This window comes from Antechinus flavipes, chromosome 2 (assembly GCF_016432865.1).
Source record: "Antechinus flavipes isolate AdamAnt ecotype Samford, QLD, Australia chromosome 2, AdamAnt_v2, whole genome shotgun sequence".
Classification (NCBI taxonomy): domain Eukaryota; kingdom Metazoa; phylum Chordata; class Mammalia; order Dasyuromorphia; family Dasyuridae; genus Antechinus; species Antechinus flavipes.
Window position 1 is genome coordinate 396,477,663 of NC_067399.1, and position 72,089 is coordinate 396,549,751.

The following is a 72,089-nucleotide window of genomic DNA, read 5'->3' on the forward strand; positions in this document are numbered from 1 at the left end:
CGACCTTCTACTGCTTACACAATTATTCAATAACAGAAAACTTTATGATTTTTTTTATCCTATATTACATCCAATTTTTTAAAAATACTATCTAGAGGCAATGATGATTTACTGTAGCATGGCCTTTTATCTCAAAGTATTTAACTTCTATATGTGGCTCTTTTATACTCATTCTGTTCTTCAAGATTGTCTTTGTAAAAATACATTTGTTTAGCTTTAGTGATTAGCAGAAACATTAGCAGACCTACTGTTTCAGAGCATGAATAATTAATAAATGTTCCTCATTAATTTCTTCTGAAACTGACTCTTGTTAGACTACAGTTAGATATATTTCTTGAGTTAAAAGCAGACATAAAAAAATGGGTTGTCTGTCTATTTGGAGAATTTAATATTTTGAGGGAAAATTGTCATTTCATGAACATCAGTAAAAAGAAAAATTTCTGATGAGACCAACTAATATTTCTTGTCACTCCTTTAATTTCATTATATATATAAAATAGGAATCAAGCTTGAATCCCAGATCTAAAGCAGTTAATTATAGACTTCCATTTCCCCATCTATGGAATGATAAGATTGAATAAGATGACCACTAAAGTTGCTTTTCTAACATTCCATAATCTCTCCCAGAGATTCTGTGACTTTCATACAAATACCAGTCCTCTATTTCTTTAAACCTGCCAAGAACAAACATACTGGTAACAGAAATAGATCAAATACTTAAGACTATGCCCTTCATGCCCATACTTAAGCCTCATCCCTTTGCTTTATTAAAACAGCTTCATTTCATTATCAGACATTTATTTCATGATTTCATATCAGAAGTCTTTATTTGATGTGAGATAGTCAAGAAGATGTAGGTTCAAATTCCACTTGCTAGCTGTGTGACTATTGGGCAAATTTTTTAACCTTCCTGAGTCTCAGTTTCTTCATCTGTAAAATGAGACCCAGGCAGTTCAGGAATTTGTTTTACAGAGAGATACAAAAACAAAAATAACAAGTCCTTTCCCTCCAAAAGCTTACATTTTATTGAAGAGATACAGAAGGCAATATTATAATGCAAGATATTTGTCCTAAGGTTTGGGTGTTTTTTAAATTGGGGGCAGGATAGGAAGTGGGAAAGAGAGACTTTTATTAATTGAAAAATAAGATAAAATTTTATTTTGGGGGGTGGGGGGTGTGTATGAGGCAACTGGATTAAGTGACTTGCCTACAAATTTGAACATATAGAATTTGTATGTTGGTGCTCTATCCACTGTCATCTAGCTGCCTTTTTAAATTTTTTTATTTATTTAGATAAAATAAAATTTTAAAAAGAAGTTTCAGTGGCTCTGTTTGTCTCAGAGAGACTCTGAGAGTTCCATTTCAATCTTTCTTCAATCTGTCTTTCTAAACTGATTTCACATAACTTTGCTTCACTTCTATGTTCTATTTGGCCTACTTGCTCTTCCTAATATAGAACATTCATTTCCCATTTTCATCCTCTTTGCACAAGCTATCTCCTCTGCCTGCAAATGTTCTTCTTCCTCACTTCCACTTTTTGGATTTTGTAAGGTCATTCAAGCCTCAACTCAGGTACCACCTTCTATGTAAGGCTTTTTCCTGCTTCTCCCCTCCTACTCCCTTCCAATGCTTTGTAGTTAGTTGCCCCATACGTTTTTTGGTAATTACTTATTTGTATATAAGTTGTTTATCCCTAGTTTTTGTCCCTTGAGAGGAAGCACTATTTCATTTTGTCTTTATGGCCACATTTCCATAATAGGCACTTAATATTTGCTCCTTGAATGATAAAATAACAATTCTGGTAAAGAGGAAAAGCTAGAATTCCTTAAACACCATTCTAGTTTTACTTTTGCTCCAAAGGGATTCCTGAGAGGTCTGGGCAGCTTTCTCAGCATCTGCCCACCCAGTCAAGCAGCTCTGCCACTATGTGGATTTTAAAATTGTTGCAACTACAAATTAATTATGTGGCAAGGTGTCTGCTACAGTAGAAAGAGGATTGCACTAAGGAGTCAGAAAACCTGGACTTTTAACTTTACATATGTCATTTATATGCTACATTTTTTCCTTTTTAACATTTTTATTTTAAAATAGAAATGCATTGATAAATATATATATGAAAATGTTCACGATAAACATGAACATTTTGATATACAAAGAAGTTCAGAAGATAGGAATTATACCTGAAATCTCAATTCCATTATAAATAGCACTTTTAATACATGTTCTAAGAACTACTCTGACATCCTCCAGTCATGTTAAAAGGGTATTGAGAGTATAGCTACTATTTGTCTTCTCAGAATCTAGGGGTATGCCTGAAAGATTATTTCTTTTCCTAATGCTATAGTTTATAATTATTAGTGTGATTCTCTCATTCTCTGACTACTCAAAAGTAGTCAGACTTTTAATTAGCTTTTAGTAAGGTTTATTTATTACAATGATATATAATAAAACACTTGATACAAAATATTTTCCCCTAAAAATCTGTGATACACTCTCACAAGTGTGAGAATTGGATGAGGATTTTAGTTTCCATAGTTATGAAACTTAAATCAGAAAAAAATGAAATTGAAATCCAAGAAATGGAGATTAGGCTAATAAAGAAAAAGAAAACAAAAACTTATGTAATCAGAGTGGGGACTTAGAATAAGAAACATATTGTAAAATGTAATTAGAGGTGGAGACTCACATCTCTAATTGTGAGTCATGAGGGAATTAGACTCTCCATATAGACTGTATCCTCTATAGTACCCAGCCAATGGGGAAAACAGGGGAAGAACTTGTGTTTCGCACAGGGAGTAAAAGCTGTGCTTTTGTGCTCCAAATGTGCCTATTGTTCAGGACACCTGCCACTGTGGTTGTGTAATAAAATGGACTTTTAATTTCACCCTTACCAAGACCGTGAAGTTATTTCTAACAACTAGTACAAATAAAGTCTAAGGAAAAATGGACAAAGATTTTACTGTCTAGGGCAGAGGAAGAGTAGAAAATTTGTAAGAGCCCAGAGGCAGAGTTCAAAACTTCCTTTCCTACAGGAGTAGCAACGCCTAATTGCCAGAACATTTGTTTTGGAGTCATGATGTCTGAGTTTGGATAAACCTCTGTAAATTATTAGCTATGTGGCTATAGGTATTTTCCAAATTGAAAACAGATACCATAATAATACTTAGATCACATACCTGGCAGGATTATGAATAAAACACTGAATATAGAATTAGAGGGCCCAGATTCAAATTCTAACTTTATTGTTTCCTATTTTCTCCACTATAAAATAAGGGAGTTTGATTAGATGGACACTGAGGTAAGGTCCCTTCCAGCTTTCTATCTATTTACCATACTATGATTCTAAAAACTCTTTAGGATCATGGATTTAGAGTGACAAGATTGGTGAGTCCCATTTCACTGAAGAGAACACTGGAGTTAAGAAGATGCTAATTACTTTTCCATTGTTATACAAGTAATAAATGCCCAAAGCAGAATTTCAATCTAGGATCTTGGACAGAAGATTAAGATCTCTTTACATTGTGTCAAGATACAGAAAAATGTGAATTATTACAGATTGAATTATTCTCTCTCTCTCTCTCAACTTTAATTTTCTTGAGGGCTTTTTATTATAAGGGTGGAAGATCTATGTTTTCTTTCATGTCTTTTATGGAAATATATTGCATAACTTCACATGTGATTTCTTAATGAGGACTAGGGGTGGGAATAAGGAAGAGAATTTGGAAGTCAAACGTTTAAAAAAAATAAAAATTATTTTAAATGTAACTGCAGAAAATATTAAATGAATAAATGAGATTTTTAAAAGAAAATAAAAATGTGAATTATTAGTAATGAAATGAGACTAATATTAGCCTTGTCTATGCCACAGAATTATGTAGTTTAAATGCAAAAAATACAATAATAAATGAGTGACAAAGTATTAACTAAAATGTGGATAATGTGTCAGAAACTATATTAGGTGTTGAGATGGAAGATAGAAAACTGCAAATAAGATAGCCCCTGCATGCAAAGGTTATGTAAGAGGAAACAGGGGGTGACCAGGAAAAGTTCTGGGGAGTCACTGGAATTGTGAATGAAACTCCAGGCCAGCCAATTCTCATGCCCTTCCCAATAGCAGTAGTATTATTGATTTGATTACTATCCCAGAGCAGAAATAGAAAGGGGGGAGGGGGGAAACAGATGCCAAAATGTTTTCCTGATATATAGTTAGATGGGTTTTGAAAGCACTTTGTAAACTCCAAAGTACTATATCAAATGTAGGGAGTTGTACTATATAGCATTTGGTACTGCATCAGAAATAAAAGCAAATTGATGTGGGGGTGGAAAAAGGAAGTTGCAATGATTATTTTCTTGTCTAACCCCAGTTCTACCCTATAAGGCTGAAGCTGCTAGTTTGCATAAAAATAGTTATGGGATTGAGTATAATAGGGGGAAAAATGCACATAAGCCTGCTCACAACTCAACCTTGATATTGGTTTTTTTAATAAATGGTGCTATAAAGTTGAATTGAAGTGAATATACGTTATGAGTATCGCTTAGTATGTTTATGATCCGCTCCTCATCAAAGTGACATAAAAAGCAGAGTTAGTACCAATTAATATCCAATTGCTCATCAAACTTTAATTTGTATTTGCTTCTCCCTGATTGATACATCTTTTATAACTGAAAGGCTCCATCTCTTTATAGCATATGCTATAATTCAAGGCTACTTGCTTTAATCACTCTGCAAACCAGCATGAAATAGAGAGATAATTCACCAGGGTTCTGTCAGAAAGGCCCTAAGTTACAACAGTCTCCTCAAAGAAATGGCAATCCATTGAAACTGCTTGGAATTGTTAAAAGGTGGATAAAATTTCCAAGCAGAAAGGGATCTTGGTCTACTGCTTAAGGAAGAAAATGTTAACTTTCCAAAAAAAAGTGTAGAATTTTAATTTTCTCCCCATAGTTTACACTTGGACAATTTATTTCTGAAGAGAATGAAAGAAATTTGAGTTTTCCAATACAGATACAATGTATGTATTGATAGTCATGTCTAAAGTGTTTTAGCTGAGGGTTTTACTGTCATGAAACTATTTTTAGTAGTTCCTTGTCCAAGGAGAATAATAATTTATTTGACACTGGTAGTAATGATTACTGATTTCTTTCATGTAATTGGTCCAGCTATAATTCCAACTGCCAAGAGGCAGTTGTATTCTCATTTGCTAATTTAAAAATTCTTTTGAAATTTTATTTCTTATTCTGAATTTAACAAAACACCAATAAATATGGACCCTATTATATTAAATGAAGAATTTTAAAAAGAGATTTGTTAAATTATGAATCTATTTATGCTTTTTTGAATTTTTTGTTTTAATTGAATTCAACATTTAAGCTTTTAAAAAAATACTAAATTCAGTTCATTAATTCCAAAATCTTTACTGCTTGTCTGTTTCCCTCCAAACTTTCTTTTGTATATATATATATTTTAAAAAATGCTTAATTCATACAACTTTCTATCTCTGATTTATTTTCTCTTTTTTCTTTTTTTTTCTTTTAATTGCTATCATTAACTTCCTTTAACACCTCCTCTACCCTGATTCCCATCTCTGCCCTGCCAATCTTTCCCTTGTAATAAGTTAGCATGGTCAGGCAAAGCAATTTTGTACCTCTGGACTATCATCTCTTTGCCAAGGGAAAGTATCCTACTGTATCCTTAGTCCTTTGGAATTATGATTAATCATTGTGTTGATTAGAAGTGTCTATCAACTCTAACTAACATGGGTTTTTTGTTTGCTTGTCTGTTTTCCAATGTAATCATTATATAAATCACTATTTTGATTTTGCTTACTTCATTCTAAATCATTTCACACCAAGTCTTCATATCTCTCTGAATTTACTCTTTTATAATTTCTTATAGAGTTAGAGAATTCCATTACATTCATATACCATAATTCATTCAGCTGTTTTTTAACTGATCGCTAACCTTACAATTTCCAATTGTTTGCTGTAGCAAACAGTGCTATATGGATATTTGGCCTTTGTATATTTATTTTTACTTTTTTTTCTTTCTTTTTTTTTTGGGGGGGGGAGATTTCTTTGGAGGCATAAACTTAGTAGTATCATGGCTAGGTGAAAAAGTATGCACATTTTATTGACTTTTGGGGTATACTTCCAAATGGCTTTTCAGAATGGCTATACCAATTATAGCTTTATTACTAGTGTGTTAGTATATTCTTCCACTTCATCTTCTATAATCATTATTTTTCTTTTGTGTCTTCTTGTCTAATCAGATGAGAGGAGATGAAACTTCAGGTATGTTTGAATTTGCATTCTCTTGTTATTAGTGATTTTCACATGTGAAAAATGATTATTAATAACAAATGATTTGTAGAGATTCAGATTTCACCCTTTTTCTATTCTCATTTCAAGACCTCTGTCTCTGAAGGCTTCAGGAATTAATAAAATAGTTAAATAACCCAGAAATTATGTCTCTTAATTTTAAATTTTTTTTTAAATTTTAAAATGTCAATTATGGTTGTTTATGATCTGTTTTTTTTTATTTTGAGAACTACTTGTTTACAACCTTTGACCACAAATTTGCTGGATAATGAATGACACTTATTCTTATATGTTTGAATCAATTCTTCATATATCTTGTATGTTCAACTTTTCTCAGGGAAATATACTACAAAGGTTTTCTTTCAATGAACTCTTTTCTTTTCTTTCTTTTTTTTAAATAACTTTTTATTGATAGAACCCATGCCAGGGTAATTTTTTACAGCATTATCCCTTGCACTCACTTCTGTTCCGATTTTTCCCCTCCCTCCCTCCATTCCCTCCCCCAGATGGCAAGCAGTCCTTTATATGTTAAATAGGTTACAGTATATCCTGGATACAATATACGTGTGCAGAACTGAACAATGCTCTTGTTGCACAGGGAGAATTGGACTCAGAAGGTATAAATAACTCGGGAAGAAAAACAAAAATGCCAACAGTTTATATTCATTTCCCAGTGTTCTTTCTTTGGGTGTAGCTGATTCTGTCCATCCTTGATTAATTGAAACTGAGTTAAATCTTCTCTTTGTTGAAGAAATCTACTTCCATCAGAATACATTCTCATACATATCGTTGTTGAGATATATAATGATCTCCTGGTTCTGCTCATTTCACTCAGCATCAGTTCATGTAAGTCTCGCCAGCCTCTCCGTATTCATCCTGCTGGTCATTTCTTACAGAACAATAATATTCCTTAACATTCATATACCACAATTTACCCAGTCATTCTCCAATTGATGGACATCCATTCATTTTCCAGCTTCTAGCCACTACAAACAGGGCTGCCACAAACATTTTGGCACATACAGGTCCCTTTCCCTTCTTTAGTATCTCTTTGGGGTATAAGCCCAGTAGAAACACTGTTGGATCAAAGGGTATGCACAGTTTGATAACTTTTTGAGCATAGTTCCAAATTGCTCTCCAGAATGACTGGATGTGCAATAAACTCTTTTCTTTTTGATTTTAGTTGTGCTGATTTTATTTATGCTAAAATTTTTATTAATTATTTAAAATTGTCCATTTATTCTCCTGTTATCATCCTCTCTATCCTTTGCTTCTATAGTTATAAAAAAGTATATAAGTAGCAAAGATGGGATTTGAATCCAGGTCTTCTTGAATTTAACTTGTTTTCCCTATATATTTCCAAATATATATAAAAGCCTTCACTGGCTAGAAATGGCACTAAGCTATTAAATTATTCAACTTAGTTGTAGTTTCTCAGGCATAAATGTGACCACCATAATCTGTCTTCCCTATGTCTACAAAATGAGATTGGCAGTTTTTGCCCCAGAACCAGAAGCAATTTAGAATTGCCCCTTCTGAGTTCAGTTGTCCATTAATAATTTCAAGTTCCCAACGAGACAATCAGTATAAGTTTATAACTGACAAGCTTTTAGTGATATATTCATATACTTAAGTAACCGGTTTTTTCCTTCTTGGGGATTGAGAGGGATTGTTATTGAAAAAAAAGTATAATTATGTCCTTCATGTACCTCCTAAAAATAGAACATTTATCTGCTATGCAGGGCATGGCCAAAAAGATAATCTTTTCCATTTCATAAACCTGCAATTTTTATTTGGAGATACCTAATCTACAATAGGAAAAGAATATAGAGTAGTCTATTTTGGATTTCTAAAGCAGAACCTTAGTGATAGGTCTTTCAGGCAGAAATGGTATCGCCTAGTGAAAATCAAAATGGAGGGTTTCCTGGAAATCATGCTATACATACAAAATCAAATCTAAATCTATGTTCCTATAACGAGAAATGCCTTTGAGGTCTCCTTCAACTCTAAGATTTTGTTTGATTCTTTTATTTTTACATATAACATAGCCCTCCTGCAAGGAAAAAAAAAACTGGCTTTTAATAGCATAATACAAATAAAAGCTAACATTAACATGGCATTTTAAGGTTTGCAAAGCACTTTACCAAAATGTCATTTAATCCAACAGCCTTAGGAAATAGATGCTATTATCATTTCCATTTTACAGATAAGGAAACTGAGGCATACAGGAGTTGAGTGACTTGCCCAGCTAATATACGTTTGAGATTACATTTGAACTCATTTTCCTAATTTGAAGTTCAGAGCTCTACCCACCACACCACCGAGCAGTCATCTAGTTTTTATTTGTTTTATTTTGTTTTTAAGAGCAAAACTTTGTCTTTTCTACGGTCTCAGATTTTCCAAAGATCCTAACAATTGGGTCTCTCATTTGTATCACAATATATCCTCTCCACCTGACAGGATAGTTATGACAAAAAAGTATTTTGCAACCTTATTATTTATACAGTGAACACTTCACTGGGCAAAGTGTCTTCCTCAGAAGGCCTGCCTGAAACCTCAGGCCTTTTAGGTTGTCCTTATCTCAAGCCCCTGAGCTCTTGGTGCTTCCACGAAGTGTGGGTTTGGTCCATAGATCTGTAAATGACTGGTCTCAGAGATTGGAGAGGAGACAAAGTAATTCTGGCTGACTTCTAGGGGATGAAGTTTGAAGTTAGTCTGGCTTAAGAAGAAAAAGTTCTTCTGGGCACTTAGCAAACCCTCAGTGGCAACTAGGGGTGTCAGCTTGGGTTACCTAAGTCCCTTTCCCCTTAAAATTAGGACACACAGACTCAGGTGATCTCAGCATCACAGTGCAGTCCTGAGTAAACCCTCCTATACTCTCTCGGCTATTATTTAAACTACATACATATCATACATATCAGTATATATATATATATATATATATATATATATAGCCACCAACAAAAACATACATACATATCTGTCAGTTTTAACTTCCAGAGAATGCTCTGGTCAGTTGTGGCCCTTTAATCCTGAGAGGTTCTGTGTTTGTTTTCAGTAGGTATTTTTTAAAAATGCACCTTTTCCTGCCATCATCAAAAACAACTCTCATTGTTGGCAGGACTACAGCAAAAAATATTAAATAGATAAAGAAAATTTCTTCCTTTGATTGTACTCAGCTCCCATTAAAATCCAGGGGAGTTTTCTCTGTAGGTTATCCTCTTTTCTTTGACTCCATAGTGCTTCCAATACATCATGACATGACATATCCAGCCTGAATTCTGATGGTTGGATGTAACATAAAAGCATCCAACCAACAGCATAAATGTATATGAAATGAAATCAATATTTTTTTTTCCTATTGAAGATGGTCCTGTGAGGGCACATCAGAGGAGCTAGGACAGTACTGAAGATATGCTAACAGGAAGAAGGGAGAAAGAGATAAAGAGAGTCAGAAAGAGAAACTGAGAGATGGGGAGAGGGGAGAGAAAGAGAGAGAACACTAGGTTAGCTATTCAGGAATGTGTTAACATTTGCAGTGTGAGGAGGGCTTGGTGAAAAGTGATACTTGTTTGCCATATTCATTTTTACAGTTAGCTGAGATTTGTGTGCTGAAGTAGGGAGTTTTCCTTTTCATCCCCCATCTGCTCTTTCCCTTTCATCCTGGGAGGACATCATAATGAAGAAGCATTTATGAGATCAAGTGGATTTCCTCAGTCATGGACTGGCATTGGATTACAGGCAAATCTGTCTTTTTTTTTTTTTTTTGCACTTTTTGCATTTTTACAAACAGAATGTTACAAACTGACTCTGTGTTGAGCAAGTATATAAGTATCATTTTTCTGATAGCACATGTTCATGTGATATTTCTGTGCTTCATTTTAGTGATTTTTGTAATATTTCAAGCTTTTTTTCATTAGTATTATATTTGTGATGGTGATCTGTGATAAGTGGTTTTTGATATTACTATTGTAATTGTTTTGGAATTTCATGAACTGCTCCCATATAAGATGGTGAGCTTAATCTATAAATGTTGTGTGGGATTTGACTACTCCACCAATGGGCTCCCCCATTTCTCTCCTTCTCCTCAGGTCTCTTCATTCCCTGAGACATAACAATACTGAAATTAGGCCAACTAATAGCTCTACAATGGCCTCTAAGTGTTCAAAAGAAAGGAAGAATCAATCAATGAGACAAACTTCATTGTCTTATTGTAAGAAATTGGTAAAGCCACTCCAACAGATTGCTAAAGGTTTTAGCAATCACCACCTGGATCAGATAGAAGCCAACAGAATCAAGGTAAAATTTGCCACCAAAAAAAAGATTATGACTCACTGACTACTCAAATTATGGTTAGCATTTTTTAGCAATATTATATTTCTAATTAAGTAAAGTATATTTTTAGACATAATACAATTTCACACGTAATAGACTACAATATAGTATAAACATAATTTTTATATATACTGAGAAACTAAAAAAATTGTGTGACTTGCTTTATTGTGATATTCGCTTTATTGTACATTTGCATTCAATGTAAGTTCATTGGAACTGAACCCATGATATTTGTATAATATGCCTGTATATGTTTCCTACTTCATGGGAGCATTAAAAAGCAAAACCAAGAAAGGAGAAAAAAAGTTTTCATTTAGAAATTTGGTCCTGTAGGAAGAATAAATGTATTTTTAACCCTCTCCTCTTCCTCTTCTTTCTCCTCCCACCAAGAATGCTATATAAATTATAATAACCATGAACAAAATTTTTTTCTTTACTTTTTCTAAACATTTCATTTCTGTCACCATGCTTTCTTATGTTTGTTTCAGTAACAAGAAATTAAATGACAATATGAATAGCTAAGCTGTATATAAATTTTAGAATAGGGAGCTAATAGTCAGAACCTCAATTTGACAGTAAGGAAGCCTATTTTTTTTAGCCTCTTATTTATTACTGACAGAACCCTTCACAGGTCATTTTTTATCTTGGCCTCTACATTGTCATCTGTATAATGGAGTAAAGCAGAAAGAAGTGAGCCAAGCATTTTAACCATTCCCATCTCTACTATAGATCTAGTTATTCTTAGTTTATAAAGTTTTATCAAAAACTCCAACTCTTTCCATGTACTTTTTTTTGGCTTGGAATAAAAACCTATGGCTTCCTGTAAGCATTTGTTAAGCACCTACTATGTGCCAGGCACTACAGATATAAATTTAAAGATAAAATTGTCTCTGCCCTCAAGGAGGTGATGTTATTTGTCAGTGGAACTTACATGAAGATAATACCTTCTATCATAATTAGAAAGAACGACTTCAACATTATAAAAGGATTTTTGGATGTATGATGAACTGATTGCTTTCTTGGTTTCCTGAGGATAAGATCCCTTTCAGTTACTTACAAGGGACTTGAGGTACTGTTATACCAACAACAAACATTTATTAAGCATTTAACATGTTGAGAGAATTGTGTTGGGATTAAGAGAGAATTTCATCATCATGAAGCTTACTAGTAGGGGAAATCTAATTTTGTTCATTTGTCCAATCGTGTCCCATAATTCTTTGTAACCCCTTTATAGGTTTTCTTGGCAGAAATACTGGAATGCTTTGCCGTTTCCTTCTCCAGCTCTTTTTACAAATGAGGAAATTGAAGCAAATAGGGTTAAGTGACTTGCCTAGGGTCACACAGCCAGTATCTGAGGTAAGATTTGAACTCAGGAAGATGAATCTACCTGACTCCAGGCCCAGCATTCCAGTCAGGAATTTCCTGAGTTTTCAAAAATCTTACCTCTTTGCTTTGTTTTGCGCTCGCCCAGAATGTTCTCTGAGAAACTTGGAATATAGTTCATATCTAGATCTCTGCTAATTATGCTTAAGGGATCCTTTGTTCCCAAAGAAGCATTCAAGGTAACAATTTAATCACCTTAACCTTTGAGAATCTCTGAATTCTTTCAAGACTTAGCTCAAACATTATCTTTTACATAAGACAGCTTTTGCTGTTGTTTGTGATATTCCTTATTTCTCCTCCAATTACCTTTTATTTACTGTGTGCAGAATAATGTTTGTATGTATGGTTTCCCCACTAGGATGTAAGCTCCTTGTGAATGACAACTATCATTTTTGTCTTCATTTTGTGTTTGAGTAAGAAGAACTATGGAGAAATGGTGCATTCCTGGGCAGTATCTATCTAAGAGAGAGGGAAAATGACCTAAGCTGAATAAATCAAGGTAGACAGGTAAAAGATCACCCCTACTGAAGTGGCCAGGAGCTGAGCAGAGCCATTCCACTATATTGAGAGGGTTTTTCCTATTGCTCTTTTTTTGCTCAATCATGTGCTCTAACAACAGTCGGTCCTTTAAATGTATAGATTTGTATTTCTTTTGATTTCATTGTCATCATGATGTTTCTGATCTGTTATTAATTCATTTCATCACTATTTCTTAATATTCTTTTTGTTCAACAATTTCTCAGTAACACTTTTGCTTTCTTCAAATCTGGGTAACACAGAGCAATATATTCCTTAGTGGATGGCTTTTCCTGCAAAATGGATGACTTATCTAGAATATTTTTATTCAAACCATCCTCTCACACAGCTTGACACAGAATAATCTTTCCATCCAAATAGGATATCCTACAAAGAGGCACATGCTCTGTTAGAAATTGTGCCCCCCATTTAAACTTTCTAGGAATCTTGTTCTGAAGTCTGCTACAGTTGGCACAGATTTGGTAATTAATATTCTTAATTGCTTTTTTATTTTTAAGAAGTGGATGAGATTCTGCCAATGTACTTACACAGATTCTGTTAGTTTTGCAATATACAGTGATCTTCTCATGGCTTTCCCTTCATATCAACCTTATGCTGGCTAGTGAAGTGGGAATCCACCAGCAACAGTATTTCAGGAGAAATGCCTCTGGTACCAACTGCCAGCTGCCACGCCGAGCTCAGCCTCCCACCAGATCCAAGAATCTCAGACCCAGGAGCTTATAGCTTCACTGAACCCAAATGATTTCTGTAAATTATCATTATTACTAGCTTCTACTGATAGTATAAACACAGGACGACTTTATATTATCCCACAGAAGATGTAAAACACAAAGAATTCACAGTAGCTCCAAAACACTTGATAAACTTCTGTTAGTCACCTCTTCCATTCCAGGAACCTAGCTTTACATTATTACCCTGAGGATTTTGAACTCTTTTCAGAAGGAAAAATTAACTTGGGGTTGCTACCAAGGCTCCCATCAGACCTACAGAGTCTAAATAGCTCACAGTAGTAGTGGGGTTGAGAGTCCATGTCTTTGCTCTTCTACAGGGGAATTGTGATTGTTCATATTTTTCAATAGCATCCAACTCTTCAAAGCCCCATTTGGGCTTTTCTTGGCAGAGATACTGGAGTGGTTTATAGTTTCCTTCTCCAGCTATAGATGAGGAAACTGAGGCAAACAGAGTAAAGTGACTTGCCCAAAGCCTCATAGTTAGGGAACATCTGAGATGAGATTTGAACTCATGACCATGAGTCATCCTGACTCTAGGTCCAGCACTATAACCACTGTGCTACCTAACTGCCCTTGCTCTTCCATATTATAGAAGGAACAGGGGGAAAATGTACTTATTAAGTACTTACTATGTAACAGGCACTGCATTAAGCTCTTGAGAAATACCTCATTTGATTCTCACAACCACCCTGGGAGAAAGGTTCTATTATTATCTTCATTTTACACTTGAGGAAACTGGAATAAACAAAAGATAGGTGACTTGCCCACTTGCCACTAGTAAGTGCCTGAGGCCATCTTCCTGATTCCAAACCCAGAATTCTATCCACTGCCATCATGCTACTTAGTTCTTTGTTGATTCTCCATCTCTGGGACCAGGTACTCCTTCTTTCTAAGAAGTTGCTGCTACAAAGACACTCTTTCTTTCAAAGGTTGAGCCCCAGCAGAGCAGGGAGGTGACTCAGTGGATAGAGGGGAAGAAAGGGGTAGAAAGCTGGGTTATTATTTGTCCTTCCCTCTCAAAGGGGACCACGATATTAGGGAAGTGATTTCATGTTCTGCAAGTGACTTGGATTTGACTGAGGAAGAGCTGTGCAAGGTCCCCCGCCTCATGTTCCCCTCCAGAGCCATCTGGGTCCAGCGGCCAGATGTAGATCTAGATGCCTGGAGAGGGTCCTGGATGCAATGGGAGACCTTGGTCTTTTTAAACTAAGGTCTTTAACAGATCTGTTTGATTGAGGCCACACCCGTTCAGAATCAAGAATAGTCTTAAATTTTACAAGATTTTGAGTTCTGAATTTTTCTCCCTCCTCTTCCCTCCTCTCTTTCTAAAGTGATAGGAAAATTGAAACAGATTACATATGTACCATTATGTAAAACATATTTCCTTATTAGTCATAGTTGTGAAAGAAGAAACAGATCAAAAGAAAAAAAAATGAAAAAAATTAAGTAAATGAAAAAAGTATGCTTTGAACTGCACCCAGAGTCTATCAGTTCTTTATCTGGATATGAATAGCATTTTCCATCATGAGTTTGGGGATTGCCTTGGATCATTGTGTTACTGAGAAGAGCTGAATCATTCATAGTTGGTCATCACATAATATTGATGATACTGCATACAATGTTTTTCTGGTTCTGTTCAATTCACTTTGCATCAATTCATACAAGCCAGATTTTTCTGAAATCTGCTTGCTCATCATTTCTTATTGCACAATAGTTTTCCATTGCATTCCTATACCAAAATTTGTTTAGTCACTCCCTAATTGGTGGATATCCCCTCAGTTTCCAATATTTTGCCATCACAAAAAGTGCTGCTATAAATGTTTTTTGCAAATGGAGATCCTTTCCCCTTTTTAATGATCTCTTTGACATACAGACCTAGTGATGACCTTGTTGGGTCAAAGGGTGCATAGTTTAATTGTCCTTTGGGAATTGTTCTCTCAGAATAGTTGGATCAGTTTACAACTCCAACAATGACTTAGTGTCTCAATTTTCTGACATCATTTCCAACATTTATCATTTCCCCTTTTTGTCTCAATTGTCATTCTGGTAGGTGTGAGATGGTACCTCAGAGTTGTTTTGTTTGTGATTCAAACCAAAAGATAGCTTTCTGCATCTGAAAACTGCCTGTTCATAACCTTTGACCATTGATCAAGTGGGAAACGCTTTTTTTTAAAAGAGTACTTTAATATGTTGGCTTTTTAATAAAAATCACTTAAAAACAGTAAAAAAAAATCTCTCTTCTTTAAATAAATTCTTAGGCGCAACTTCCAAAAAGTAAAAAGATGAATATTTCAAGAAGAATATTCAACATTTAAGAATTTCAATAATATTTCAATAAGGAAGAGGATAACACCATATATTTTATAGCACTTTGTGCTTTTAAAAGCAATCTATTATCCATCATTTAATTTAATTTCATGGATTGTTGTTGTTTTGGGTTTTTTTGCATATGCCACTTTTGCTTTTGTATCCCTAACACTTTGAACAGCGTTTGGCAAACAGTAAGTATTTAATAAAGGCTTTTACTTTCATTCATTAATTCACTTATTACCTCTTACCACAACACCTCTTATATCATGTGGTAAAGAGCAGAGACAATTGAAACATGATTCTTCTCCTTCCTCTCCCAAGCATGCATTAACATTTCTGAATAGAGAGAGAGGGATAGAGTGAGCAGGTTTGATTCCAAATAAAAAGAATTAACTACTTGTTAAATTCCACAATTCTATCATGTCACGTCTGCTCTTAGTTCTGCTAAGATTCTGCTTTTCTTTCTCTAGTTATCTCTCTTTTATAGGCTTAGGAAAAAGGAGTAGCTCTGAGCCTCATTAGCTTGAATGAGTCAAGATATGAAGGAGAAACTAAGTCTTAAGAGCTCATCCTCAATAAAATATGATTGGTCCAACAAGTTTACAGGCCCCAGAGCTCCAGAAGTTGATCCCAGTCCTTATAAGGAAGTATTGATAAGCATACCCATAACTTTAATAGGGGATGCAATCAGTGTCCCCAAAAGTGGCCTGCTGGTTTTGATAAGGTTTCCTTCATCAACTCTCACATGAAAGTGCATGAAAAGTGCATGAAAAAGTTGCAAAACAGTGCGTCTAAGGAAATATGTAAGGGTCTGATCCCCTCCTGGATGCTTGACAAATATTCATTGAGGGAATGAAAAATAAATTTAAAATAACTTTAGCTGTAGTGTATAGAATGCTAGTATACATAACATCAGAAGGATTGGGTTCATAGACTATTTCTGGTACTTATCAGAGGTAAGTCACAAACTCGTTGGACTTGAGCTCCCCTATCTTGTGAAGTGTAATAATAATGCTCATACTATCTATCTGACAAGATTGTTGAGAGGCTTAAATACAATATTGTTTGTATAGCACTGCAAATTTTAAAGCATAACATAAATATACTTAATTTAAAGTAACAAACAAGAGACATCTGTGCCCTGTATTAGACATCTAACTTTTTGATATAGGTAGCAGACAATAATCTCCTACCTTGGATTGCTAGTCACGTAATTTCTATTGGTAGGAATCTCATGGATGAGGAAGCTAAAGTATTAAAAAGATTGACTTAATACTATGATTTACCACTTCATCTATACACTATTAGTTAACCCCTTGTTGTCCTGTTACCACTCAAGCCTTGAAAAATCCTTCATAATCTGACCACCTCTTACCTTTCCAGTCATCTAACATCTTCTACCCTACCACATTCTTTAAGATACAAAAACATGGGTCTCCTTAATTGGCCATCTCCTGACTCCTAGCATTTTAACTGGCTCACCTCTCCCCCTTCACTTCTCTGACTTCCTTCAAGTACCAGTTAAAATCTCACCTTCTACTGGAAACCTTCCCTAATCCCTCTTAATTCTAGTCTTTTTTTCTGTTGATTATTCCCGATTTATCCTGAATATAGCTTGACAGTACATAGTTATTTACATATTATTTTCCCTAGTAGATTGTGAGCTCTTTGAGAGCAGCTACTGCCTTTTAGCTTTCTTTGAATCCCAAGTGCTTAGCTCAGCCCAGGCTTAATAAGTATTTATTGAGTGACTGACCCTTAATTCCCCACACTTTCTCTGTTCCTTCTCACCATACTGTTAAACATTGCTGGAGGAAGATACCAATCAAGTTGACTGTATTTATTATAAATATATTTATTTAATCTTAACTGGGTCTCACAACATCATGACAATTTCTTCGCTGACTCTATATCACATTCTCCACTGTGACTATTATAAATCTTCACTCTCTTCAAATCTCCTACATCTGTAACTATTTTCCTATCAGCAGAGGACCTTCTTTCCTACTCTATTCTGAAAATAAAAGTCAAATATCGAAAGTTTCACCTTCTCCTTTACTCCATACTTAACACACACGTTTTTGTCTTTCCCATTCTCTTCTTGTTGGCTCTAGGCTCTGACAGAGGGAAATTATTTGTCAAGACTAGCCTCTCCACTTGTATTCCTGATCCCATATTTTTCTGTTCCCAATGGGAGTTTGTTTCCTTGAGCACTCCCTCCTTTCTTTTTATCTTCAACCTTTCCTTAGCAAATGATTCCTTCTCTACCACTTACAATCATACCAGAAAGTTATGTATATGATTGTGAAGATATTCTATTGTGCTTTAAGAAATGATGAGCATATCCCTATATTTTTGTCCATCTGCATTTTGATTTCCATCACAGCTAATAGTACACTATTTCAAAGTCTGATTCTTTTATTTATATATATATATATATATTATTAATAACTGTTTGGACATGTATACTTATATTGTATTTAGTTTGGACACATATACTTATATTGTATTTAATTTATACTTTAATATATTTAACATGTATTGGTTACCTGCCATCTGGAGGAGGGGATGGGGGGAAGGAGGGGAAAAAGTGGAACAAAAAGTTTGGCAATTGTCAATGCTGTAAAATTACCCATGCATATAACTTGTAAATAAAAAGCTATAATAAAAAAAAGAAAGAAATCATGAGCATTATAATTTTAGAAAATCATGTCTAGACTTGCATGAAGTAATGAAGAGTGAAATGAACAGACCCCAGAGAACATTGTATACAGTAAGAGCAATATTGTTTTAAGAGCAACTTTGAGCAATTAAGTTATTCTGACTAATATATATATTCAAATTAACTATAGAGGACCTAGGAAAACACTATGCATCCAGAGAGAGTTGATAAGTAGAAATAAGTATATATTACATACAAATATAATAAATAATATATTACATATAAATGTAATAAATATATATAGAATGGTTTTATGTGTATATATACATGTATATGTATGTTGTATAAATATATACATACACATACCTAGAAATATCTGTTTCTAAGGTAGCCATCTCTATCAGCTATCTTTAGGATAGGAGCGGGAAGAAAGAAAAGAAGACTATAATAAAAAAAAGAAAGTTAGATGGTAACTTAAAAGGGATAATAAATTTTATATAATAGATTTGCAGTTTCATGTGCAATCATCTCTTTTCTTCTATTCTATTATGTTATGGAAATGTTTGTCTTATTCCAAAATTCAGAATAGAATAAATTAAATTTAAAAATAAACAAATAATCATACCCAATTCCTTCCTATATAAAATAATCTTTTCATGTAGTACTGCCATCTCCTTAAGCTATCATCTCTTTCACATAACTTCTTTTTCTAAATGAAAACTTTTTATTTTCAGAATATATGCATGGATTATTCAACATTAACTCTTGAAAAATCTTGTGTTTCAATTTCAACCCTTCCCCCTTCCCTCATCTCTTCCTCTAGATGGCAAATAGTCCAATATATTTCACATAACTTCTAAAAAAAAAAATTCTCTACGTTCATTTTCTCCATTTCCTCATTTTCCACTCATAAATCGTTTGCAGTCTAGTTTCTGACCCCTGACTATTACTCAACTGAAACTGCCTTCTTAAAAGTTAACAGTGATCTCTTAACTGTTAAATCCAATGTCCTTTTTATGGGACTCTTCTGATACTGTCTCTTCCCTTGGCTTTTATAAACTGACTTATCTTGGTTTTTCTCAATTATTTGATTACTCTTCAGTGTCCTTTGCTATATCATCACATTTATTTAACCCACACATTACTTTCAGAACTGTCCTGCCTATTTGTGTTTGCATCTGAACTTAATTTTGTTTTCTGTGAATATTTTTTTTTTTTGATGAGGCCATGGAGTTAAGTAACTTGCCTAGGGTCACACAGCTAGGAAATGTTAAGTGTCTGAAACCAGATTTGAACTCAGGTCCTCCTGATTTCAGGGTTAGTGTTCTATCCACTGCACCAACTAGCTGCCCCATTTTCTGTGAATTAAAAAAAAGTTTCAATGACCCTCTTTTTTGGTCATCTCTATTACTAACCCCTTCTTCTTTCCCCAGTCCTTTCTCCCAAACAAACAAATCGAAGGAAGGAAAACCCTTTTAATAAATAAACACAGTCAAACAAAATAAATTCATATTGTAATCATGTCCAGATTCTCTGCAGTGTGAGTCCATCATCTTTCTGGCAGGAAGTGAGTAAGGAGCTTCATCATGGATCCTCTGGAGACATGATTGATTGGTCATTGCATTGATCCAAGATTTAATTCTTTGAAAAGTTGTTTTCTTTACTGTGTGGTCTTCTTATATAAATTATTCTGGTTCTGCTTACTTCTCTCAGTATCAGTTCATATACCCAGAATTTTTTCATCATTTCTTATGGTGCAATAATATTCCATTGCTTCATATACCACAAGTTATTTAGTCATTCCACAGTTGATTAGAAATCCTTCATATTCTACTTAGCATTTTTTCCCTTTAAGTCTTCCTCTAAAGGATTAGGAAGATTCCTTTGCTTGTCAATATTCCCTCTCCAGTGTTAACTCTTGCTCCTATATACTTTACTGTTATCTCCTCTAGTTTCTTTGTTGAATTTGAGGTAGAGGTTGTTCCATAAGTCTTAGTGCAGTTTTGAGCTAATAGCTTCTGCATTAAGACTTTTGGGACCCACATGAGTAAAAATGTTTGTGGCAGCCCTTTTTGTAGTGGCAAGAAACTGGAAACTGAGTGGATGACCATCAATTGGGGAATGGCTGAATAAATTGTGGTGTATGAATATTATAGAATATTATTCTATAAGAAATAATCAACAGGATGATTTCAGAGAGGTCTGGAGAGACCTCCAGAAAGAGCATATGAATTCATGCTAAGTGAAATGAGCAGAACCAGGAGATCATTATACACAGCAACAACAAGATTATACAATGATTAATTCTGATAGACGTGGCTGTCTTCAACAATGAGAGGATTCAAATCAGTTCCAATTGTTCAGTGATAAAGAGAGCCATCTATACCCAAGAGAGGACTGAGTGTGGATTCACAACATAGCATTCTCACCCTTTTTGTTGTCGTTTGCTTACACTTTATTTTGCTTCTTTTTTTTTCTTGTGTGGCACAAAAATTGTATAAATATGTATGCATATTTTGGATTTAACATATATTTCTGCCATGTTTAGCATATATTGGACTACTTGCCATCTAGGGGAAGGCGTGGGGAAAAGGGGGGGATTGGAATACAGGGTTTTGCAATGGCTAATGTTGAAGAATTATCCATTGTTGTGAAAAATTAAAAGCTTTAATAATAATAAAAAGATTTTGAGGACACTGTATAATTCTATATGAAACTGTTTTTCTAAATGTGTTAAATCTTTCTATGTCCATTTCAGATAAATGAAGATCATGTGATGTCATTCCTCCCATCCTTTCCTCCCTATCTGTGTACTCTTCTCATTTAATTATGAGAAATAACAAATTCCAATCCCTTCTTCTTTCTATACATGTATTCCTTTTACCCTTACTTATCTATCCCATTTTAAAACCTTCAGAACACAACAATCCACCCACTTCTAAGACCTTTGTTTTTCTTATTTAATTCTCTCAATATCCAGCAAAGACATTGAATGACCATTTGTTTCTTCTTCCCCTAATAGTATTCTATTATCATGTAGCCCCTTACAATTGTTCAAATAAATTTAGCTTCATAGTTTCCCCTGGACTCATATTTGCATTTCAAAATTTCTACTCATCTATGCTTTTTCCATCTGTTCCATTGGAGATCAATTATTCCCCCTGTAAGATTCACCTTTTCAGGTAAATCAGTTTTATTATTTTATCATTGAGGATATTGTATTTCAAGATCTCTCATTTATAGTAGAAGCTCCTAGGTCATCTACAATCCTAAATATGATTCCTTGGTACTTGAACTCCTTATTTCTATATGCTTATAGTATATAGAAAGGTATATGATATGGGAGCTTTGGATTTTGGCTATAACATAGCTGGGACTTGACCTTTAGTTTCTTTCAGGGTGTGATTAATGGATTCTTTCTATCTTCATTTTGTCATCAAGTTCTAATAGAGATTGACAGATTTTGTTATCTCTCCTTGACTTGTTTTACAAATTAGATGTTTTTGATATCAGATATATTGCATTTTATTTCATTTTTTTCAATCTTTTGAGGTTATTTAAATATCTTTTGCTGTCTGGAGATAATGAGTTCTGTTTAGTCCCTTCTAATCTTCAGGGAGTCTATTACTTGGGAAAGGTTTACCACTTTCACTTCTTATAAATTTATTCTCCTTCTAGATTTTTTTTTATCCAGAGCTCTTATTTCATTTAAAATATATAATTTCATTTCTTTTAGGAACTCATATACTTGTGAAAAATCCAATTTTTTTTCCTTTGTGTCTATGCTTGGAATTGCTGGAATTATTCTTTCTTTTATAGGGATTTCTAGATCTATAATAATTTTTTTATATCAGTCAGCATGTTCTTTGATTTACTCATCTCTCCAGCTTTAATTCTTGGCTTTGTACCAGAGCTAGGTTTTGCTCCTGATGCCTCTTGATGCCTGATGGGTGAGGTGGTTGTCTTTAGTTAAATTCATTCTGGGTCATCTGAGCTCTTACTGTGATTTCTATCTTCAGAGGATCTTAATGTTTCAGGGGATTGGATCTTCAAAGCCCCTCTATGATGCACAGACTTAGAGCAGCCATCCCAAATGTTCATAGAGACTATTTGTGTCCAATCTGTGGCAGAGCATTCTGAGCCCATCTTGGTCTGATCAGTCACAGTCAGACACATTATAATTTCACTCTAACATGGTAATGTCATTTTGGTCCTCTTTAAGAACTAAAGACAACATTCAATGATGTCTTAAGACAGAGTGCTAGGGACCTCTGGGAGTCTGGGTTTTCTTTTCATTTTTTTTTAAATTTCAATAATATTTGATTTTCCAAATACATTTTTTTTTAATAATAAATTTTATTTTATTTAATAATAACTTCGCATTGACAGAATCCATGCCAGGATAATTTCTACACGACATTATCCCTTGCAATCACTTATGTTTCGTTTTTTCCCCTACCTCCCTCCTCCCCCCCCCCCAGGATGGCAAGCAGTCCTATATATGCTAAACATGTTGCAGTATATCCTAGATACAATACATATTTGCAGAACCAAACAGTTCTCTTGTTGCACAGGGAGAATTGGATTCAGAAGGTAAAAATAACTCGGGAAGAAAATCAAAAATGCAAATAGTTCACATTCATTTCCCAGTATTCCTTCTTTGGGTGTAGCTGTTTCTGTCCATCATTTCTCCAATGAAACTCAGTTAAGTCTCTTTGTCAGAGAAATCCACTTCCATCAGAATACATCCTCATACAATATCGTTGTCGAAGTGTATAATGATCTCCTGGTTCTGCTCATCTCACTTAGCATCAGTCCATGTAGGTCTCTCCAAGCCTCTCTGTATTCATCCTGCTGGTCATTCCTTACAGAGCAATAATATTCCATAACATTCATATACCACAATTTACCCAGCCATTCTCCAATTGATGGGCATCCATTCATTTTCCAGTTTCTAGCCACTACAAACAGGGCTGCTACAAACATTTTGGCACATACAGGTCCCTTCCCTTTTTTAGTATCTCTTTGGGGTATAAGCCCAATAGAAACACTGTTGGATCAAAGGGTATGCACAGTTTGATAACTTTTTTTTCCAAATACATTTAAAGATAGTTTTCAATATTCATTTTTGTAAGACTTTGTGTTCCAAATTTTTCTCCTTCCTTCCCTTTCCTCCCCCCTCCCCAAGACAGAAAGTAATCTGATGTAGGTTAAATATGTGCAATAAAAGAATTGTTTAAAAGAAAACATATTTCCATATTTATCATATTGTGCAAGAAAAATCAGACCAAAAGGGAAAAAAAATCATGAGAAAGAAAAAAAACAAACAAAAAGTGAAAATACTATGCTTCAATCCATATTCAATCTCTATAGTTCTCTCTGGATGCAGATAGCTTTTAACAATGTAGTATTAAATTGTTAAAAAGATCCAAGTCCATCATAGTTGATCATCACATAACCTTGCTGTTACTATGTATAATGTTCTCCTGATTCTGCTCATTCAGCATCAGTTCATGTAAATCTTTTCAGGTTTTTCTAAAATCAGCCTGCTCATCATTTCCTTAGAATAATATTCTATTATATTTATATACTATAACTTATTCAGCCATTCCCCAATTGATGAACATTCATCAATTTCCATTTCCTTGCCACTACAAAAGGACTGCTACTAACTTTTCACACATGTGGGTCCTTTTCCTTCTTCATGATGTTTTTGAGATACATTGACACTGCTAGATCAAAAGGTATGCATAGTTTTATAGATTTTTGTACATAACTCCAAATAGCTCTTTACCAACAATGCATTAATGTCCCAGTTTTCTTGCATTCCTTCCAACAATTATCTTTTCCTATTATTTTAGTCAATCTGAGAAGTGTGAAGTAAGAGTTGTCTTAATTAACATTTCTCTAATCAATAATGATTTAGAATATTTTTTCATATGAATAGAAATGCTTTAATTTCTTCATCTGAAGACTGTTCATGTCCTTTGACTATCAATTGGGGAATAACTTGTATTCTTAAAAATTTGAGTCAGTGCTCTATATATTTTAGAGATGAGGCCTTTATCAGAAACATTAGCTATAAAATTTTTTCTCCAGTTTTCTGCTTCCCTCCTAATCTTGGAGGCATTGTGCAAATTTTGTGCAAACCCTTTTTAATATAACATAATAAAAACTATCCATTTTGTGTTTTACAGTGTTCTCTCATTCTTCTTTGGCCACAAATTCCTTCTTTCTCCACAAATCTAACAGGTAGACCATCCCTTGTTCTCCTAATCTGCTTATAGTATCACTCTTTAAGTCTAAATCATGAACCCATTTTGATCTTATTTTTGATATGTGTGTTAAATGTTGGTCAATTTTCTGCCATCCTATTTTTCTAGCAGTTTTGTCAAATAGTGAGTTCTTATGCCAGAAGCAGGGGTCTTTGGGTTTATCAAACACTAGATTACTATAGTCATCGACTATTGTGTCTTGTCAACTCAACCTATTCCACTGATCCAGTACCAAATGAACCTGGGTTTTCTTCATAAGAATACTGCTGCCCTGATTGTGGCCGTTTTCCAGGGCTTCCACGGTCCCACCTGGGAACTTTTTGACTACTCTAGAGCTTTCTTGCGAGTGTGTGGGGAAGTACAAAAAGACAGTCAGTTTTGCTAGCTCTAAAAAGAGAGCCCTACAGGCTTATCTCTGGATACATTGCAAGGGTACAGACTTGATTGTTTGGGATATTACTAACTCTCCTTGTAGTTCCTTTCATATTTTCTGTGGAATTCAGGCTGACTTTTTATATAGTTCTAAAGCTGAGGAAGTTACCATAGCTTTTCATTAGATTTTTAAAAACATCATTATTAAGTCAGCTGAGAATTTATTGTTTTTGCTGAACTAGATGTATGGGATTTGAGCTGTCTACCTCTATTCAAGAGACCATCTTGACTAGAAGTTCCCTTTATTTCTCTTTTATAGTTACAATTTGATTTGTCCTTATTAAGTGACCACAGCAACTTGAATTTCTGAACTTGCCCAATTGAGTTTCTTATTAAACATCATATTAGTGAGATAAAATGCCCTAGAAATACCAAAGTTACCCTGAAGGTGAATTGAGGGGTTAAAGTTCTTTTAGAACTTAGATTAATTGTTTGTGTGGAGTGGGGCTGCATTACCGTCTCCCTTTTACAGCTAAGACAATGGAGACAGACTGTATTTGAGGCCACCCGAAAAGCCATTGTCAGAACCAAAATGAGAGCCTGAAGTTCCTAATGACCTAGTCCTGTAGTCAAACCACAAAGCCACATTGCTTCCCATTTCCGCTGTTTCAGGGCTGGGCTTGGAACAGAAAGCATTGTACTCCCACCAAGAGCTGAATGGTGATTTGCCATTCACAGTCCAGACTGCATTCAAAGAGTCACAGACTAAACCAGCTCTCAATTGCGGGTGAAAGCTTGTTATCATGTACACGACCCATTGATCTGTTCCGACAATGACTCCTGAATTATATGGCCCTTGAATGTTTGTTGCCAGAATAGATCTATACTGTTGATGAGATGATAAGTACTTACTGGAAACAGCTGCCTGATATGACTCTGGCCATTTTGTCTCAATGAAATACTCCATAGTCCCATTATTCATAGGATGGCTCATAAATCTCCTCCAACATTCCTCCCCCAGCTTAGTCTTAGGGTAGCTTGATAAGTCTGAATTGAAGAACATTGAAATACAGTGCCTTAACTTTTACAGCAAAGCTTATTTTCCCAAATAAGTCTTGGAAGCTGTAGTGGTTTGGAAAATATTTCCAATCAACCTTTGTTAGCTCTTAGACCTTTCTCTGATTTGGAGTTTTCTTATACTTTCCTCATTATCCCTAACTCTCTCTCTGCAGTACATACCTAACCAATGATATCTGGTAAATAGCAAAGGATAAACAAGAGTGAAAATACAATCTTAACTGTAAAATTATTTAAGGTGAATTCACAAGTCCAAGCCCATCAGTAGAAATAATTTTCAAACTGCAAATTGACTCTCCAGGAAGGCTCCTGAAAACCCACATTATTGTGTGCACCAATTCTGGCGACTTTTTAATCAGTCACTCTAAGCAGATGGTAACTCCATGTATCTTATGATTTTTGCAGTATAAATGGGTCTTCTAGTTAGCACTGACATTTCCCTTTGGCTTTTCTGCATTCCAGTAGACACTTAAATGGGGAGTTTTTCAGAACTCTAGTAAGGGCTGAGCCCAATTGAGCATTCAATTATATGTCTATGGGGTTTGGGGTATAAAATTCTTCTGCTTCCTAATGAAAACTGGATCCATGAAACTTTTTCCTATTTGTTTCCCAAATCTTAACTTTGAATTTAAAATATCTCCATGAGAAATAGAGGGGTATTTTGTGTGTGTGTGTATGTGTGTGTACCCTATGGATCTCCAGACTTAAACAAGTGTCCCTCTGAAAGGGGCCTGATTAATTTGTTAAATTATTTTGAGACTTTGGGTTTATCAAAAGAAAACGATTTCTTGGTGACAAAGAATTGGAAAATGAGTAGATGCCCATCAGTTGGAGAATGACTGAATAAGTTATGATACATTAAAGTAATAGAATATTATTGTTCTATAAAAAATGATGAACAGGCTGATTTTAGAAAGGCCTGGAAAGACATACATGAACTGATGCTAGCAGAACCAGGAATACATTGTTCACAATAACAGCAAGATTGTGGGATGATAAACTATGAAAGAGTTGTTTCTTCTCAGTGGTTCAGTGATCTAAAGCAATCCCAACAAACTTTGGGTAGAAAATGCTATCTGTAACCAGATATACATGGTCTTCCTGACTGCAGGACTGGCAATCTATTCACTGCACCATCTAGCTGCCCCAAAATGCACATTTCTTATAAAAGAGGGAAAAATCAAAAGAAAAGGGAAAAACCACAAGAATTTTGTGAGAAGGGAAACAGTCAGAGAAAACGCCTGGATCCAAGAGATGAGAGATGGAGTGGGGAAATCTTCTTGTCTGTGGACAGAAAAGAATAGAGCACCAGCCCTGAAGTCAGGATGGTGGCTTCAGACACTTAACTCTTCCTAGCTGTGTGACCCTGGGCAAGTCACTTAACCCTAATTGCCTCAGCAAAAAGCAAAAAAATAAAACAAAAAAACCTGTGTACTTTTTTAAATGTACATATATAATGAGAAAAAAGCAAAGCAATATAAAAAAAAGGGAAAAAAGCTATTTGCAAGTCTCTTCAATAAGTTCAATTAACTCTCAATTAACTATTTTTTTCTGAATGTATCTTATAAAATAACAGTCAGACTATGATTTCTCACCTTTCAATAAATCAATTAGGAAACATTTATTAATCATCTACAGTGTGCCCGGCATGGTCTGAGTACTGGTAATACAAAAAGTGGCACAAGATAGTTCCTGCCTTTAAGGATCTCACAATCTAAAAAGGGAAACAACAATAAAAAAAAAAAAAAAAAAAAAAAAAAAGAACCAGCAACATATACAAAGCAAGCTATCGACAAGATAAATAGGAAATAATTAAAAGAGGGAAAGCACTGGAATTAAGAGGGGTTAGGGAAGGCTTCCTACAGATGAGATTTTATTTGGGACTTAAAGAAAGCCAGAGAGGTCAGTAGTGGGAGTTGAGAAGGGAAACAGTCAGAGAAAATGCCTGGATCCAAGAGATGAGAGATGGAGTGGGGAAATCTTCTTGTCTGTGGACAGAAAGCCAGTGTCCCTGGATTGAAAAGTGTGTATTGAAGGAGTAAGTGTAAGAAGATGGGATAGGTGGAGGAGATGGAGGGAAGGGAAAGTAAATTGATGAAAAGCTTTGAATGCCACGCAAAGCATTCTTTATTTCCAATAGGAAGCCATTAGAATTTATTAAATAGGGGAAGGGAGAAAATGTGTGTGTGTACGTATGTGTGTAACATATAGGATAGAAAAATCACCTTAGAGGCTGGAAAATAGGAATAGGAACCAGAAGGCTGTTAACAAATAATGAGGAAGCGAGAGGCTGTCCTAGAGTGATGGCAATGTCAGGGGAGAGAAGGAATATTTGAGAGATATTGCAAAGGTGAAATCTTCAGACTTTGTAATAAACCACATCCACCAAACTCTGTGGTCATCTTCAAACCATGATACCTCCACTCTCTCTTGCTCCTGTTGTTGTTTGTCCTTCTTTGTCCAAGAGGACCATGGCCCTAACCACTGCTCCTACCTGAAAGCAGGCCCTGGACTCTGACAGAGAAGCTCAAAATGTGTGTATATGTATTGTATATGCATATGTATATTGTGTAAATTTATATATATGAACAATCATTGAATGTGCAAATATGCATAAATTAGAGATAAATAAATGTATAATAGTCACACAGAACATGTTGTAGAGATGCATAATTCTTAGCTCTGCCATACTTAACACATCCTAGCCATTCATCCAGAAGCAAATCCAATTCTACCTGGACATTTTGCCATTTGCTTTGTTGTTGCTTGCTTTCTCCCCTCCTGGAATATCACTCCTCCTCACACTTTCAGATCTCCAGAAGCAGACTTCTTTTCTTCCCTGTGGATGGGATCTATTCCGCTTTGGAGCCCAGACTCAGGGTGAAGCTATCTTGATTTGTGAGTGAATGAGTTCAAATTCACTTCATCTACTATATTTGGCCAGTCCTAGGCCATCTTTCACCTCCAGGCCCCTCAACGGGAAACCTAGGTAGTCCTACCTGAATATCTTGCCATCAGTGTCCCGCTTCCTCAAGCATGTACAACCCTTCCTCCCATCCCAATATTTTGTTGAGGAGCAGTAAACAAACCAACGCTATCTTTGCTACTAAAACAGGCGTGACAATTGACTGCCTTAAAATTCCACACATTGTTTTTGACTCGCTAGACTAAAATGCAACCTCCCTGACCATTGTTTCTCTTAAATATTGTCTGCCCCATTAAAATGCAAACTCCTTGAAGACAGAACCGGTCTCACTTATATTTGTATCTCTAACACTCAGCATAATTTCTGGCACATAGTATTCAATAAATGCTTTTTATTTCATTGTTCATTAAGTGAACTTCAATCAAAGCATTTACCAAAACCTAACATTTCCATATTGTTCAAGTGTATTTATATTGGTGTAGATATATAGATCATTTATATATTAGAGATAGACACGGAACATTGTATATGTGGGTTTTACATCTCTGTGCACTTGTGATATGTATATAATCCATACATGCTTATATATTATATTACATATTAAATTACATAATTTTCACATTGTTATATATGATCTTTAAAATTTATGTATACATACGTGCTCATAATATTATGTCCTGTGTATTTAATCATAGATAAGTTATAGATAATATATTTATCATGAATGTACCCTTAAATGCCCTGTAGCAATAAAAAAATAAAATAAAAAATATTTTCTATATAGACATATAGAAAATGTTAGGTCTTGGCAAGAGTTCTGGCTAAAGTTCATATTCTGGTTAATAATGGCATAGGTGAAAAATGATGTTAGACGATCAAATCTAACTTGCTTACATAAATATTAAATTTCAGAGATACAATCCAAAACTTGAAGTCCAACACTCTCCACATCATCCATATTCCCCTCAAAAAATATTTACTGAATACCTATTTATGCAGGATACCTTGCTAGGTGCTATGGGATAGAAATGAGACTGATAGTATTTCTAGCCTTGTGAAACTCTTCACGAGTGAGAAAACTATAAGGGAGTGTTAAAGAGTTATTAGAGTTCATAAGAAAGAGAAATCACCCAAGACTGAAGAATCAGAGAAGGCTTTAGGGAGGAGGTGGTCTTTCTGCTAAGACTCATCCCTATGGAGTGCAAAATATTCTTCTGAGATTTAAGCTTATTCTTTAAATGTAAACAATGAATTTTAAATATCAAATCTGAACCAAAGACATAGAGTGGATCACTCTAGCTGGTACAAAAAAAAAAAAAAAAGAGAGAGCAATAAAGTGCAAAGAAGAGAGTATTTATTGTCCATGTGGGTAACAGAAGTCCAGAGAAAGAAATTATTATGGATTAAAGCAGTCTGATAGACTTCATATAAAAAGTATTACTAAAATTGGTTCTTTAAAAAATACAATTTGGGAGGAGGAAAAAGAAGAGGGAATTTCAGCATCAAATATGACTAAAACAAACGTTCAGAAGTAAGACAGAGCAAGCTGTGCAGTAAGAATCCTGATCTAATTAGGACAGGGGATGTATATGAGGGAGTAAGAAGAAAGAGAATCTAACAACAATTTTTGCCCAATATCCTATTGTAAAATTTCTTCTTTTGGTGGTCTAGACAAGCTTAGGCATTTGCACTATAAATAGACATTTAGGCAGTTCTTAAGAAGCATATGATGGGAACGTCTTAAAATTAATGTTATTTACCTGCTAGGATGTAAATGCTAAAAGGATGTGGTCTGCATTATGGACAAGGGCTCTGTAAAATGTGATATTAGAAAATGGAAATTTTACGAGTTCTGGGAACAGAAACAGGTAATGTGAGTGAAATGGGGGAGAATTCTATTTTTCACTGGATTGCTAGAACTTAACAATAATCCCAATTATTTCTTTTAATCACGAATAAAAAAAACTGTAACTCTCCGGGGCTAATTGCTCTTTCTTTGCTTCCTAACCATTGAGTTAGTTCCTGTCAACTGTTTGTGATTATAGCAGTCTTCTCTTCCACTGATGTTTGTGGAGCTTGTCAAATTTCTATGGGACTCTGTTATATACCAATGTCTGAGTCAGACATTGTCTGAGCCATCACATTGGTGGCCGCCCTTACGAGGTCCTCACCTGTATAATAATACTTTTCTTTTCTTTTTGTTTCTTTCTTTCTTTCTTTCTTTCTTTCTTTCTTTCTTCCTTCCTTCCTTCCTTCTTTCCTTCTTTCTTCCTTCCTTCCTTCCTTCCTTCCTTCCTTCTTTCTTTCTTTCTTTCTTCTTTCTTTCTTTCTTTCTTTCTTTCTTTCTTTCTTTCTTTCTTTCTTCTACCTTTCTTATTGACCTATCCTCTAAATTGATATAAAATCCTTATTGGGGGATAAAACATCAATCCTGAAGTCATTGTTTCCAGAAGGTTGCTTTTTTTTTTTTTTTCCTGAGGCAATTGGGGTTAAATGACTTGCCCAGGGTCACACAACTAGGAAATTTTAAGTGTCTGAATTCAGAATTTGAATTCAGGTCCTCCTGACTTTAAGGCTGGGCTCTATCCACTGCACCACCTAGATGCCTTAAAAGATTACTATTAAAATGAAGTTAGATTCTCTTTCTCCTTACTCCTTCATATACATCCCCTGTCCTAATTAGATCAGGATTCTTACTGAACAGCTTGCTCAGTCTTACTTCTAAACGTTTGTTTTAGTGATATTTGATGCTGAAATTCCCTCTTCTTTTTCCTCCTCCCAAATCTTATTTTTTAAAGAACCAATTTTAGTAATATTTTATATGAATTCTATCAGACTACTTTAATCCATAATAATTTCTTTTTCTGGACTTCTGTTATCCACATGGACAATACTCTCATCTTTGCACTTTATTGCTCTCTAATCTCCCATGTAGAGCCAGAAAAATGTAGCTATAGAATGCTAGGCCTGGAGTCAAAACGACTCATCTTCTTAAATTCAAATTCAGCCTCAGACACTTACTACCTGTGTGACTCTGGGCAACTTACTTAACCCTCATTGCCTCAGTTTCCTATCTGTCAGATAAGCTGGAGAAAGAAATGGCAAATCACTCCAGTATCTATCCTCCCAAAAAAAACCCAAACAGGGTCACAAAGAGTTGGGCATGACTGAAAAACAACTGAACAACAAAATCTCCCATGGTGTTTTATTTCCTCTCCATTGATTGTTCTTTAAGCTCAGCAGTCATATATTTTATCTCTTCCTTTCCCTTAATGCTTTCTTACTATAATAATTTTTATGCACATTAAAAATATTTGTTGAAATTGATCATTGTTAAAAATAGAAACTCTAAACTTTATACAGATGAAAAGCTCCAAATTATCCTTTATCTATTTTACTCAAATGTTTTTTTGTGTACATGTTATCTCCCTTGATAAAAATATAAGTTTCTCAAGGGCAGAGACTCCCATTTCTGCCTCTATAACTCCATTGCCTAGTGCAATACCGGTACAGATATTTAATAAAGGTTTTCTTTACTAGATAGATGAGGAAATGCTTAATTTGACTAGATTATAAAATTGTTGTTAATTTTCCCAATCAGTTAGCAAAATGGTTTTCAGGGCTCATAGCCACAATTTTAAAAGAATAACAGAATTAGAAGAAACCTTGCTCTTTTGAGTTTGGTCCATAGAAAGTATTGTTGGACTTTGTCCAGCTGCTGAAAGACTGAATGTGCCAATGATAGAGGGCCAGGTCTCACACCTGCAAAAGAGTGCCTATCACTCTGTCGACTTTCAATCTGGAATAGAACTTGATGCCTTTGTGGCTCCCAGAATTGGTTTGTCAATCTTGTAAGTGATGTCTGCTTTCCAAACACAATTTATCTCCATTTATGAGAGGGTATTATTAGACAGCTTGCTGCTGAGATAGCAAATTTGTTAGGGCTTTTAGCTCTGGGCCATCAGTGAGGATTTGGGGCTGCAGATGTGTTGTTTTGCAAGGGGAAGGTCTGTACATAGTCTTTCTCATCTTGGCTTGTTTTCAGCCTCTAGCACTCTGCTGAATCTGTAAAAGAATCAGGAGTCTGCTAGCAACCAGGAGAATTACTCCTCCTTGGATATTTCAAAGACTGCAGTGGAGATCCTCAGTCTGCTTACATGAAAGTTTTCTGAAAGGCTAGAAACACATCTTCACACAACTGATACAGTCCCTAACAAAACAATCCTATGGTAAAGAGGAGGTAAAATCATGCAGATCCTCTACTTTCTCATTTGCAAGTGGGAGAAATGAGCAAAGGATTATTTCCATGCTCTGATAAATACTATTTGCTTTGCCACACTGACCTCTATATTTTTGGCTTCATTGACCCAACCTTGTGTTTTTCCTTAAGTTCTCTAAATTTCGGTTCCTTTTCTACCTCTCCCTTCTTAACAAGTTTACTTAGGTGTTCTAGTCACTTATTGCAATCCTGGGTCACAATTGTTAACAGTTTTAGAATTAACATTTGAACCTTGGGTTTCCCAATTGCAGGTCTAGGACTCTGTACTTTATCACACTGTCAATCAAATGAAAATTTCCTCAAACTTCCTCAAATCTGTTTTCAGATTTTCTTTTCTTATTTTAAGTTTTACTTATGCCTTTGATTTTATATCAAAGTTATTTCTGGAAATGCTCCCTTCCCACCTCTTGCATCTTGAAATTGAACTATCTCTTGTAGAATCTGCAATATTCTGTCTCAGTGGAATAAAGGCTTTTTCATTCATGGTTATGATATTATTAATTTGAAAATGCTTTGAAAACTCTATAGTACTAGATCATCAGACATGTTGTGATGTCAATTACAATAGCAGCATAAATGTTCATAACACCAAATAGTACACTGGGTAATAAAAAGTCATTTTCAATGCCCACTATATAATGGGCCCTTTGTTAGGTACAAGGAAGATAACAATAAAATTTAAACAGCTTCTGCTCTCAGGAACACTTGATTGGAAAAAGACAATAAAAACAAGTATGTACAAAAAATAAATAATTTCGGGGGGGACAAGCACTGGGGTCTGGGTAAATCAGGAAAGGTATCATAGAGGACATGTTTTTTGAGCTAAGATCTGAAGAAAACTAGAGATTCTAAGAGGTAGAGTTGAAGAAGGAATGAATAGGACAGAGAAGAGAAATGGAATGTATTTGAGGAATAATAAGAGAACCAGTTTTGTTGGACAAAATAGTGCATGAATGGGAGTCACATAGAAATCCCCAAAATATAAGTAGATCTTCATTTTGAATGCTGGAGCTTTTCTTTAGACAAAGTAAAAAATGGACCCCTAGCTACATTACCAAGAGTAAGAGCAGGGCTTGACCAATATTACTTCTTGTCCTTGAGAAATAGAAATTTATTTTATTTTATTAGTTTATATATTAGAAAAGCAGTTTTTAATCTCATTAGCATATGTTTTATCAACTGATTATTCTTGTTTCTTGTTATATGTAGGCATCTTATTTGCAAAAGGTGGCACAAATTGCTCTAAACCTTCCCTCTTTCATCTTTTCTACTCTTCCTCCCTGTACCCTATTTGTCCTTTTTTCCACCTTTCCATTTGCTGAGAGTGAAATCAGCTATAGTATGTTTGATGACTTGATCTATCACATTGCTGATCTCTAGGACCTCTCTTGCCTTGAAAGACTCATATTGTGTAAGCAGTCGTGTTGTTGCTGGTCAAGTAACTTCTGTAACTTAGCAACTTCCTCCTGCTTTGTTAAGTTGGACTGTTCAATCTCCTTAATGAATAAGAGCATGAAGCCAGGTAATTGATGCTTGGATGTTTAGCTTATGAATAATTGACTGTCTGGGTAATCCTAGATACATTTCCTCGATCAGATTGTGCAATGGAACAGCCATGTCATACCCAGTGGAGAATTGTTTTTTTTTTAATCTGTTTTATGATGTCAGAAATCTGCTTTCTTGGTCCCAAGATTCAGTTGAACAATGGAAGCAATAATCTTTCCACAGCTAAGGTGCTTTTCATCTTTTCTTGAGGAGATGTCTGCATTTCACTTTTAGTTTGAGTTAATACACAAGCTTCCCTTTTTTTTTTTTAACAAGTCTTTTCAAATTTCTTTTCCCACATACATTGTTCATATTGTTGTTCAGTCATTTTAGTCATTTGACTCTCCATCATCCTATTTGGGGTTTTCTTGTCAAAAATATTGGAATGATTTGACATTTCTTCCTCCAGTTTATTCTATAGATGAAGAACTGAGGCAACCGGAATTAAATGACTTGTTCAATATCATACAGGTAATAAATATCTGAGGCCACATTTGAACTCAGGAAAATGAGTCTTCCTGATGCTAGGCCTGGCACTTTATCCCTGCACCATTCACATACATAAGGAGAAGCAATGTAGTCTAGTGGAAAGCAAAGGACTAGGAATCAGATATGGCTTGAGTCCTGGCTGAGGTTCTGCCAATCACTTGATTCTGAACTTTAGCTTCTTTGACTGAAGAGACTCAAGTCTTTTTCTCTCCCAAATAAATATCTTAAATGGGGTTGACTAAGACTAGTTGATCCATTTGATTCCAGCATATTGATAAGTTATTTATTTGATTCCTATAAGGGCTAAATCACTCTAGTGTGTCAAGTCAAGGGCTTACCATTTGCCAGTCACTATGTAAAGTAGCAGTGTTGCAAATAAAGCCAAAAAGAAAGACAACCCTGCCCTCAAGTAACTTACATTCTAATAAGGGAATATAACATATGAAAGGGAGCTGAAAGCAGGTTACATGGTGACAGCATTCAGAGAATGAATCTTGGCTTTCCTAAACCCTTCTTTAAATTAGAGTTTGCAGAAAGAACTCACCAATGAAAAAAGGGACTATGGTGTCTCATGATTATAGATTAGACCCCTAATCACAATCTGGTTAAAAAAAATACTTTTAGTCACATAGGGAACCAGGTAAGAGACAGCAACACAAACTCATTCCTACAATGGAACAAAGGAAAACCTACTACTAGAAAGCTACTAGTTGGTTTACTAGGAAACTAGATCAAAGAGTATACCTTTCTGAAGGCAAACCAATAACATATTTATATTTATAGAAGAGTACATTATTATAAACTAGAATGAACCTACTTAAGAGAATTGTTAAAATAAGGGCATAAACCTAGAAAATGGAAAGGACTAAAATCATGCCTTCTTCAAATCACCAAATTCTTTTTTAGTATACTAGAAAAGTATTTTAGTAAATAAAATCTTATTTTATGACAGACAGAAAGGGTATGACAGACAGATCTGGAAAGAGTTTTGAGCAATTCATGCAACAAAGGAAGGCTAATAGATGGAAAACACAAATATTTCACACAAAAAAACAACCAGAGAAAAGTCTCCAGCAAGATGGGTAGATATCATCCAAGGAAGAGAATCATAAAAGCATAGATAGGAATTATATAGAATGAAAAGGCATGGAGGGATTGAAACTCATGCTGGTGAGTCCCAGCGTAGATTAGATCACCCCTCTATTGATGCATTGAAGTAACCCTTAGTCATTTTAAAGAGTCAAGATACTACACACACACACACACACACACACACACATACCACACACACACAACAAAAGAACTATCTCTTCTGTCTCACCATTGGGATCTGGCGCATTATTATAACAAGGTTGAAGAATTATGAAGAAAATTAAGAAGAAATATACATTGGAATTTAAAATAATGGAAATGCAGTGAGTCCTAGCTAGCTATGAGCCTCTGGATTTCTCATCTAAAAAACCATTTAATTAAAATTAAATAAATAAATAAATTATGTATAAGGAATAAAGCAGGTTAAACTAGCATTTTGTAGATCACACCTCAGATTCATTAATAAATAAAGGTGATAAATAAAATAACAGATAAAATGAAGTGATATTTACATTTTATACAATATTTTAAATGAATAAAAATCTATTTTCTCTTCTTCCTACATTTCCTCACTCTCAATGAAAAAGAGAGAAAAATGAAACCATTTTAATAAATTTGCATAGTCAAAAAAATCCCTCTATTAGTTATGTTTGAAAAGCATATGTTTCAATATGAAACCAAATCCATCACTTCTCTATCAATGGTGAATGACATGTCTCTTTCTGAGTCCTCTGGAAAAATGATTGGTCACTGTATTGATAAGAGTTGTCAAGTCTTACAAAGTTGTTCTGGTTTTGCTCATTCTATCTTTATCAGTTTAAAAAAGTCTTTTCATGTTTCTCTGAAACTTATTCCATCATGTCTTACAGCAAGCAGTATATACTATTCCATTACATTCATAAACAAAAAATATTTTTGTACCTGTAACTCCTTTTCTTCTTTTCCTGATCTCTAGCATTGCTAGCAAAAGAACATACATAGTTGGGTGATTTTAGGGACACATTTCCAAATTAATTTTCAGAATGACTAGATTTAAAGTTCCATCAAAAATTCATTAATGTACTTGTTTTCCCATAACATCATCATTTGCCATTTTTGTCTATTTTGCCAATCTGAAGGGTGTGGGGTATCACCTCAAAGTTGCCTTAATATGCATTTTTCAGATTGTTAGCAATTTGGAGTATTTTTTCGTATCAATATACCATAGTAGTAGCTTGGACTTCTGAAAATTTTAAGATTTTTTTTTAAACTGCATTTGGACCAGATTGCTAGGTCAGAACTAATATATAGGTTATGGTGGATGCTTTGCATTAAGGATTAAAACCCCATTTTATTCATCAAGGCTTCTAAATCATAGAATATAGACCTACAAATCCTCTCTCTTTTGCTGAAGGATAAAAGTGAGAAAGGGAATATTTTAAAATGCATCTCTAAATAAACTTCAAATACTTCTATAGTAAGCTATTTTTTTTCCTTTTTAAAGAGTTGAATTAAGATGATTGCTAGACTTCCTTCCAGCTCTTCAGAGCTATATTTCTATTTTTTAGTCACAAATTTTTCAAATATGTCAAAGGTTGGGTGTGAGAAATTAAACTATTTTAAGAAAGATCTTATATGTATATACATATATAAATACACACATATATGTATACAATATACATGTTATGTATACAAATATGCATAAAATTTGCCTTTATTCTACTTCAGGAAAGAGAGCAGTATTGTGAGTATGAACAGCTTTGTCAAATAGGGGGAGTATAGATTAAATGGCAACTGTATATAATGTGCAAGTTGCTCAAAATTTTAAGTGGGAAGTCACCCAGAGGAGGATGAAAATGTACATCAGGTTCTCTCAGCCACTACATGAGCCAGATGCACATGAATACTGACATGGGCACACATATTCTCACCCCCACCATTTTAAATGGTTTAATCCTTAATGATTTATTGTTGATATTTCATCAGTAGCAGTTTAAATACATACATACATACATATATAAACTTCATTAATTATTTAGTAGTAATTGAATGGTCCAAGGCATTGACACCTTGCCATCTTTACATCATTTCTGATGGAAAACCATCTGGATTCTGAATTCCTGGAATTCTCTTATTTGCAAAGTGCAATGACAACAGACATGGCCAGAACATTAATTTTTACAGCTTGAATTAAAAAGCAAGACTGAGAACTTATTTTCCCCTAAAAAGGTTGTCTTTTCTAAAATTTAAGAAAAAAAAATTATGTAAATATATGAGGAAATAAATGAAGCAGACTAGCAGAAAGAAAATTTCCAATACTGAGAGTATGGATTTTGGGTAATAGATTGTAGTGAAATATGGGGGGAAGCTAGAGAAAAGTAAAGTTCCAACCAATATGTATCATTACTCTATCCCAAAGGCAATGTACTCTAAGCAAATTTGCTTTTAGGGAAATCCCAGTTCTCTCTCTCTCTCTCTTCAATCTTCCATATCATAGTCCATCTCTGTCTTTTTCTCACATACTTGGCTATTGGTTTCTATTTCTGCCTCTATTTTTCCATCTTATATCTGTGTCTTTTTTTTCTCTATTCCTCTCTCTCTTTTTTTTTGCTTTTCTTCTCCCCTCTATCCTCTATTCTGTCCCCCACTCAGTCTTCCACATCCATTCTCTGCCTATTTGTTTTGCTCACCTACATCTCACTGTGTTTGTCTCTATCTTTTTCTCTGTTTTCTCTTAATTCTCTCTCCCTCTATCTCCAATATTCACTTTCTACTTGTGTATTTCTTCCACACAATTCTATATGTCTGTCTGTCTCTTTCTATTTCTCCCATACATATTCATTGTATGTGTTTGTCTCTCTGTTTATTGGTCTCAGTCGTGGGGTGTGTGTGTGTGTGTGTGTGTGTATGTGTGTGTTTAATCCCTTGGTTAACTTCATCTGTCTCTGTATTTCTTTAGACAGATAACTAGCTCTTTCAATTTCTCCAACTCAGAACAACTGCAAGCTAAAAGAAGGCAGGTTGTGTGAGGGAATTTTGGGGTGAGGGAGGGGTGAAGTGATCCCTAAGTCATTTGATGTCTTTTGGCAACATCGCTTGAAAGAGAAGAAAGGTTGAGAGCGGTGAGCTGCAAACAGCGTGTCAGCGCAGTACAAGCGTGTAGCAGCAGAGCTAACTCGCTCCTAAGCAGACACTTCAAACGAAGGGTTTTTGCAGCTTTTTTCTTCTTGCTGCTGACTCTGTCGCCATTCACAAGAAGGTGCCAAATACAAGAGAGTAATAAAAAAAGAGAGGGAAGGAAAGAAGAGCAGCCATGAAATTTATACATCTATTAATTACCTCCAGCATGGAAGAGCTGCCTATAAATACAGTGGCACTTTAGATAAAAGTTTCATGCAGCTATTTAGGCCCTTTAAAATATAAATGATTTCCTCTAAATTTTTTATCATAAATCAGGGCATGGAGCTAGGCGACAAGACGCCGATTTCCCCCCTGATGGGAGCAAGCCGCCGCATTTCTCTCCCCTCTTTTTTCTTTCTTTTTTTTTTTTTTTTTAACTGATTTTTTTTTTTTTTCATTCAAGGGCTAAGTTCCATTTCTATTTGTTCGACCTAACTTTTGCTGAAAAGTGATGAAGTGGAGCAAACCCACTGTTTCTCTTTTTGTCTTGGCTCCTCAAATCCTCTTTTTCCCTTTTCTCCCCTCTAGGGTAGTTTTCAGACTCCCCTCCCAGTTCCATTGAGAAATATCCAAGGTGCTGAAATACATAGACTTCATTTCTCCTCCTCCTATCAGGCATATTCTTATTTCCTTTTTCTTGCTGCTATCCTAACAACTTCTTTTCCTCATAGTCATTGAACCTGCCCTTTTGAAAAAAAAGTTCAAATATAATTTCTTCTCTCACCATCTTGAACCTTGAGTTTTCTTTAGCTTCAAGGGAAGTCCTTGTCTAACATTTCATCTTTGGCTTTTCCCAAGAGATGCAGGTTTTTCCAGAAGGCTCTGAACAGGCCCTAAATAGGGCAGTGAAACTTTTTCAGAATAAGTTTTAGAATCACAGGATTTAGAGCTAAAAGAGATGTTAGAGATCATTTAACCCAACTACTCTTTCATTTTATAGTTGAAGAAACTAAAGCCCACGAATGTGAAACCATTTGTCAAAGTCCTTAGTTTATAAACTGGATTTTGAATTCAAGTCCTTAATATTCTGCCTTCTACAAAATAATGATCTCCTTAAGCAACTAATTGGTTGCATTTTTCTTTCTTTCTCCATTTACCATCTACTGGAGACCAGAAACTTCAAACTCAGACACTAAATTTACTATTGCCTAAATTAGGGAAAATCCCCAATGGTTATCTTAACTACTTTGAACTGAGACTAGTGATTTGGAGAATGTTATTCTAAGACCTTCTCACATCTCAAACCTACAACTAATATACAGTTTCCCAAAGGGCCCGTCTTCCTTCTTGATCCATTCTTCATTTTTATTACTTTTATTGAATATAAAGTTGGGCTGTTGTTATATTACATATATATTTCTTGAAGACAGAGACTTTGATGGAGTACTAACCATCTAAAGAGATGTTCTCTGCTTAGCAATCCTGTCATATGGCATATGGCATATGGAAGTTTTATTTTTGTTCCCGCCTCAAAGTGCTTCTGGATGATGGTCCAGTGTTTTTCTGGTGATCCTTGCTTGAAATAATAGTGCTATCTGTCTAAAGAGGACTTTATCTCTCCAAGTTCAATAGTGTTCCCTTTCCTCTCTCCTTCTCAACCTATCTCATACCCACAGCTGATGATGGGATTGTGTGACTCCTTGGATTTATCTAACTTTTGAGAACTATGAATTCAGTGCTTTCATTTTACAGATGAGGAAACTGAGTCCCAGAGAAGAGAAGTAACTTGCCTAAAGCCACAAAGCAATTAAGTGGTAGAGTTACAACTAGAGCTCAGGACTTTTAACTCTTAGTGCTCTATAATACCAAGATGTCTCTTTCAGTCTAAGAAGAAGATCCAGACCCTTTCAAACTTCCCCAGGACACTGGTGCAAGATGATGCGGTCCTCTGTCCTCAGCTTCCCTAGTCCCTCTGGGCATCTCCGATCATCTCTAAGACTAAGAGACAATACAAAATGAGCTGACGAAAGGCGAGTAGAGGAGCAGCTGTAGAGGCGGTGTGTACATGTGAGAAGTTTGTGAAAAGAGGCTAGAGAAAAGGAAAGGAAGGAGAGGCTGCCGGCTGCTAACACCTGGTGAGCCAAAACCGCCAGGTGCCTTCTTTGCTAATGGCATCTCGAATTCAGTCCACCTTATCAGGACTATCTGACTATCTGTCTAAATTCACCTGATGAAAACAGGGTCACAAATGTTAGCTCAGTTCTGAGCTTCTATTGTAGATGAAGTCTCAGTGTGGCAGGAAGTGAGTGTCTCTTTTGCCTTAAGTCACATTTGCCCCACCAATTTGCTTCAACAATCACAATTTAAGGCAAAGTCTGAAAATGGCTCTTTATGGCCTTTTCTTTCCTTTAAGAAGTAACCTATAATTGTCAGCAAACAGGATTAGGTTTTCTCTTGGTTACTGGCCATACCTAAGAGATGAATGCCTTAGAGAGGAATTCCCAGTTTGAAAGATTTTTGAACTCTGGATCAATCACTTTCTATAGATCTTATTAAATGACTTACCAGATGCAAGCCATGACTACATGAGGGCCAGTAGCTCTTTGTCCCTCATCTTCATGAGTTCAAAAGCAAAGAGTTGACTCCCCCAAGCCACAGTACATAGGTAAGAAAAGTGGATTTATTAGTTATGTTACTATCTCTTTGCACATAAGGATTACTCAGCTTTTTCCCTGGGATGGACAAGTGTTTCTTTGAACACTGTTTACATAAGCTATGGACCATTATCTGTCTTTTCATACTTTTAAGGCAGGCAATCTCTTATAGGCTGCCTTTTTATGAATATATTTTTATTTTTATATTCCCCAAACTATTTTCTATTCAAAGGAAACAGTAATAGGAACCCTAGATTTGAGTTAGATCCTCCTCTCTTACTACCGGTGGGGCTTTAGGCAAGTCACAGCTGTTTGGGCCTTAGTTTCCTTTCTGGAAAATGAACTTTAAGGTTTTTTTCTGTTATTAGGTCTGTGATTCCTTTGATACAGTTGATGTTCTTCAGTGCCACTGAAAGATTTCCAAGCCATGAATTGAAAAGCTTTTGCCTAATGAGATGTATCCTCAAGTACTTGCTACAAATACCTGCTGAGAAATGGACCTAAGCTGATTTAGGCTATATTGAACTAAATGCAATTTTGGAAAAAGCAAAACTGGGTATGTTGGAGTTAGGATCAAGAAACAGGTGGAAAGAGTCTTGTTGGATAGTGAATTCCTTGGCACTAGAAGGATTTAAGGAGAAGTAGGATGACCATCTTTCAGGGGTGTGTAAGGGATGTTAATACTTTGGGATAGACTAGATGACCTCTTAGTATCCTTTCAACTCAAAAATTCTAGAAAAACCCACAGCCAGAGACCAAGAGATTAATTTTCTCACATCCATGACCAATCAGAAATAGAGATTTCTGAGGACCATGTCATGGATACTATTTTCGAACTTCTTGTAAGCTCGATGATAACAGGTATATAACTTATCTAAACTTTTAGTCTCTCAAAGTGCCTTTCATAATTTTGTACATAATGGGAGTTTATTAAATGATTTATTGAGTAAATTATTTCTCATCTCATGTGGGCTGGTTAGCTTTATTCTCTCTCATGGTCACTGTACACCTGATCACTAACAACTGAATATAAGCTTCCTGAGTGCAGGAACTGTTTTCATATTCATACCTAGCACAGTACCTGTAACATAGTTGACACTTGCTAAATATTTGCCAAACTTGAAAATAAACAGTTAAACTTGAAGTTCTTACCTACTGGGGAGCCCCATTGTCTTTTACTTTTCAGACAACTATCCAGGAAAGCCAAGAACTTGCTAGACTCTTGTGCCTCTCTTGGTCACCACCAACCTTCCCTTGGCCTGAAGCAACAACATAGTTAAATTGCCAAGTCCAAGTTTCCTCACATCTGGACTCTGGGGAAGGGAAAGGTCAAGATGAAATACCAGCAGAGGGAGCAAGGATTCCAAGTAGGAATTCTGTATTGACTTGAAATAGAGATTGGTTTTGGGGTAGTCAGACTGGAGATTCATTGGTCTCTCCTTGACAGTCAGCAGAAAAGATATTCTGGAATACAGTGTCTGCCTTTTAAAATGGCTAGCCCTTGTCTCATCAGATTGCATTTTCTTCCCAACCAGTTAGCCCTGGTAACCACTATCTCTGTTGAGTATCCATCTCTTATTATCCAAAAACTGGGCCTATATGGCCAGTGAGAAAAGGAGCTTCCTCTCTAAAAAAAGTTAAGACCTCGGTCCAGAACCTTTCATGTGCCAATTTTCTTCTTTTTTTCTGCCTCAAATTGCAGCCGTATGCTGGATTTACATCTAGAAACAGTCACAAAGGGCCCAGCACTGAAAAGTGAGGACAAGTCAACCCATCTCTAATGCTAGTACTAACAATTCCAAATCCAAATGCAGCTCCATTATGGAGCAGCTACTTATTGTGAGTAGGAGTGTTGAATTCTCATCCTGTATCTGACATTACCTAGCTGTATGACTTGGGTTAATTATTTTTCCTCTCCTGACTTCTGTTTTCCTTATTTGATAAAGGTATGGGACTAGACAATCCAAAGGTCTCTTTCTGCTTTGACGTTTCTGTGACATCTTATAGCCTGAGTTTATATACTGCTTTTAAATTTGCAAAATGCTTTCTATAGGTTCTGTCATTTGACCCTCACACCATGAAGATGGTAGTGGTGTAGGTGTTATTATTATCCCATTTTACAGATGAAGAAATCAAGGGTGATCGAGATTAAATGAACCAAGGTCACACGGTTAGTGTCTGAGTTAGCATTCTAATTCACCTCTCCCTCAAATCCAACAATATCTAATTTTAAGGCTTTTGGTGCGTCCAATTTCGAGGCTTGGAGCTGAACAGGTACAGTCTCTGATTTATGGGACTCACTCTTTCCAAGTGAGGAGCAGCTGATGGGGACCCAAATTCCTAACTTGGCAGTTGAAATTCGGGTCCCTACTCATTCAGAAGTGCAGCTGACCCTACAGAGCAAAGTTTGGTGGAAGGAGGGGGGAGGACTGAGGAAACCGACACTGCCCTGTAGGGAAGCTTTTCGAAGCACTTGGCAAGGCCCCGGACCCGGCTCGGTTTCAGCCAAGTCCACGTGGGCTGTATTTTTACACCGAAAGTCCTCATTTGCATGAAGCCGGGGCGGGTTCGGGAAGCTAACTGCCGAGAGAATTTGCTTCAATGAAACCCGAAGCCCCTGCTGCTCCTCTAGGTGGCTGAGGCTAGCCTGGCTCAGCTGATCTACTTAGTGGTTTCGCCTTGAGCTTTGCCGAGCTGCGCTGCTGCTGTACCAGGATTCCCCATCTATTATTCAAGATGTTTACAAGAAGGGGGGGTGGGAGCGGAATGGGGAGGAAGAGGGGAGCAGAAGGGGCTTTGCAAGCAATAATAGTTCCCAAAGTGCCCGAGCCAGGAGTTGAGAGAAAGGGACTTTATCTGGCCTGACTACTGGAGGAACTGAGGGACTGGCGAGATTTTAGCTGGATCCGAGAAGTCTTAGTGAATTCGAGTTTCCAATACTTGGAAAGAAAAGTTAAGGGGGTCTAGCCTGGAGGGAATCCCGAAGCAGTAGGAGGACAGGTAACCTGCTGATCTGAGCAAGGAGAAAGGACTTCCCCATTACAACTCCCCTTAAGCAGTCTCCGACACCACCCCTTCTCGGGCCATAAAAAGATAGACGTCAAGGTGCTGGGCTGAACTGGTCAGTGACAAAGAAGATGGACTTACTAACTAGTCTGGGACTGGATTCTATTTCACCTTTCCCAAATAGGGGATCATCTGACCCCTGCGAGGCTCTTGCCTCAACAGCTGAGGGGACACTAAGCTTTGCCAGAAGCTGACTAGGCTGAGGTCCAGGAGCGCACTTTAAATGGGGGCTCTTGGCAAAGTCGATAGGGGGTTGAAGAAGGGTCATCTTTCTTTCCTTCTCTTCCCCCCTCCCTACACCCTAATTTACTTGGACTTCTTTTCGATCCGGATCCCAGAGAGAGCCGCATAGCTAGTAGGGGACAGGACGGAGTGGTTTGGGGTTTTTAAAAATGAATCAGGAAGGTCTGGGATGCCTGGAGCCAGGCGGGGCTGAGAAACGCCAAAGCGGTGCCCGGGATATAAATTAAAAAGCCAATTGACTTAAGAGGCAAACAATTGGCCAGGTCAGGGTAGACATCTTTGATGCTAACTGGCTTTGCCTCCTCCGGCTACTTTCCTTTTAATTCCTCGGTGCAGCACGCCTGCGCGCAGTTCCCGGTCCTATTCCTGGCATGCTGCTTGTAAGATGAGTGAAGAAGCAGGTGGGGGCAGAGAGAGGGCGAGGGAAGCTCTGGCATTGAAAACCGCTCACTTTGACAGGAGCCAGCGAGAGAGACAGCCTTGAATCGATGTCAGGGACTGCCTACCTGCAAGGTGTGCAAAGATGATGACCATGAACGCCAAGCAGCCTTTCACCATGCACCCTGTCCTCCAGGAGCCTAAATTCTCCAGCCTGCATTCCAGTTCAGAGGCTATGCGCCGAGTTTGCCTTCCCGCCCCGCAGGTATGTAGATGAAGCGTAATTACCGCTTTAAGGCACATTTTTTGACAGGCGCTTGCTTAATGTTTATTTCATGGAGCCCAGAACAATCGCCTCTCTCTGAACCCCTCTCCCTCTCCCTCTCTCTTTTCTCTCCCTTGTCTCTGATCCACACGTCTATTCCTGCAAAGCTTCTGCCTTCATATTAATTTTTATGACCTGAGCTTTGAGGAGGAATCTCGTTGCTTGAAAATGTTTTTTAATCCTGAGTTGACAGTATTCCCCACTGACTCTGCTATGCGTATTCTTGCTTGCAGCTGCAGGGCAATATATTTGGAAGCTTTGATGAGAGTCTACTGGCCCGCGCTGAAGCTCTGGCGGCTGTCGATATTGTCTCCCACGGCAAGAACCATCCTTTCAAGCCCGACGCGACCTACCATACCATGAGCAGTGTGCCCTGTACTTCTACCTCGTCCACAGTGCCCATCTCCCACCCGGCGGCCCTCACCTCGCACCCACACCATTCAGTGCACCAGGGGCTGGATGGAGACCTCTTGGAGCACATCTCGCCCACGTTGACAGTGAGTGGCATAGGGGCCCCAGAACACACCGTGATGCCGGCGCAGATCCACCCCCATCACTTGGGAGCTATGGGCCACCTGCACCAGGCCATGGGCATGGGCCATCCCCACGCCGTCTCCACCCACAATGGGATGCCCTGCCTGAGCGACGTGGAGTCGGATCCCCGTGAGCTGGAAGCTTTTGCCGAGCGCTTCAAGCAGCGTCGCATCAAACTGGGGGTGACTCAGGCGGACGTCGGCGCAGCACTGGCCAACCTCAAGATTCCTGGCGTTGGCTCACTGAGCCAAAGCACCATATGCAGGTTCGAATCCCTTACCCTGTCCCACAACAATATGATAGCCCTCAAGCCTGTCCTGCAGGCCTGGCTAGAGGAGGCAGAGGCTGCCTATCGAGAGAAGAACACCAAACCCGAGCTTTTCAACGGCAGTGAGAGGAAGCGCAAACGCACCTCCATCGCAGCGCCAGAGAAGCGCTCTCTAGAAGCTTATTTCGCGATCCAGCCTCGACCCTCCTCGGAGAAGATCGCAGCCATAGCGGAGAAATTGGACCTCAAAAAGAACGTGGTGCGGGTCTGGTTCTGCAACCAGAGACAGAAACAAAAACGAATGAAATATTCGGCCGTCCACTGACTGCAGGCAGAGCGGGGCCCAGGCCTGGGCCGGGGCCCCAGGGCCTGGAGAGAGGGAGACGACCGTTCGGGACTTTTATATTTGACTACACACATCACTCCGGGCAGGAAGCTCGCCCAAACCCTGCAGTTAGACTCATTCCTCTCAAAGCTATGGACTTTTGTTTCCACTCTGTTTGGTCTCTTGTCTTGTCATTTCTAGTCTTCTCTTGTCCTCTTATCTTTCTTGTCTTCTTTCCTCTTTCTTCACTTTTCCTTTCACTTCTTTTCTCTTCTTTCTTCCCTTCTGTTTCATCCCTTCCCTTCCGCCTCGTCCCACTCTTAAAAAGTTTTCTTCCCGGGGGAAAAAAAATGAAATTAGAGGCCAAGAAGGGGAGGCTGTCCTTCGTGCTGAACCGAACACTTGCTTTGTGAATTGCGACTCACTTCCGGGGGATCTGGGCAGCAAGGGATACTTCAGTTGGGGGGGAGGGCTAGGGTCCGGGGTAAAGACGCCACATTGCTGATTGCAATAAGAAACAGACATTCAAAGCAAGGGTTGAGGGGGGCGGGAAGAATAGAAAGAAGGGAAACAGAAAGATCAACCAACTGGGAGAAATTAGGGAATTAACCTGTGTGGAAATTTATATATACATAATATATATGATATAACAGATATTTGTATATATTTCGGAAAGATAACCTCGTGTTCCCTTAAGCTTAAATTCTACTTGACAGTCTTTTGGTTTGCATTATTTTTCCTAAAGTAGCATGAACTGAATTCAAGGAAAATTAAAAAACAAAAACAAAAAACAAAAAAAGGAAATCTATCATATTCCTTCTTGTCCCCCAGAAAAGTTTGGTTGGAGACACCTTCTTGATTCATCGCTTAAGAAGGTGTGGAAATCTTTTGATCTCGGAGAGGTTTGCTCCTTGTAACCTAGTTCCTTGCCTGAGGGTGGATGTGGGTGAGGGAAGGCTATATTGGCTTCAAATATCAGTTCCTGTTGATGTTTGAAGGATTCCTCTATGGGCTTGAGTAAAAGTCCATAAATTGTTCTAAACTCGCCCTCCGGAAATATGTTTGGACACCGGTTTCACGGAGCCCCTCTCTGGCTTCCCAGCGCAACTGAACTACGAAAGACAACCGAAATAATTTCTCAGAATCGGATGCAAGCCTTTCAAATATATTTCCACTCCTTCTTTTAAAAACTTCACCTCTCCTTTCCGTTTCTTTTAAGACTAGGTATCTGTTGGGCTAATACATTTAAGATACTCTAGATTCCCTAAAATGGCTTGGCTGGATGATTCATCTCTCCTCCCTTTCCTCTCACATCACATATCTTAGTTTTGTCATGTAATTTGTGTGTTGCTGTGTAATCCTTAGTTTTTCCCTAATAGGTACTAAAATAAAATGATGAGGTTCTTTCCCCCACTCTACCCTTGGATTAACTTCTGAAATAATAAATACTTTATTTTTCAACCCGAATCGCAGTTGCTTTCTTTTCCCGAAGTATCAATGGCATCTTGTCCCAGAAGTAGCTCGAGTGTCAAGGGAAAAAAAAGTCCCAAGAAGTACTTTTTCCTTTTGTGTCCCTCCAACATCTTCTACCAGCAGTGGGGCCAATATGTAAATAGGCACGGAAACTGTGTACCTCTTTTTCTAACTCTTTAGTCTTCTCAGGTCTGATGAGCAAACTCTGATCAGTTATGGTCTGGGGCCACATGTCCTTCGATTTTCTTCGTGAATATTGCAGCGTTAGTTCCCTCTGTTTGAACTAGGGAAAGCAAGCTTTTAGGATTAAAGGAAGGAGTGTAAGCAGAAGCTGGGGTGGGAGGTAGGAAAGAGAGAAGAGAGAGATACGCCGTGGGACTGGGATGAGAGATCATTTTCCAGAGCCCAGTAACCCACTTCCAGAATCATATTTAAGAGCTCATCCCGAAAACCATGCTATCACCCGTCCATTTCTGATGCTCTTTAGAAGAAAAAGAGCTCTTTCTATTTGCCAGTCCCAGAAGTACCTTAACGATTAAAAATTAATGACCGAAATCGTAGTGTCTTCTGAATATTTCACGGTAGCACTTCAAATGAGTGTCAGACATCAAACCTCAGACCAGAAATTGGTGTTAGAGCCGGGGCCCCACTAGGACCAGAAAGGTAGGAATTCACCCACTGCATCGGGAAACTCACTTCAAGGAGCCAATCCCTTTAGCCCCTTAGCTGTTTTAATCAGCCCGATGATCCCCCCACCCTCTCAGGCAAGTGTCCTTTAATAATAAATGCCCTTATGCCATTACATTATATGGTGGGTTTTGAAATTTTAAAATACTCCTGATGCAATATTAATTGCCTATAGTCGTATAAAATAGGGCAGAAACCAATTCCGGCGGCATAGGAAGCTGACGCTGTCCGCTCGGATTTAAAGAGAAGCTCTGGACAAGGAGAAGTTGGGAGCTCGTTCCCAGGTAAGAGTTTTCTTCTCAGTCCAGGAAATTCGCTTGACCATACCAATCATGTTGTTTCTTTTTAAGAGTACAGCGAGTCATGGAAGTGATCAATAATGTTTGTTGCGTTTTCATTTGTTTGTTTATTGTGAAAGTTAGTAAGGGAGGGACTCAGAAGGGATGTGTCATTGTAAATAGGTTTTCTGAATCTGAATTGATCCGTTGACATGACTGAGACGATTCTCAGCCGGGTTTATCCAATTTAAGTTGTCAATTTGGAGGGCTATTACCCCCCCCACACACACACACACACACACATCTCTTTTTTAAAGTTACAGAAACACTCTTGAAGTTTACAACTTCCATTCAGAGCAGATTTTAGGAGGATGTTCTTTTTTTCCTTCTTTCCTCCCTATTCTCTCCACACATCTCTCCATGATTCTTTGGCTTTATCACTGTATTTTCCGGTACTTCTGACAATCTCTTCTCTCTAGGTCAGTACAACTCAGTTGAGATTCACAACAGACGCCTTCTTCGGCGCTGGGACAGAGGCCTGGAGCTCGTGCAAAGGTACGCCGGGAAAACCTTTGATACATTTCTTAAAGTTATCCCTCTCCCCACCAAAGTTGATGGTTTCAAGCAGTGGAATTCTCTTGAGGGACCAAGGAGGCGCTTTCTAGATTCAGAAGAAAGAAAAAGTCTTACTACATTTAAAGACCGCCTCCTTGGTCCTGTATGAAGAAGGAAATGGGCTTATTCTGGGGCGCAGTTCCTTTCCCCGGAGCCGGCTCCGCAGGGAGAAAGGCAAGCCGCGGGTTATACAAACCCTTTCTCTGAAATACAGAAAGCCCCGGGTAGGCTGCCTGAATGGGCAAAAGTAAGCAGGAGATTTGTACGGAAGAAAATCCTCCCTTACTTTTCCCTGTGAAACGCGAGCAGTACCAAACTTCTGCCACGCCCGAGCTCCCTGTTTAAGAGGATTAGAAGCTTGTATGACTCTCAGACCAGTCAGGCAGGATGAGTTAAAGAGCAGGGCGAGTCTGAGTCCAATCACCGTTATCTCAGCGAATATTTAAACTGCTTTAAATCCGTCTTGAGAATATGCATGCTTTTGCAAGAGTATGTCACTTAAGGCGACAATTCTGTCACGGCCTAGGACCCAATGGCTCTGTGCTGGGGACATGATTGTTGCTCTAGTGGTGTGTCTCTTGACCAGTCATAACCAGTCAGTGATTGGGTCATTTAGTGTTGCAATTGTATATGTATATCACAATACACAGTTTTTAGGTGTAACCAGGTTTCTAACTTACCTTCCTATAGTTTTGTTGACAAGTGCTTTCATTACAATTCAGTGAGATGAATTGTTCAAAGATCATCACTCCCATTTTGCAGATAAGGAAACTGAGATTCAGATTGGGTAAATTACTTGCCTGTGTCACACAACTTGGTAAGTGTCAAAGCTGAGATTCGAACTTGGATTTCCTGATTCTAGGTCCAGGGTTCTCTGCACCAAACTGCAGTCCAGCTAAAATGGTGGGAAACTCACTGGAATGGTAGTCAGAATGCCAGGTTCTGTTCCTGGTTCTGCCACTAACCAACTCTGTGATCTCTATTCATTCATCACTTCTGTGATTCTAAAGTTTGTTTGTTAGTTGGTTTTCATTTGTAAACTGAAGGAACTTTAGAATCCCTTCCAGCTCTAGCAGTTTAAGCCTACTACAGGGAAACATAATAAAAGTCTGTATGTTGTGGATTTGGTCAAAACCAAAGGACTAGTCCCTTTCTCTGCAGATATTTTCCTCCTTTTAAACTAAGAAGGATGCTGCAATTTTTTTTTTTTTTAATCCTGGTATTTCCAATTTCTCCCACCTCTAAGGAACTTTCCTAAAAGACAGACGTTTGTTTCCGTGCATTTGGGGGTGGGGCAGAGCCTTGGATCGCTCAGTCATAGTATTTTGCAGTCAGGAGGTCCTTCCTTCCACAAATAGGGGTGGGTTCAATCTGGAGGTAAAGAACACTAAGAGAAGTGAGTGAGAGAAAGAGGGTTGGTGGGACTTTCTCAAATGAGGTTCTCCGCTAGTAGACTCCTGAATCCTCCCTGGGGATCTCCGGTGCTCCAGAACAAGTTCATTTACTCTCTCATAACGTGTCTCCGAATTTCGTACTGTAACTCAGCAGAATGTAGGGAGACTGAAGACTCAGATACGTCTACTCTCTCCCTTCAGTTGGCCAATAAATCAGATAAGCTTAATATCCATTTCTTCGAAAGAAGATTACTTTGCTTAATTCAGTTGAGGCAAGAATCTTGTCCCATTATTCTAGGACTCTTTTCTACAGAACAGATCTTTTCTTATCCTCCCCGTATTCCTTCTTTCCTCCCATTCCCCCCGCCCCCCATACACAGAGCTCTGGTCCAGCCGGGGCCGAGTCTTCACGCCCGGCAGACAGAGACAGAGAGTGACCCCTATGGAGAAATTAGTCTTCTCTTCGATCGCTTCTTTTCCGATTGGCTCGGGTTTCCCCTGGCTTCGCTGTCTGCGCTTCCCCTAGCCTAGAGAACCAGGCTCCAGGCTCCAGGCCTCAGACAAGGATTTCCCGACTGAGTTCAGAGTTCACAAGGCTCCACCCAGCCCCACCAGAACGGGTTTCCCCTCTTAGCAGACGTCATTCCCCTTTGGGAGGCCTCTGGGAGGCAGAAAAGGGCCGGCTGTTGAGGGGTGAAATGGGGGCGGCTTCTAAGTTTCTTCCCTGGAAATGAGTCACTTCATCTTAGGGTGTGGATTTCTTAATTTAAAATGAAATGTCTTTTCCTCCTTTCCAACTCCCTCTACCTCCTCCTGGTCCAAGGTAAACGTTAACTACATCCAGTTTTGTCTTCCCATACACTCTTCTCTTCCCCATACCTAGCTCCATAAAACACCAAGTTATTGCGTAGCTGGGTGCCTGGGGCCTTGCTAGACTGCTCCCCTTTTGGAAGATATATTTAATGTCCAGCTGTCATAAATCAAGGCCATAAAAAAGCTTACCTTCATATGCACTCAATTTCTACCAAACCTAAACTAATTGCATAAATTCCTTTAGGCCACTGTGTCTCTGCTGCACTCTGGGTTGGGATCTGATCAATTAGTCATTAAGCACTCCATTAGCTGGGGTTTAAGCTGCCTAATATAAATGTCTCCTGTCAATTTGCTTGTAATTGAATGAATAAAAAAAGGTACAATTATTAACACAAAGGATAAAAATGATGAAAAGCCAGTTTTATTCAAATGTTCCCAATATTCCAAAGGTTTTTTTTTTTTAACCTAATAAGACCTTTTAGCAACCAACAGCTTTCTGAGAGAGAAAAGAGCAATGGAATGGGAGCTAAGAGACCATTGCTATAGTTCTGGCTCTTTGAACTAGATGATCCTGGATAAGTCTTTCCCCCTTTCAAAGCCTAAGGTTCCTCATCTGTAAAATAAAAGGGCTAGACTAGATGACCTTCAGGTCTAGAGCCTGACTGGATGATTTATAACTAAGTGCCTTCACAGTCCTAATTATCCTATGGATCCTAAGGGGGAAGAATGCCATTCTGTGTTTAGAATTAATATTTATATGTGATTTGAAAAAGCTGTGCAGTTCCAGGATTTTTTGGTCTCCCCTACGCCCACATCCTCCTACTCCTCCTATCTAGACAGGTGCTGGAACTAATCAAAGTTTCTTAGACAAAAAGCAAAGTAGTTATTTTCTTTACTGCTATAGGTCTTATAAGTTAAATTACACTTTATGCTCTACAAATGATCTGTCACATATGCTCCATGCTTTTAAAAATTCTATTAAAAATTCTTATCTAAATTCTAGCAAGTCCCTTACTTCTAGTCAACAGAATTTCTATCCATAACTATAGACTATGGGCACAGCTCTCAACTGGGAAACACAATGATGTTCCTGAATCATCCACTTGGCTCTCTTCTTGCAGGCACCATATACTACAAAGTCATTATTTTAGATGCAAAAATAAAGTTCCCACAGGAAAGCGAGAAGGAATATTTAGTTCCTGTACCTGGATCTATTAAATGACAAGGTGAGCTCTTCATCATTTGCAAAAGATAATATCAATAAACTAGTTATAGGGCATGGGCTATAAGTTGCTTTTTGTAGTATGGGGACTGGTTGGGTTAGTAATTAACACTTCCTCACCCTGTTTTTCATGTGACAAAGAATGTCTAAATACACATCTGAGTGGGATAAGGAGCTAGAGGTTTTTGTGGACAGAAAATACAATTATTATGGTCAATCCATATAACCTAATTAACACCATGTTCTAAATAACTGAGTTAATTTTGAAGCAACTTTATTGAAAGCAAAATAAAAGTAACCCAGAAAGCAAGTCAAGTATTTCAACAAATTCTGAAAACAATTTTAGCAAAATTCTCTTAAAAATTAAAATGAACAATGCCATACATTTGGATTTTGGTATCTGATTCTATCCAGCTTTCAGCTCACTGAGGCATGTCTGTGACTACTCTGGGAGAAGGGAAGGTAGATAAGCTGCGTGTCATGGATACATATTCAAATTGTTGCTACTTCTGCCAACATGCTAGCTAGGGCCAAAATGTCCTGTGGAGTGAAAATAAATGTATGGTTTGGTTTTATTTGTGGGATTTTTTTTAATGGGGTGGGTGAGTGTATTAGAGTAAAAAAAAAAGTATTGACAATTCAGTGGGGAGGGGGAAATCAACCAAATTGCTTGTTTGAATTCCATTCAAACAATTCCATTCAAAACAATTAATTTCTATGTAGACATGACCAAAATCTAGGTATAAAGAATATATAAATTCTTGGTGTGAAGTGGGTAGGAAGGGAAGCACAAGAAAAAACAGCAAAAATTCTTATCGTTGTTGATGTTTAGCCATTTTTCAGTCATGTCCAATTTTTTGTGACCCCATTTGGATTTTGTTGTGGGGGGTTTTTTGGGGGAGCTAAGATATACTAGAATAGTCTTACCATTTCCTTCTTCAGCTCATTTTTGCAGATGAGGAAACTGAGGCAAGTAGGGTTAAATAACTTAACGAGGGTCATACAGCAAGTAAATATCTGAGACCATATTTGAAGTCAGGAATATGTCTTCCTGACTCCAAATCTGGAACTATATCCACTTCTCCACATAGTTGCTCTTATTGTCATTAAAGATCATCTTAGTTATAATAAATTTGTCTCTTATTCTGTCATTCACATTTTTCCTTAGACTACAAGAGAGAATATCCTTGCAGATGAACAATGATTTTCACAGGGATTAGAACTAGAAAGGACTATAGGAATCTTTTCTAAACCTTGGATTTTACATTAAAAAAGAAAACAAAAACTAGGGCCCTAAGAGATTAAGTAATGACAAGCAGCCCAGATTAAGTAATTAAGTAGTATTAGAGGTGGTATTTGAAACCAAGATAAAGAAGCCATGCTGCTTCTTAATTCTCAATACCAGTCCTACAATAAACACTCCTTATCTTACCCTCTTTCCATTGTTGGTAGCTATGGTAGGGAAGTTGAGGGAATAGGAAAGATAAACTTCATTCAGATTAATCTTGTGTCCCTAAAAAGCCTAAAGTTCTTTGATTTTTTTTTTTTTTTGAGCCAGATAGTTAAGTGACTTGCTCAGGGTCACACAGCTAGTAAGTGTCTGAGACTGGATTTGAACTCAGTTTTTCTTGATTCCAGGACTTGTACTCCATCCACTTTGGCTTTGAATATATATATTCTAACTACCCTAAGATCTTTGAATAAAAGGAAGGCGTCCCATATTTTATTTAGAATCCCAATTATCAAATTTTACTGTTTCTACCTGCATCATATATATTGCCTTGGATCACTTTTATTCACATAACAACTACAGATCTTTTTCAGATCTTTTGCACCTTTCCCCTACTTTACAGCAATAGCCTCCTAATAGATCTCCTTGTCTTGTCTTTTCTTACTGCTACCAAAATTATTTTCCTTAAGTGCAAATCTGACTATGTTACTTCCCTAATCAACCAACTCTAGTGACTCCCTACTGCTTTTAGGATAAAATATAAATTTTTCTGTTTAACTTTTAAAGACCTTTACAACTTGGTCACAGCACCCTTTTCTATCTCATATTTTCCTATTCATACTCTGTTTCAGCTGAACTGGCCTTTTCTCTTTCCTGGATCTTCCTCTTCATGCTTTTGCACTGTTTCTCCATGCCTAGGATGTATTCTCTCCTTGCCTTCACTTCATAAAAACTCTTTCCCCCTTCAGGACACAGCTGAAGCACTATCTTCCACTTGGAGCTTTCCTGATGCCTTCTCTTCTTAACTACTTTTATTTGCTTGTATTTATTTTTTATATATTTATTCAGTGTAAACTTAGATATATACTTGTTTTGTCTTCATTAGAATGTAAGCTTCTTAGAAGAAGAGATTGTTTCATTCTTTGTCTTCAAGCCTCCAGTGCCTAGCATAATGCCTTGTATTTAATAGGTATTTAATAAATGCTTTGTGATTGATTGCTTTATGGTACTTCCTAGCACGGTGCAGAAGGTGCTCAATTAATAATGTTTGAATTAGGCTGAATCAATCTGGGGAAGATAAATAACATCTCTTTATATCTCTTAATTTAGCCTCATTTTCTAGATGGTTATTTAAACCTATAAAGAGGTGAGCAACTTGACTTGCATTTTATAGTTAAGTATATTTTTATGTTTTGATGGGGAAACTGACATAAGACTATGTTATTAAAATGTAATAAAACCCCAAATCACCTAACATGGTATTTTGCAAATAGAAGATGTACAATAAAATGTCAAAATCTTAGATGAAAAGTTCTTAGAATAGCATGAACTAAAACAATGCTTATGTTTTTGGTTTTATTATTATTATTGCTATTATTATCTTCGTACCCAAGAATTTGTATGAAGATTTCACATGTGTAGGGAGCTTTCAGTGAGGAACCTCCTTTTCTAATGCATATTGATTCCTTCTCTGTAACTCATAGTCATCAACATTCTATGCTTATCACTTGCCATTTGAAGAACTCAAAACTCTCTTCAATAATTTTGTGTTGACCTTGTCTTCAAGGAGTCTTAGGGAAAGTCAGATAGGAATTATTTTAAAATGGCTTGAAAAAGTAAAGATTTAGTTTGAGTAGTTGAAGTAACATTAGCCTAGTTGAAATATACAATCCACCATTTCCAACTCCCTTTTAATGTAAAATGAATTGTTCGTTATCCTTCTGGTTCCTTCTTCTTGTGTAAGGTTTCCCTGATTGTACTATTCAGATGTTTTGAATGATTAGTCTTTGTTTCTAAGATCTCTTTACAAGATCCTAAACTTTTCACAGGAAAAGTAAAAGATGAAAATAAAAGATAATGCACTTAACCACTAGCTTGAACTGTCTAATCTTCTCTATCCTTTACATGACTTTCTCATGCTTATCACAAGAAGTTGGGCTTTTCCTGAGTCCTCCTAAAGTGAAGTCATTCTCTCAAGTTTACAATCACTTTTGTGATATTCATATTCATTTCCTCTCTTCTGACCTTGCCTCCTATAGGCTATATATTACTAAGGAAAATGTTTTAGATTAAGTTCTTAGTTCCATCTAGAAGAGAAACCTTTATCAATCTTTAACAATCAGTTACAAAACAGTGTCTTAAATCTTCTTTCTCCCTTACCAAAGGTCTACACTTTCTTTGAGGAAACTAAGTGAAAATTCAGGGAAGAATTTTCTTCTGTCAGAAGATTCAGGATGTGAAAAGTTAAAGCTTTGTCCTCTCAAGAATAGTAAGATCTTTTTCCTGTGCCTTAAACGGATTAGGGTAATGATCAAAGAAAAAGAAGCTAAAGGACTTGTTTCCCTTTTGCCTTATAGAAGGCAGAATCACAAATCCCTCTCTTTAGTGCAATTAGGTGATAAAGTAGCAAAAATATATGAGCTGGGGATCATAATTTATCTCAGACATATTTTAGCTACACAATCCTCTTCTAGCCTCATTTTTTTTTCATATATAGGAATGATGAAGATGAGAGTATCCTACTTAGAGGGTTATTGTAATGATAAAATGAGCAAATATACCTGAAGCATTTTATAAAACAATTTTTAAAAGTTTTAAATTTTTAAAAACATTTATTTTAAAAAGGTTGTTGATTTGAATTCTCAATAAACTACCCCTTTCAGTAGAACCTTACTTTGTAACCAAGAAAAATAATTAAGCAAAAAACAACAAAATATTAGACTATGTTATACTCTCTTCCTGAAGACCCACACTTTTCCATGGAAGAGATGGAAAATATATCAGTTTTCTCAAACAAGATTGGGTATTTAAAAATTTAATAATAGCTTTTTATTTTCAAAATATGTGCAAAGATAGTTTTCAAAATTGACCCCTGCAAAACTTTGTGCTCCAAATTTTTCTCCCTACTTTCTCCTTTTCCCTAGACAGCAAGTAATTAAACATGTGCAATTCTTCTAAACATATTTCCACATTTATCATGCTAAACAAGAAAAATCAGATCAAAAAGGGAAAAAAAAGAGAAAGAAAAAAAAAGCAAGCAAACAAAAAGGAAAAAAAAGTGAAAATATTATATTGTGATCCACATTCAGTTTCCATATTTCTTTTTCTGGATGCAGATGGCTCTCACCATTTACAAGTTTTGGAATTGTGAAAAGAGCCACGTGCTCAGAGCTGATCATCACATAATCTAAACAAGTTTGGTTCTTAATGGATAGAGGAAGGGTGAAGGGTGGAAATGAAAATAAAATAAAATTTTAAAAATCTCAAGATTAATCATTGCACATTATCAGCATATTGATTGCCTTTTAATATTCTTTTAATTCACACTACTGTAGTCATTATGTCATTGTTCTCCTAGTTCATTATATTTATCTTGCATCAATTCATTCAAGTTTTTTTTTATTACATTTTGAATTCCTTTTTGCTTTCATTTTGTGTTCATAGAAAACCACATGAGAATTGATTTCCAGATCCTAATTTCTGTGACTCTAAAAAATCCACAATTCACAGTATCAAATAGGAGGTGGAAAGAAGTATCATGATCAAATATAAACTAATGTTCTTCCAATGGTGTGGCATAGCTGTTCTAAAATGGTTTATCTTTATGTATTAATGACTTATTTTATGTGGAAAGACAAAAAGACTCAGCTTTACAAAATATCCTATTATTTAGCGAGAATTCATCCATTTGCCTCCCTCCTTCCTCCCCCTTCCTGTGAGACTTTGAGACCATTATGATGCCATGAGGGAATTGTCCTAGGTACTTCTCCAGACACATTAATACATCCACCTCAGCTCTATGCTAAAATTAAAATATACTCTAACAGTAAGCAGGTAATGATTGCATTTAATTTATTCCCTACTATATTATTAGAGACCAAGTACTAGTTAGATTAAGATGAAGTGACTTATATTTTAATGTATCTGTAGTAAGTAAGATTTATGTTTTAGGATTTCCCAAATGTTTGAAATATCCATATTCTGTCTGTCTGTCATCTATTTATCTATCTACTACCTACATATGTCTCAAACATATGGAAAATACTAACCTTTCCCTAAATCTTGTGCTATCTTGAAACTGCTTATTGGCTGAAGATGTTCCAGCTTAGGAATTGTCCCAAGCTTGAGATCACATTTATAAAGGAAATTTATCTCTTAGTTATTTCAGAATCACTAGTATATACATCATAATCACCTGATTATCTCCATGTCATGAAGAGAGAGATTATCCAGAATCATATGTAATAAAAATGTTCAAGAATTCTAATGGACTTGTGATCTCACTGAGATGGAAGCTCCCTTCAATGCTGTTGAGCACAATCCATCCATGATTATGCATTCTACTCCTCTCTTGTCTGTATCCTCCCATAAATTTATCACAAAGTGGGCCATTCAACGTGCTGAGTTGTAAGGGGAAACATCTTTCTTGATTTTTCTCGACACTGAGAGGAAACCATGGACCATTCAATATTCTTCCCATCTATATTTAAGAGAAAGGAGAGAATCCTACATTATAATTGCCTCATCTCCTAAAAAAGAATTAGTTCAATACAGAATTCCCCAGGGAAAGATGACATTTATGGAACTTGTTGTATAGGAAAGGATGAGAGGCTGGATCTGTGATTTCAATGATATAGAGAACTCTTACATGAGAAAACTCCTTCTAATAATGTAGACCAGCATCTTTTCCAAAATGTATAGTCCCAGATTGTTACCAAGGGCACTGAGTGATTAACTTCACATGGGCAAAACAGGCAGCATGTGCCAGATTTAGGAATTTAACCCAGGTGTTTCTGACTTTAAGATCAACTTAATATCCAGTAGGCTGTATGGTATCTCATTATTGGAGCAATCCCAGGATTCTCTCAGAGAATATGTTAATGTTCTTGGCTTTGGGATTTGCAGGAGGCTTGCTAGGACATTTTGTGGTAGAGTGCTCTAAAATTTTCTCTCTACAATTCCATTAGACAACTTTTTGACTTGATTTTCAAAATGAAGAACTCAAGTTTCAAAGAAGCTATGTGAACATCATAAACTAATAAGGGGATGAGAAGAGCAATCCACATGCAATAAGATTTCTCATAGTAATAATACTAGTAAATTACATTAAATAGCATTTTTAAGTTTGCAGTGATCTCAATCGAGTGTCTAGAACCCAGAAGAAGTTCTACAGGAATATTCTCCCCTACTTTGATGATGAGAAAAATACTTACCATGGTTCTACAACTAGTAGAAGTTGAGTAGCATTTAAAGCCAGGCTTTCCTGAATTTAAGTTCATACTATGTGGTATCCCATGCTTAATCCACAAGCTTGATTATCAGTTTTGATCTGGCTTGTAGTCTGTTACTGCAATAGCAAAATGAGAGTGGTCTCTCTGACCTTCCACTGCCAAGGATGCCTTATGGAAAAACCCTAATCTTTTTTCTTGGATTAATCCTAGAAGGATAGAAGACTGCCTGAATGGTGTTCCAGAATGAGTCTGAGGTAACTACAGTCCTCAAAGGAATCATAGAGAGCTAAATTGTATGAAGCCCCAGGAATACTTTTTTCATTTGCTAGGGGAGTATAACCCTGAAAGCCCCTTAGTAATTTAAAAAATATTACCTAATAATATTAACCCCTCAAAAATTCCTCAGAACCAACTGAAATCCTAAATCCTGCCTCCCTCTCATCAAGTATAGTTCAAATATTCTGGTCTATATTATCTTTGTATGATAATCAGCCGTATCTACATAATTATAGATAAAAGCTAATCCCTTGGTGTGGGATGATTTAAGGCTTCTTCTTTAAGAAGTCCCTACTAGAGATTTCCTAAGGTTTCTTGGAATCTCTGTCTATTATCATCATATCAGCTTTTTAAGGTGGAAGGGACTTCAGAGATCATTCAGCTCAATACCCTATATGGCCAAAACATGTTAATAAATAAAAACAAAGCAAACATTTAGGAAGGAAAGAAGCAGTTATTAAATGCCTGCTATGTGCCACATACTGTGCTAAGTGCTTTACACATGTTATATCATTTTATATTCAGAACAACCCTGGGGGATTGGTTCTATCATGATCCCCATTCATCAGTTGAGGAAAGTGAAGCAAACAGTGGTTAAGTGACTTACCAGAGTGACACAGGAAATGTTTAAGGTTGGATTTGAATTTAGGATCTCCTGACTCCAAGCTATACAACCTACCTGCCTAACAGTATTCACTCAATTGATTTTGACACAAAATTTGCTGTTATGCATGAAACAGGGGAAAATGATCCCCTAAATAAAACCTCAATTACCAGAGCACAGTGCAGAGAAGGGGAAGTCAAGGCACAGGGAAAGTCAATGACTTCTCTGGTATTTTACGGCTGGTTAATCTCACTTTATCCTTCCCAGTCACACTTTCTCTGTGCTATTTATCCTAGGAGGGGAATGGATCTATTATTCTAAGGGACCTAATCAGTCATCTTTTTTTTTAAAAATAAATCAGCCATTTTCATTATAAAAAGGAGGAAATTGCCACCCGAGGAATTAAATTGTTTGCTCAGTACCCCACAACTAGATAGGGCAGTTAGAATTTGAACCGTGGTCCACTTCTATGATGCCATATAGTCCTCTAGGGGTCCTACCTCTTATACCAATGTAAGGAGAGGATTTACCTGTTTGGGGAGAGGATGACAAAGGGAAGGATACAGCATCACAATTTTGCCAAGAACTAGCCATAGGACAGGGAACTAAATACTTCAGACCAGGATTTACTCCTTGAGTGAGAAAACTTTGTCCAGAAAACCTCCAAGCATGGCCTCCTCCAGTGGTATTGAATTCAAATGGAAACTAGAGGCCATTACTAATTCCTACTTTAGAATCTTGGTGGGCTATTTATCAATTTAGTCTTAAAATATTACATTATCTATGTTTTATTGTATTTTTGTCTATTTCGTTAAATATTTCCCCATTACATTTTAATCTGGTTTTAGACTCAGGAATACTGCAGTCCACATGCTGCCCCTAGGCCTTGAGTTGGACACTTGGCTTACTGCCAGCTTTCTCCTTGGGGTGCAGTTTGCATGGCTTACCTTCATTTCTTCTGATCATTGAACATTTCTTTTGTAAAAATTAAATTAATTTTTAAAAATTAACACAAATTTCCTTTTGGTATCTTCTATCTCCCCCTCCCCTGAAAAGGAAAAAACAAAAAAGCCTTGTTAACAATTATTCCTGAAGGAATAATTCTCTCTGTTAGGCACTGTACCAAGCACTTTATAAATATTATTTCATTTAATTCTCACAACAACTTTGGGAAGTATATACTCTTATAACCCCATTTTACAGTTGAGGAAACTAAGTTAGACTGATGTTAAGATACTTTTTTTCAGAGTCACATAGTTTAGTAAACAAAGAATTTGGACTCAGGTCTACCTAAAAAAGATAAAATTTGAACTCAGGTCTTCTTGTCACAAGACCTATGCCAGTGATGTTCAGCATAGTCTGTGCTGAACATTTTTGAGCCTCTAATTGGTAAAGGAGGCAGTGTGGTGTAATAGAAAAAGCACTAAATTTGGGTCTGCTCCTGTAACTTTGTTTATCTTTTATTTAAAAAAACAATAAGAAAAAAGAAAACAGAAAAAGGAATACAAAACAAAATGAAACAAAACAAAAGAGATGTCATGTGCAGAACATCAGGGAGAATTCAAAATATACAACCACAAATTACCAGATCAAGAAAGTGTATATATATATATTAGTAAAAGAAATCATATTCATGAGTGTCCATCTTTCCTTTACTTCCTTGTAAATTGTTCTTTGTTCTCTGCTTTGTACCTTTTAAACTTGATTCTTTTCCTCCCCTTTCATCCCTCCCCCACTCCCAAACAGGCTATAGTTAAAAAAGGATATATTTATATATACATATGGAGACATATACATTCACATATACACACATATATTCCCACATACACATATATCTTTTGGGATAAAAAAACAGGGATAATGTTGACTGTTTTAATTCTACACTTAACTTACCTTGTTATTACTTATGGATCTCTCCCTTGTCTTCTTCCCTCACCTTTTGCTTCCCAGTTTTCCCATCCCTTCCACATTATTTCTTTGTAGATTTTGGAGGGTGATATACCCTTCATGGCATATATGTAGTGTGGTTTATTTAACTCATTCCTGATGTGAGTGGGTTTTCAGAACTACGAGTCCTCCTCCCCATTCTAATTGCCTCAGTATCTATTCTTCCTCTGTACCTCATTTGTATGATATAATTACTATTTTTATTTAAAACTTTGTCCCAATCTGTCTTTTGAGCTGCTTTATTGTTGATGTCAATCTTAAACATATGGTATTCATTTCCCATATAAAAAATAAATAAATAATTTGTCCATGTTGATTTCCTTGAAATTGATCTTTGATATTGTCTCTTGTATGTTAAATTTTCTATTAAGTTCAGGTTTGGTTAGAAAGTCATGAAAATCTGGAATTTTGTTGAATGTCCATTTTTTTCCCTTTTAATATTATAATTTTGCATATATGATATTTTTGGCTAGAGGCCTAGTTCTTTTGATTGTCTTTTGATTGATTCCAGGATCTGTGGTGTTTTATTGTGGCTGCTGCTAAATCTTGTACAATTCTTTTTTTTTTAATAGCTTTTTATTGACAAAACATATGCATGGGTCATTTTTCAGCATTGACCCCTGCAAAATCTTTTGTTCCAACTTTTCCCCTCCTTCCCTCCACTCTCTCCCCTAGATGGCAGGTAGTCCCATACTTGTTGATATATTAAAGTATATGTCAAATACAATGTATGTATACATATTTATACAGTTATCTTGTTGCACAAGAAAAATCAGATTTGAAAAGAAGGTAAAAATAAACTGAGAAGAAAAATAAAAATGCAAGCAAACAATAACAGAAAGAGGGGAAATGCTATGTTGTGGTCCACACTCATTTCCCAGTATTCTTTCTCTGGGTGTAGCTGGTTCTGTTCATTACTAATCAAATGGAACTGATTTGGATCCTCCCATTGTTGAAGAGAGCCAATTCCATCAGAATTGATCCTCATATAGTATTGTTGTTGAAGTGTATAATGATCTCCTAGTTCTGCTCATTTCACTTAGCATCAGTTCATGTAAGTCTCTCCAAGCCTCTCTGTATTCATCCTGCTGGTCATTTCTTACAGAAAAATAATATTCCATAATATTCATATACCATAATTTACCCAGTCATTCTCCAATTGATGGGCATCTATTCAATTTCCAGTTTCTAGCCACTACCAAAAGGGCTGCCACAAACATTTTTGCACATACAATCCTGTACAATTCTAATTGTAGCTCTAGCATGTTTGAGTTATTTTTTTCCCCTTATTTCTTGCAAAATTTTCTCTTTGATCTAGGGATTACAAAATTTGCTAATAATAGTTCTGTGTATTTTCCACAAAGGATCTCAGATGAGGTGATAATGGGTGGATTTTTTCTATTTCTACTTTCCCCTTATGTTCTATTACCCCAGAACAATTTTCTTGGATTATTTCTTGCATTACTGTTCTTTGGTCACAACTTTCAGGAAGTCCAATTATTTTTATATTTTCTCTTCTTGAGCTGTTCTCCAGATCTGTCATTTTTCTCATAAGATATTTCACATTCTGTTCTATTTTTCCATTTTTAATACTCTGTTTTGTTATTTCTTAGTCTCTCATAGATTTACTGGCTTCTCCTTGCCCAATTCTAGCTTACAAAGAGTTATTTTTGTCATTGAGACTCTCTTTTTCTAGTTGATTAACTTTTAATAATCTTGTTAGTCTTAGGTGGTTTTGATTTTAATTTTTTTTTCAATTTTTCTCAATGTTTCTCATTTGATTTTTAAATTCTATGAATTTTCTCTGGGCAGAGAGCCATTTCATAGTACTCTTTGGAATAGAAACTTTTTTTTTTTTATTTCAGTGACCTCCTCTGAAGATGAATCCTGGTCTTCCCTGTTTCCATATAATGCTTTTATGATAAGGTTCTTTCTTTTCCAGTTCATTTTTTAAGAGGTATTAATGTAAGCACCTCCACTCCTGGGATGGGGGGGTGTTGTGTCTGGCTTCACTTCAGCTACCCCCTCTGACCAGGAACCCCAAATCAAGAGTTCCTCCCTCCAGCAAGTGCCCATAGTCAGCAGCACTCGTTGTTGTGCTGGCTCCTTCTCACCCAGGGCCACATTCCTGCAACACATCTGGGCCTGGCATTCCCAATCAACCGAGGTTCATTCAGTCCTCAAGGACTCAGAGCCTGACTCCTCAAACTGTCCTGCAGGTGTCCTGAGACTCCAGCTACACCCAGCCATCCCAGGGCTCCCCACAATGCTTCTGCAGAGCTGGCCTGAAGGTGTTTGCACTTCCCGCACTTTAATTATCCCCTTTCTTCAGATCTTCTCAGGTTGTATCAGGAGGACTCCTGTTCTTCCCCAAGTCTTCTTGATTTTTCACTCATCTATGTTTGTCTTGAAGTGCAAATTTGACCTATTTGTAGAGGAAACCTGGAGAGCTTGAAATTTCCCAACCTACTCTGCCATCTTCCCAGAATCCTCTCCTGGAAGTTTCTCTTGGACATGTTTTTTAACCACTTTGGATCTCATTTTCCTCATATGTAAAGTGAGGATCACATAGCTTTAAAAAGATGGCTCTTTCCAGCTCATGCTCCTATGAGCATTGTGCTCTGTGTAATAGCCTGAAGAAAGAAATGCAGAACCTCTACTGCATTAAGAACTTTGTTTTAGAAGTCAAGAGTCCTTGATTTTAGTCTCCACTCTGCTACTAATTTATTGTCTGACTTTGTTCAAGTCATTTCCCCACATCTGTACCTCAGTTTCCTCATCTGTCAAGTTGGGGTTGGACTAAATTATTTTCATAGTCTTCACTAGCTTTAAAAATTCCATAAAACTAATCTTTTCACTTATTAATGGTCTCAGCTGGACCATGTGCCTTTTTTTCCATATCTATAGAAGTTCCATAGTTCCTATTGGCAGCAATTAATCCCTTAAAAACAAATATAGAGGGTTTTTTTATTTGTTTGTTTTGTTTTTTCTGTTTGATCACAAGTCACTTTCAATCTAGTCTGTAACAAGAACTCAGTGTAATGTGTATAATATTCAAGGTACCAGAAGAAATTTGGCAGGACATGTTTTTTTGTAGGATTTTTGAACTACTGACAATTGATTTCCCAGCCCCCTCCTGCTCCTGTTCCCTAACATCCTGCTCCTTGTCTCCTGAGGATAGTGCTGGGGAGATGAAAGCAAAGAAAACCAACCAGCCCATGGGCAGGCCTCACACAATTGATTTTTACACAAAATTTGCCTTCATGAAGGATGGAAAAATGATCCCATAAATTATGGATAACAAAAACAAATGCAAGGAAGAAAATCAATAGTCACACACTTGGTACCATAGGGAGATGGGAGAAGAAAATATGGAGCCCAATTCACCCAAATAGCACCTTGGGGAGCCAGGTTACAGCACTTATTATTGGAGAAAATCTCATTGGTGCTACATCTTGCTCCACAAGCCAAGACTACGGACACTATGTGAACCAGCAGATGACCCAATGATCCCGTGAGGTCCAGGGCAGGAAGAGCTTTAGCTCTCATTTTACAGATGAAGAAACTGAGACTTGGAGAGGGTAAATTTCCTAAAGTCATGCCGATTACAAGCTTCAGAGGAGAGATAGGAATCCTGGTCTTCTGGTTTCAGAACCAGAAGTTCAGAGCTGGTTTCTATGTACTATGCTGCCTTACAAATTCAAGTTCAGACACTTCCTAGCTGTGTAATCCAAGTCACCTAACTTCTCTGTGCTTCAATTTCCTCAACTATAAATGGGGATAATAAACTCCAATGGTTGTTATGAGAATCAAATGAGATATATTTTTAAAAGCACTTAGCACAATGCCTAGCACACAATTGTCACTATCTAAATGGTCATTCTCTTTCTTTCCCTCTCCCCAGTTCTAACATCAATCTATCACCAATCTTTAGACAAGATGCTTGATCTCTTTTGGGTAAGTCTGTAAAGCAGAGAATTGAGTAAAGATTTAGTGAGCTGATTAAGAGAAAAAGCTAAAGTAAACCAACAAACTTTAATTGAATACCTAATAGTGAGTTCGGCACTGAGGAATACAAAAACATTATATTTAATATTTGAGAATTGTATTTGCAAGTGAAGAACAATTTGAATTAGTCATCAGTAGGTAATCACCAAATTGCTATCAACTTTCTAGTTAACTTTACATATTTAGAGCTTAACTGCTGTTTACTTTCTCCAGCGTAAAAATGTTAATAAACAATTTCACCCCATTTGTAACATAGATGTATAATAAAGATGAATGGAACCAGAATTCAATTTTTTAAGTGGATTCAATTTTTTAATAGACAAGAACTTTATAATAAATATTTTGCTAAGCAATTTCATTTGACTTGTAAAGATTTTAGCACTACAGAGAAAAAGAATTAATTGAGTGAATAAGAAGAGATCCATCCTCTGAACCTGAATAAAGAAAGTCAGATAGGGTGAGGCTTAAAAATATTTAAATCTTGTTCATTTTAGTGATTTATTTCATTCACTGGGAACTTTATATTCTTAGTACCTCTTGAATCCTTGCAAGAAGGAAGTTCTCTTTGAGACATTTTCAATCTGAACCAAAATCAAAGATATAACCAGAATCGAAGATTTTAGGACCTCTATGGCTGTAGGGGAGATTATGGTGGATAAATGAACACAAAATTCAAGTGAGAGGTTTGACTTTTGAGAGAATGGAAAAAGCAGGATTACTTGACATGTTATTTGTTTTTTTCTAATTACATGTAATGATAGTTTTCAACATTCATTTTTTTAAGATTTTGAGTTTCACTTTTTTCTCTTTTCCTTCTTTACCTCTCCCCTCATCCCAAAACAATAAGCAATCTGAATAGGTTATACATGTACAGTTCTTTTAAACATATTTCCATATTAGTCATGTTGTAAAAGAAAAATCAGAATAAAAGGGTAAAACCATGAGAAAGAAAAAGTAAACAACAACCAAAAAAAGGTGAAAATAATGTGCTTCAATATACATTCAGTTTCCATAGTTTTCTCTCTCTGGATGCAGATGGCATTTTCCATCCCAAATCTTTTCAAATTGTCTTAAATCAATCTATTGCTGAAAAGAACTAAATCTATCATAGTTGATCATCACATAATCTTGATGTTATTATATACAATATTCTCCTGATTCTATTCACTTCACTCAGTATCAGTTCATGTAAATCTTCCCAGGCTTTTCTAAAATCTTCCTATTCATCATTTCTTACAGAACAATAACATTCCATTTCTTTCATATACCATAACTTATTCAGTCATTCCACAATTGATTGGACATCCCCTCAATTTCTAATTCCTTGCCACCACTAAAAAGCTGCTATAAATATTTTTGCAAATATGAGTCCTTTTCTTTCTTTTATTATCCCGTTGGGATAAAGATTCATTAGTGACATTTCTAGATCAAAGGGTATGCAGAGTTTGAAACTGCTCTCCAGACTGGCTAGATTGGTTCACAACTCCACCAACATAACATTAATGTATTTGACATATTATGTGACAAGCAAGACATGCTTACTATTTTTTAAAGGATTTAGAGATGAAAAAGAAAATACATTATAAAGAGATGATGGGAGAAAAAGCAAGGTTTGGAAATGATTTAACTGTGAGGGAGGACAGAAGAGGAGAGGACAAAGCTGACCCTGAGATTGTATATAGACGAGAGATGAAAAGTATCAGATAATAGAAGGTCAGAATTAAAATAGATCTTGAAGTCCATCTACAAAGGGATTCATAGTTTACAAGTATAACCACAGTTCAGAATAGCTGAAGAAAATATTGTAATGCCATATAAGACAATATTATGAGGAGGATTAAAAAACACATGAATTGAAATGCAGATTCAAGTATTTAGAAGGAAGAGAGGCAACAATTAGATAGTTTTGTACTTAATGCAGGCTACATTCTAGATCAGTCAAATCCCTGGCCCTCCCCGTGTAAATGACATAGAAAGATGAGAAAGAACAGTATTTTTTTTAAAAGAACAATATTGACAAAATCTAAGGGATGTAAGTAATATTTTTTTAGAACCAGGAAAAAAATGATTTTTGACAAAGAAATTATGGAATTCTGAAACCCTGTGACTACCTACTGCGCAAAAAACATAGATGCTAGTTTCTCTTGGCCCAAGGCAGGAGCAGTAGTAGCTGTTAAAACTGAAAGAACAGATGTTCCCTCGCTATTCTACCCCTCCTGCCTGAAAGGACCCTTGGAGTTGTAAGTATAAAGGAGTTCTAGTTCCTCATACCCTGAAGGTCAATTACTAGAGGAATATGATACACACAGAAGGAAACAGAAAGACTATGAAACCCTTTTGAAATTTCATATTGAATTCCTTTGATGACATCTTAGGCTAGTATCAGAATGTCCCTATAGCCTAATTTTTCAATTACTTTTATGTGGTGGATCCTATTTTCCTTGTTTTCTTTGTTATTATTTTTTCTTGTCTGAAAAATGTTAAAACTTTCAAGTTTAAATATTCACATCATCCCTTTCCTGGATGTTTTCCAACAAAAGTTCAACTAAAGGAGAGATTGTCACCTCAGAACAAAAATTTTCAGTGAAAACCTAACTTAGAGAAATCAGAGTTGCAACTAGGACTGGACAAGTAAGGCTTTGTTCTAGGTGCCAATATTCCTTTATTCATTTTCTCAATTCTACTTTCTTTTTTCCCTCTTTAAAAAATATCATTTGGTTCCATTAACTAACATTTTATTATTTACTGTTATTTTTATTGCATTCTATTTCATTTTTTTTTCTAATTTATTTTTCATTGTTCAATTTTTTATTATCTTATTCATTATTTTCTATCCTTTCACCTCCTCTACAATTAGAAAAAAAAAATGAATGTATTCAGTAAAGCAAAACAAATTCCTATGTTGAACTTGTTCAAAACTACATATCTTATACTCTTTGACAAGATGTGGGCATCATAAATCATTAGTCCTCTGGAATCATGGTTGATCACTCTATTGTGCCAAAATTATGAGGGCCATTACTTTCTCCATCAACAGATAATTTAACTAATAACAATAGATGCAAAATTGACTAGCCATCATTGGCATTATTCTCATAAAAAAACAAGCCTTTCTCTTGGACTGGAGTTTAAAATTCTCATGTACACACAAATAAGCTTTTTGTGATCAAGGCCTCAGAAAATTAATTATAATAGCAATTTGTATCTACATTGCAGCCAGTCCCTTTACAAGTTCTTCATAAAAGTTTATTGCCCTATTTACCTTATTACATTAAGTTTTATGGTTGTCAAATTAACATGATTAAGTTTGATTATTTATTTTAAACATTTTTTTTTAACTTTGGGATTTTAAATACTTTTCCTCTTTCCCATTACTCCTGCACCCACTGAAAAGGCAATTACATTGATATTATACTCATGAAATTGTGTGTGTGTGTGTGTGTGTGTGTGTGTGTGTGTGTGTGTGGTGAGGGGAGGTAGGCTTAGGTCAGCACCTTCCCATACACCCTCACTTAATGGGTAGCATATTGAAACAATAGAGACTAAGAATGAATTACTAGGCAGGTAGGATGAGAACTAAAAGGTATCAGGGTCATAAAAATCAGAGGAGGAGAGAATATCCGGGAGGTGGGGTGATCAGCATTATCTCTTGGCAAATGCCAAGACCAGTTGCTTAACTCAATTGTACTTCCAGAATTAGAAGTGAGTTTTGAGCTTTTCATCTCCGTGGTGACCTGATTTGCAACCCTGAACCCATTGGTTGAGCTTGATTCCTAATGTGGATTATTATTTTATAAATTATTAAGAAGAGCAATCTCTCTCCATTTACTGAATGTCATAACAAAAGAGCTAGGAGGGAAACCAAGACATTGTCTACCCAAAGAGCACAGCATTTGGACAGTGTAAAGTCACTAAATTATTCAGCAGCTATTTGAAAGTATAGTGTTTTGTAATTTCGACAGCACCATCTCAGCCTGACTCCATGTAGTGCAGAATATTAAAAAGATGCCTTGGTAAGGATCTATTTCTAGGAGAAATGGGAATCAGCTAGAGGAGATGGTCAGGGAGTAGAGGGATCTAACTAGTTGTATTTATTTTGATTTTAAACTTACATAAATCTGATAAGACACGGATACTCTCTAGAAAACTTTTAATTTCTTTCTCTATGTATCTGTATTTCAGTCTTATTTCATTTATTTGTGCAAAATAAATGTAAGAGAAAAAAATCTATTCCACTAATTGATAGTAGTATAATGAACTAAAAGAAGGGAAGGATTTGTTTGTATGTATTTCTTGAATTAACTCTTTGCAAATGGAATGATCATATGAAAATTTCAAATGGCCCAAAACAACAAATGAAAAAATATTTTAAATTTCTTTTAAAGCCATATAATAATTATAAGTAGTTATAATTCTGACTGATCAGTTTATCACCATAGCTAAAAAAGGGCAGCTGGTGTTTTGCCACAGGGCAAATTTAGAGGTTGTCAAATCTATGTTGAACATCTAGAAACAGAGCTTAGCATGGAATTAAAAAAGAATAACTAGTTAAAATAGGAAGCTAGCAGATGTTGGCTGAGTTAGGGCTCCTCCCTAACCTGCTTTCCCTCTAAAACTAAGAGGGTTTTCCCAGCGCCAGTTTTGTGCTTATGTATTTCAGAGTCTCTCTCTCCATCCACCCTCAACTTCAAACTGAGATTATACTTCATGATTCTCATTTTGTGGTTCTTGTCCTAAACACAAAAATTCCTTCTTTTGTCTATGACTGAACTCTATCTGAACATGTTAAAGATGAATAACATTTATAGACTTAGAAGGAACCTGAGAAGTCATCAATCCCTATAACTCCTTAAGTCATTTAAGAAGAA

At 36.4% G+C, this 72,089-nt stretch overlaps 1 protein-coding gene and 1 pseudogene across 1 annotated transcript; one reads left to right on the forward strand and one right to left on the reverse strand.

Annotated features, from left to right (window-relative positions):
* Positions 1-12,703: 12,703 nt before the first annotated feature.
* Positions 12,704-42,009, reverse strand: LOC127546738 (protein Abitram-like; annotated as a pseudogene).
* Positions 42,010-45,916: 3,907 nt separating this feature from the next.
* Positions 45,917-47,223, forward strand: POU4F3 (POU class 4 homeobox 3). The gene is made up of 2 exons (XM_051973607.1): positions 45,917-46,036; positions 46,330-47,223. The coding sequence occupies exons 1-2, from the start codon at positions 45,917-45,919 to the stop codon at positions 47,221-47,223; spliced, it is 1,014 nt and encodes a 337-aa protein (XP_051829567.1).
* The last annotated feature ends 24,866 nt before the right edge of the window (positions 47,224-72,089 follow it).

Coding starts and splice junctions, on each gene's coding strand:
- POU4F3 (XM_051973607.1), top strand. CDS start 45,917: ATGATGACCATGAACGCCAAGCAGCCTTTCACCATGCACCCTGTCCTC. Junction 46,037..46,329: donor TTTGCCTTCCCGCCCCGCAG/GTATGTAGATGA, acceptor TCTTGCTTGCAG/CTGCAGGGCAATATATTTGG.